We start from the raw sequence: 72089 nt of genomic DNA, 5'->3' as shown, positions 1-72089 counted from the left end.
TGTCGTTCTTTCGACGGAAATGACTACCTCTTACAAAAACGACTTGTAACCTGTATTTATGACTATAAACTTATACTTTTTCTGTTTATTTTCATAAATTTCATTTCATTATGAAACCATAGCAACTTGATTCACTCAAAACGGATTTAAAACGAAGAAGTTATGGGTAAAATAAAATTGAATAGTTTTGCTTGTTTTAGCTACGTGAAACGTTGCATCAAATCTATACTAACCATAACTTAACTAACTTATATTGTATTATACATGTATTCTAACATATATTATGTAATATTGATAGATCATAGACACGTATACAATGTTTTGACATATCATATCGACATCATCTATATATACTATTTGGAACAACAATAGACACTCTATACGCGGTAATGCTCGAGTTAGCTATACAGGGTTGATGTTGATTCCAAAATAATAAATATAATTTGACTTGTGATCGAGTCTAAGACTTGTATACACTGGGTCGTGGATTGATTCGGGATAATATATATTGATTTATTTATGTACTACTAACTGTGGACAACTAATTGTGGACTACTAATATTGGACTGTTAACTTAACAAATTTTAAATCGATAAAACGTAATAAAATATGTTGTGAATATATTTCGATCATACTTTGATATGTATGTATATATTTGTTATAGGTTCGTGAATCGACCCGTGGCCAAGTCTTATTTTTCGACGAAGTGAAAATACGTGAAAGTGAGTTATAGTCCCACTTTTTAAAATCTAATATTTTTGGGATGAGAATGTGACGACCCAGAAATATTTGACCAAATTTAAATTCAATCTTTATATGATTTCGACACGATAAGCAAAGTCTGTAATGTTGAAATTTCAAAGATATTGAAGTGTTTTCATTTATGCAATTAACCTTTGACTGTTCTCAACGATTCACGAACTGTTAATGTATATATAAATGATTATATATTTAAATAATTATATATGATAAAATAAGTATGTTACTGAACTATTATAAGATAATTTAAAATAACCAAAACTTGTTATTTGAATATGTAGAGTATATTAATTGTAAATGATTTCGAACATATTTGTCAACATTAACAAAGAATTAAATATATACCTTGAATTATTTGTTTCAATATAAATAATTAATATATTTACCTAAGTAACAAAACTTATTATTCAAAACAATATTATACACATAATATATATATAATTATATATATATATATATATATATATATATATATATATATATATATATATATATATATATATATATATTTATATATATATATATATATATATATATATGATTACAATACATAATTGATGATTATATGTATATCGTAATATATTAAAATGTATAAATATTAAATATTAAATATATGTTAAATATTACATAATTAATAAATTGTACAATTAATATAGAAACAAAGTAATTGCAAGATAAATATTTTTGTTATACTAATATTATTATTACTTTCATTATTATTATTAAAATAGGTATTATTATTAATACTAATATCAGTGTTATTAATGTTACTCTATATGAAAATTAATATATTATGATTACTAATATTTATTGATATCATAATTAGTAGTAAAATTATAATTTTAGTTATTATCATGATTATTAAGTACTATGAATGATAAAAAACTATTTTTTTATTTGTATCATTATCATTATAGCTAGTAATAAGATGATAATTTTCATTATGATTAATATTGGTATTATTGTTTATTAAGAATCATTATCATTATTAATATTATTATATATGTATTATTATTCTTATTTATTATTTTGATATTATTATTATTATTACTAATATAATTGTAATAATTCGATATTATTATTATTAATAATTCTATTATTATATTAGTATTGTTAATAACATTATTTGCGAATTACATATTTATATAAATAAACATATAAGCAAAAATATATAAAAACATATATATCTATAAAAATACAGTTATATATAAATATTTATATATAATGATATATATAAATATATATATGAATAAATATATTTATAAATACTAGTATATATGTAAATAATTATAGATAAATACAAATTATACTCATAGGATCCTAAAAATCAGTATTTTATTAATAATGTACTTATATATATTAATTATTGTAAATAATACATAAAATATAAGAATCAATTTATAAAAAACTAACCTGTTATCTGTCTCTGTCGTTGGTAAAGATTTTCTTCTCTTTTGTACGTGAAATTGTTTGCTTCTGATCAATTATCACTAAATAACAATCACGTTACTGCTTCACTTGTTCGATTAAAATCATTATACAAGACACTCTTTCTAATTATTCGAAAAGAAAAATAGAAATACAAGTTTCATCTCTGTTCTTGGGTTGATTTACCAAAAACTCGAATACAAATTTAATTGCGAAATCTATTAATGCAATTATGTTAGAAAACGTTCACTTAAACTATTTGAAAACTCTCAAGGTCCAATTTATCCTATCAAGATTCAATTTCGAAGTCAAAGTTCAATTTTTAAAAGTCAACTGAAAGATTCATGGTAAAATTCGAACTCGTTTTTATGCTTTAAGCTTAATTAAGGATCCAGAAAGTTTGCATATATGATTTAGAACATTGTTTATGTTATAATTATAATCTAAAGCTATTTAAAAGTTAAGATTTAATTTGGTGTTCATAGCGTTTTGACTGTGATATTTAATAAAACGAATTCGAATAAATTTCAAAAATTTGGAAATGCAGTTATGTTAAGAATCATCTAATCAAACTATCTAGAAAATTTCAAACTCCAATTCATTGTATCGATTGCTAATTTAAGAGTCAAAGATGGTTTATGAAAAGTCAAAGGTTCCGTTCTTCATAAAAATTAGACTTTCTGTTAATGTTTTAAATTAAATTAACGACGGAGAAAGTTTATATGGTTGAATTAAAACATTTTTCATGTTATAACAATAGGCTGAAACGTTCAAAAATTTAGAAATTGATTTGGAGTTAGAACGTGTTCTTCAAAAACTATCTGTTTCAATTTATTCTGTTTTAATTCCTGTTGTAAATTAAATTGCTCAATAAATAATCGTTTCTATATCAATTACTAAATCTAAAACTGAAAATACAATTAGGTATTAACATTGATCAATCCTTGGTCGATTATATTGTGGGGAATAAGATGAAACAGAAAGTCGAGATAAATAAATTAAAATGAGAATAAAAGTAGATAAACAGAATAGCTCAGCTGGTTTGGACGAGTGTCGGGTGTACAAGAGGTCGCGGGTTCGAGTCCCATCCCGGGCAGTCTTTTTTTTTTTTTAAAATGCTTCTAAGGTATTAATTGATATTTTTATTATTTTTATTAAGTATTGTTATTATTATTATTTCCTTTAATATTACTATTAATTTTATTGTTATTATAATTAAGATTAATTATATAAAATGATTAATTGTTAATATATAGGTATGATTATTATTGTTATAATTAAAGTAGTAGTAATTATTATTATTTTTATCATTATTATTATTATTACTTTTATCATTAACATTATTATTATTATGATTAAATATTATAATTATTGTAAATATCATCATTTATATTAATATTATTATCATTACTAATATTATCATATTTATCATTATTATTATTACCAAGATTATTATTAATATTATCATTATGTATTATTACTATTAATAATATTATCAAATCATTATAAATATTATTATTAATGTTGTTATGAGTATTATTATTATTATATAATTACTAAAATCATTATCATAAATATCATTAACAATAAAATAAATATTTTACAGTTATTAGTATTAATATCATTATCATTAATATAATCATTAACATTATTACCTTTATTAATAATATAAAGTATTATAATTATTATCATTTTTACCAATATTAATATAATTTTACTATCATTAAAATTATTTTTTTACAAACAAAAGATATATTTATAAAAACATATTTAATACCTATAAAATAACAAAATTTATATTTTATATACAAAAAAATATATGAAACATATATATACTATTAATATAAAAAGAATATAACTAATATATATATATATATATATATATATATATATATATATATATATATATATATATATATATATATATATATATATATATATATATATATATATATATATATATATATATATAATTGTTCGATTACCATTACATGTATTAATATACATGATTGAATATAGGTTCGTGAATCCAAGGCCAACCCTGCATTGTTCAATGTCGTCATATGTATTTTTACTACAAAATACAGTATTGTGAGTTTCATTTGATCCCTTTTTAAATGCTTTTGCAATATATATTTTGGGACTGAGAATACATGCGCTTTTATAACTATTTTACGAAATAGACACAAGTAATTGAAACTACATTATATGGGTGAATGATCGAAGCCGAATATGCCCTTTTTTCTTGGTAGCCTAAGAATTAGTAAACCGATCTACTAATTGACGCGAATCCTAAAGATAGATCTATTGGGCCTAACGAACCCCATCCAAAGTACCGGATGCTTTAGTACTTCGAATTCATTTTTATCATGTCCGAAGGATTTCCCAGAATGATAGGGGATATTCTTATATGCATCTTGTTAATGTCGGTTACCAGGTGTTCACCATATGAATGATTTTTGTCTCTATGCATGGGACGTATATTTATGAGAAATGAAAATGAAAATCTTGTGGTCTATTAAAAATGATGGAAATGAATATTTATGATAAACTAATGAACTCACCAACCTTTTGGTTGACACTTGAAAGCATGTCTATTCTCAGGTATTAAAGGAATCTTCTGCTGTGCATTTGCTCATTTTAGAGATATTACTTGGAGTCATTCATGACACATTTCAAAAGACGTTGCATTCGAGTCGTTGAGTTCATCAAGATTATTATTAAGTCAATTATAGTTGGATATATTCTGAAATTGTATGCATGCCTGCCAACTTTCGATGTGATGAAAGTTTTTCTTTTAAAAACGAATGCAATGTTTGTCAAATGTATCATATAGAGGTCAGAACCTCGCGATGTAACCAAATGTAATGTATTCGTCTAGATGGATTAGGACGGGTCCTTTCGGTTGGTATCATAGCGGTGGTCTTAGCGAACCATGTCTTGCGTTAGTGTGACTAACTGATAGTTGTTTAGATGCATTAGTGGGTCTGGACTTCGACTGTGTCTGCATGTCAAAAGTTTTGCTTATCATTTAGTGTCGAAAAATTATTTGCTTATCATCCTTAAATCTAGACACATCTTACTGTCTCTATTGCATAGATAGTGTATAGATAAATTCATATCTTAGTGTATCTGTTATTGTTACCTGTGCCTGACAGCTTCCGTAGATTCCTCCGTAACTTATGGGATTTTAGTATTATATATGCATATGTAAATTATGTATTGCAGGGTACTAATCTACATCTTATAATCTATTTCTTATCGAAAATCCTTCATCTGATCGTACGAGATGAATCCCTCAACCAGTTCGAATTCCTCGGATTCCGACAGCTATTCTGATATGGAGTTTCACCTAAGCTCCGAAAGCAGTGTCACCAGAATGAATCAACTAATCATCCATCCCCAATTCATCTGATGGGTTCGTAGTCAACTTAATCGATGGAGACGAAAAGAAGGCGATCCTTTCCACCCATCAAACTGCATTCTTGGAAAAGAACCTGAAGCACTTACCGGCGAACCTATTCGAAACACCATTCTCATATTCATTTCCAGAGTATCTCGCCACGACTGTATTCTATCTAAAATTCTAAACCTTATTCATGCGCTTGTTCTAACCACCAATCATCCCGGAGTAATCGAAGAAGTCAACGGACTTCACGCTCGAGTAATCAATTTGGAGAATATGGTGCAAAATTTACCAGCTTCAGCAATATCACCGGCACCAACAGTACCATTACCACCACCAACAACAACCACATCGCAAACCTCAACTTCACAATCTGTCACACGAACATCAACGTCATACGCACCATAGATACCAAGGAGTACCAACAACAATGAACGATGAAGTATTAATTCATAACTTCATTGAAGAAATATTCTGCGAAGAATATGTGGTTTCTAAAAGTTTTAGAGATTATTTATTCTAGCTCAAACCGAAAATCAAATGAGTTTAATATCATATTGACTCATTAAATCCATAATTACCTCTGAAGAAAATATATATGTACATATATTTTCATAAGATTGTAATTGAAAATTCTTTCGTACAAATTGTTAATGATGAAAATATTTTAACGGGTACGTAATACCCGAGGAATATTTAGATTTCACATGAATAAGTTACACTGTACATTCTTCGAATCTGATTCAACAGTCATTTACTATCCTACTTACATCCACAGATATACGTATCTGTTCACCACATAATAACCATTTTCACTCAATTACGTATTGGATTTTGACCTATCATAATCCAACGAGTGGCATAATGAAGAAAACATTGGACAAAATAAAATTTGTTAGAAACAAACAAATTAACTACGAGAAAATTTTTGTTAAGAATCCACGCTAACTGTTCCTAGCTAATTGTTCCTAGCTAACTGGTTACATTTTATTTATCGCAATTTATTTATCGCAATTTTAATTCTCGCAATTTTATTTATCGTCATTTAATTTGTGTTATTTATTTTACGCACTTTATTTATCGTCATTTAAATACTGTTATTTACGCATTTTAAATATCGGGACGCGTATACAAAGGTTTGACATATCATATCGACGCATCTATATATATTATTTGGAATAACCATAGACACTCTATATGCAGTAATGTTTGAGTTAGCTATACAGGGTTGAGGTTGATTCTATAATAATATATATACCTTGAGTTGTGATCGAGTCTGAGACATGTATATAATGGGTCACGATACGTATTAATTAATTCGAATATTAAATATTAAATTATATATGAACTATTGAATTACTAACTGTGGACTACCAACTGTGGACTACCAACATTGGACAATTAAAATGAATTAAAATATTGATTATAACATATGAAACTAAACATCTCTTCAAGTTTGCCACTTGATTTCATCCTAAACCTCATTTGTATCTTGACGATTACAATCTGCGTTCAAACCTTTCATGATTCATAAAAACACCTCAGTCGAGAGGATGAACCAACCGCACTTCATCTACAAAAGAAAAGATTGATGCATATAGTATTACACCAGAAAAACTCTCAGAACTGAGTAAACGTATCTGTGCTAGCTCCTTTGGCGTTGTTATTACCGAAAATAACTTTGCAATCCCTTTCCAAAGTAGCCAATTTTGTCACAGCTCCAGCAAGTCAACTTCGACTTCCCATTCGAATTAGTCTTATTATAACCTTGATATATAAGTTTTCCTGTCGTCATCGTTACCGGGGAACCGTTTATATTTCACCACATTAGCAGTAAACTTACCAGCAACTTCAATGAATTTGGACTTTCTGAAAAATCATTATATTCATTGAAACCCCATCGTGTATTCATCTATACCCTGTAACAATAATTGCCATACCAATTACCGAGAATCAGCAATCAGTATTTCGAATCTCGTAGCCTTTCTACATCAATAGTTATATGTATACATATAACAATTATCTCCTAGAATTACGATCTTCAATTCTGAAATTTTGAAAAGCACCCAGCCTATGAATCAATACATTGAACTTTGGAAAAGCTGAATGTAGGCAACCGTAAACGACCTTAATCGTAGGAAGTTTGATGATAAAGAATAGTATGTTGGAAAAGCTCAGAAAAGTTGGAACTGGAAAACTGATTGAGCTAACCACGAAGGAGACCAAGGACAAATACAAGGACCATACCTATATCAAAGAATCCAGGTAATTCTGGATCCGTTGAAATCTTTAGAGAATATCTTGCTCCGAAGTCATGTTAAAATCTTGCGGAAAATTTTTCTTCATCAACTTTCGAACTTAGAAATTTCAAAATATCTTCATAAATATTTGCATCCGATATTAATTATCTCTTTGCTCTATTTGTGTTATATCATAAAAGGAAACTGTTTTAGTTTCTATATTCCGTAAACCTTTGAATTTAAAATATGAATTTTATTGAAGTAGTGTTGGGAACTGAAGCATGAGTTAGTATAATATAATGACACTTGATCAACATGATTATATTACAGTAAGTCATGCTGAGTTTCTAATGGGACGTGATAATTCACAGATCATAACGTCATCATGTGCCATGTTACATAACTCTTTCATTCTGCTTAACTTCTGAACATATCAAGAAAGTATATTCATGATAGTTCTATTCTCAGTGATTCTGGTACTTTTGACAAATCAAATCGTGCGATTACGTTCTTTCTTGTTTAGAACATTAAGTTCATTCAAAACTCCATACTTACGAATTCTAGACCACTACTCGCTTTACTAGAGATCGAGAAGATAATAAAAAGGCAAAGAGCTCCAAAATATAAGAGAAAATATAAAGCCCAATAACAACACGAAGGTTACAAACTGTGGATATTAATACGAATAGCAATATAAAGACACGGTATAATTAAGAATAGTATCACCCCAAAGTAAAAGTAAAAGTAAACAAATTTTTCTGGTGGAAGATTGAAAAGAAGAATGACAGATATGAATGTTAGGAAAGTATCAAGGATTAGAACTGGATTAAGCATTTTCACAATCTTTTAGATGTATGAACTAAGAAAGAAAGTATAGAAAAGGTGAGACTAATGGAACGGAAGAGTTAAATTTATAATGGAAATATCATACAGAGTAATCGAGGCAGATCACCGTATTTAATTATAGAGATCTTAATTTCCTTACTCGCCGAAGAATCAAATCTTTTAGATTTCGAAGATTTTCTTTAAATCCCTTGAATTCCGGAATTTAACCAAGACAACGTCAAAAGTTAAGACGAAACTTTATTTCTACAATTCACTCTTTTGTGATAGCTTCACTCGTGCTCTTCAAATAATCGAATTGTTTTATCCATATTACTCAATGATGATAAAACTCTATTTATCAACTCATATTCGTCATGAAAACATTTTTATTATTAGCCATGACCACCTCACTCAAATTTCAGGACGAAATTTCTTTAACGGGTAGGTACTGTGACGACCCGGAAATCTCCGACCAAATTTAAACTCAATCTTTATATGATTCTGACACGATAAGCAAAGTCTGTAATGTTGAAATTTCAAAGATATTGAAGTGTTTTCATTTATGCAATTAACCTTTAACTGTTCTCGACGATTCACGAACCGTTAATGTATATATAAATGATTATATATTTAAATAATTATATATGATAAATTAAGTATGTTACTGAACTATTATAACATAATTTAAAATAACCAAAACTTATTATTTGAATATGTAGAGTATATTAATTATAAATGATTTCGAACATATTTGTCAACATTAACAAAGGATTAAATATATACCTTGAATTATTTGTTTCAATATAAATAATTAATATATTTACCTAAGTAACAAAACTTATTATTCAAAATAATAATATACACATAATAGATAAATATATATATATATATATATATATATATATATATTTATATATATATATATATATATATATATGATAACAATACATAATTGATGATTATATGTATATCGTAATATATTAAAATGTATAAATATTAAATATTAAATATATGTTAAATATTACATAATTAATAAATTGTACAATTAATATAGAAACAAAGTAATTGCAAGATAAATATTGTTGTTATACTAATATTATTATTACTTTCATTATTATTATTATTAAAATACGTATTAATATTAATACTAATATCAGTGTTATTAATGTTACTCTATATGAAAATTAATATATTATGATTACTGATATTTATTGATATCATAATTAGTAGTAAAATTATAATTTTAGTTATTATCATGATTATTAAGTACTATGAATGATAAAAACTATTTTTTATTTATATCATTATCATTATAGCTAGTAATAAGATGATAATTTTCATTATGATTAATATTGGTATTATTGTTTATTAAGAATCATTATCATTATTAAAATTATTATATCTATATTATTATTCTTATTTATTATTTTGATATTATTATTATTATTACTAATATAATTGTTAATAATTTGATATTATTATTATTAATAAATCTATTATTATATTAGTATTATTAATAACATTATTTACGAATTACATATTAATATAAATAAACATATAAGCAAAAATATATAAACACATATACATTTATAAAAATACAGTTATAAATAAATGTTTATATATAATGATATATATATATATATATAAATATATATACGAATAAATATATTTATAAATACTAGTATATAAGTATATAATTATAGATAAATACAAATTATACTCATAGGATCCTAAAAATCAGTATTTTATTAATAATGTACTTATATATATATATATATATATATATATATATATATATATATATATATATATATATATATATATATATATATATATATATATATATATATATATATATATTTACAAATAGATGTTCGTGAATCGTCGGTCAATAGTCAAAGGTTAACTAAATATATAACATTAGTTCAAAAATTTTGAGAATCAATATTACAAACTTTTCTTATTTTGTCGAAATCATATAAAGATTAAGTTTAAATTTGGTCAAAAATTTCTGGGTCATCACACACAATCTTATATGGCCCCCCATATATCTATGTGAATTAAATCAAACCCAATAAATTATATATAATACATAAAATATAAGAATCAATTTATAAAAAACTAACCCGTTATCTGTCTGTAACAACCCTGATTTTTTCGTTACTTCCGTTAACCTTCCGTTAGTTTATTTAACGGTGATTATTTAACTTTTGTGCGTTTACATGTATTAAATGCGTACTTGATCTTCGAAGGGTTACAATAATTAATATGGGTTGATATTAATTCAAATAAATATTTCGGATAATGAAATACGATAAAAACGATACAATTTTGATAATAGCTTTTTGAGCAACGAAATGCTCGGGTTTATTTTAATAATTAATTTTAATAATTATTAAGTTTTTAAAATATTTAATTTATTGGGTTTTTAATAAATTAAGCGATTGGTTGCGTTTAACGATCGGGTTAGCGTTCCGGGCCTTCGGTACGACTAAACGACACTTAAAACGGACCACGATTACACGGAATTGCAAAACGAGAGCCCGGGGACACCCCATGGGTCCCATTCGTCTGACCCCCTCCCCCTCCCCTTTATTTTGTTAAATGTTGGTTTAGTTGAGGGACTTAAGTGTATTTATCAATATTAGGGCTAGATATAAATAGCATGTGTTAACCTAATTTATTCATAATCCCCTACATCAATTTTTCAGCAGTCGATCTCCCTCTCCCTCCCCAAAACTTTCGCCTAACACCACCATCATCATACCATTCAATTTTCACTTTTTGATAAAACCTTGAACACGAACGTTGCAATTCTCGATCTCCTCTACGCGTTGGTATAATTCTTTTAGCGATTTAAGGTATAATTGCATAAACCCTAATTCTTAAAATCTGATTTTTATAAGGGTTTCATAGTTATGTTGTCAATTGCTCAAGTCTAAACGCATACGTGTTAATCGTTATCGTTATTTTGATTGTTTGATGCGCTAGGGTTTAAAAACGAATTTGTTATTGTTTGATCCAAAAAATTAAGTTTCTCAAATGTTAATTATTATGTTATAATCAGATTCCTTGCGAAAAACTATTGAGTTTAGGCTTTGGATTCACTTGATTTCGTTTCCGTATGATTAAGTTATGTCGATTTGAATTATCGTTGTGTTTTTGTTCCTTGATCAGAAATCTGGTATTGATAGACAACGAATTTGTATTTGAGACTTATACCAATTTAAATATAATTTAAAAACACTCAATTTAGACTAGGATATCATGTTGTTTGCTTATGTATAGCCTGAGATATGCTTGAATTAGTGTAAAGGTAGTTTTATACAGCACTTGCATTAAAATAACTTTGTATGATAAAATGTATTAACTTATGTGATTGAAGCTTTGCATATTTGAAAAGTAGACAAAAATTACTTCATCTTTCATGTGGATACCATAGGTTAATTGTATCTAGATCTTCGGATAATTGCGTACGAATGTGACTAACTAAATGGGAATCGAATCTGTAATTGCTTACGGTTTTGTACTCTGTGGATTGTGTGTATTGCATAAGCATGTATACTTCTGGAAAATGAAACTTAACATGATATTTTACTTATTGTTAGTTTATGTCAATCTCTGAAACCTTATGCATTAGGCACAATAGAGCCATACTTTATGTGAATTCTGATTTTAGCTGAAAACTGAATGTTCAACTTGCACGAATAAACTGTACAAATTGGATAAACAAAAGTTGCCAGATTTTTTATATGTGTTACTTTGATTTGTCCTTGAACTATAGACACTGGTCTTGTATCAATTGCATGTTCCTAACTCCGGTTATAGCCAAAATGAAATCAGTGCGCGGTCAGAAACTGACTTGGCAAACCCCAAATGTATCCCTTCTGATTCCTGACTTTTAATTGTCGTATGAGTCTCTGGCTAGATTTTTTGGAATTTATTTTAAGTATATTTATGATCTGAAGTTTTTCATGTTTACTTGAATTTTTTACTATGAGATAATGTGCTAAGTATGCTACGTGTTCATGAACTTTGTGCATAACGATAAACTGAAATTGTGAAAATGATTATTCATGACCTAAAACGTATTGTTTGACTTAGGTTTGACATGTTGACCAATATTTAACATGAAATTACTGATGTTGACTTTAGTTGAACACATTGACCAAGTTTGACTTTCGGTTGACTTTGTTTGACTTGCATGGTATAGTTGACTTTTACTTTGAAACGCGTCGAGTCGAGCAATAAGACAATGTACACTATGAAACCACACTTATTTAAGATACATATATTGACCAACCTACATACGTATACTTAGGTTGCATTACTCGGCTATAAACTGTACAAGTTGTTTGTCTTTCAATCCGAGCTTTATTCAAAGGTGAGTCTACAGTCCCGCTTTTTACATGTTTTCAGGGATGAGAATACACACTGTTATATTTATATTTCAAATGCTTTTGTATTGACATGAGTACTATATATGCATATTGAGTTTGTTCAAAAAGCCTCTAGCTTGAATACTTTTAATACCATCGGTGTAAGCACAATTTAGATGGACGGACCCGTTAGGTTGACAACCTTACCCGCTATAAAAACTGTGGTGCATTTACTTTGAACACTAAATACATTTGAACAAGTGTATAACATTTTACGAGGTAAGGCGGGTATAGTGGCTTCTATACTCGGGTCATTGCTAGTATTCAGGTGCTCAGATTATGCAAACATCTCGTGGTCAAGGAAACTAAACTATTTTTTTGATAAGTGTTTTTCAGATACTGTTATACTTTTAAACCTGTGGATTCACTAACATTATTTGTTGACCTATTTTTGCGTGTTGTTATTCTCAGGTCCTTAAGAGGTATGATTCCGCTGTGTTTGCTGCATGACTGGCCGTGGAGTCAGCATTTGATTTTAAAGAACAATATTTACTTTCGCATTTAAAACTTTTATACTGTTTAAATACTATTGGCTTGTGGTTACGATCACAACAGTGTTTCTATTTTGGGATTATTGACTTATGTTTTTGAAAGTTAATTTTTAAATAAAATTAAATGCAATTGCTTTAAACGTCTCATATAGAGGGCGTAACTGTTAACTGTGGACCTGAATTTACACGCCGTCAGATGGTAGTTTGGCAGGGTGTTATAGTTGATATCAGAGCTAACAGTTCATAGGGAAACTAGGACTTGCATTAGTATGTCTGATTGGGTCATTAGGACACCTTGATGAGTCTAGACTACGACCGGGACTTAGTCATTACATGAGTACTTTGTGACTAACATTATTTACTTGACTAATCTGTTTCGTATGTGCTCTTGTACCATGAGTTAGATGTCACAGGATTCAGGAAACAGTGACAGCGACTCCAGTGTGGCTGAGGTGAATGCTCCTGAAAGGACCCGTTCATATACATTATAAACGATTCACAATAGTTGATTACATCGCGAGGTATTTGACCTCTATATGATACATTTTACAAACATTGCATTCGTTTTTAAAAGACAAACTTTCTTTACAACGAAAGTTGACGGCATGCACACCATTTCATAATACATCTAAATATAATTGGCTTAATAATAATCTTGATGAACTCAATGACTCGAATGCAATGTCTTTCAAAATATGCCATGAATGACTCCAAGTAATATCCTTAAAATGAGCTAATGCACATCGGAAGATTTCTTTAATACCTGAGAATAAACATGCTTTAAAGTGTCAACCAAAAGGATGGTGAGTTCATAGGTTTATCATAACAATCATTTCAATATATTAATAGACCACAAGATTTCCGTTTATAAATATATGTACACTCACAAGTGTATAAAAGTATTCTATAAGTTGTAGGCACCCGGTAACAAGCCTTAACGTTCATGTTTTACCCTCTGAAGTACACCAGATCAGGTGTGTTTAAAATAACCTCGAAGTACTAAAGCATCCCACAGTCAGGATGGGGTTTGTCAGGCCCAATAGATCTATCTTTAGGATTCGCGCCTACCGTATATAGACAAGTAGTTTAATGTTACCAAGCTAAGGGTATATTTCTGGTTTAAACCCACATAGAATTAGTTTTAGTACTTGTGCCTATTTCGTAAAACATTTATAAAAACAGCGCATGTATTCTCAGTCCCAAAAATATATATAAAAGGGAGCAAATGAAACTCACAATACTGTATTTCGTAGTAAAAATACATATAACGTCATTTAATAAGTGCAAGGTTGGCCTCGGATTCACGAACGTATCAATATTGAGATTCAATATTGCAGGAAAGTACGTAGACGCAACGGAGATGATAAATACTAGATTGACCTCACGAGCATACCCATGAACCATACCCATCACCTCCATAGCTATAACCCATAATTTCCTTAGCTTCGACTCATTCAAAAAAAACTATTTTGAAATCACTCAGACAGCACTCCGTCGTAATATTTTATGTATACTAATAATATCTTGAAATAATACAGAGCAAATATATATATATATATATATATATATATATATATATATATATATATATATATATATATATATATATATATATATATATATATATATATATATATATATAAATCAATTGAGAGAGTTTAGAGAAATATATTTTCAAGTTTCTATGAAATAATGAAACCTATTGAATTCTATTTATAATAGATTTTTGAATTATAAAAGTGAATTATTAAAGTATGAATTATTAAAGTGAATTATTAAAGTATGAATTATTACAGTGAATTATTAAAGTATGAATTATTAAAGTATGAATTATTAAAGTGAATTATTAAAGTATGAATTATTAAAGTGAATTATTAAAGTATGAATTATTAAAGTGAATTATTAAAGTTAAAGTAAAGTAAAAGTAAAGTAAAGGTAAAGTTAAAGTATAGTAAAAGTATAAAAAACTATGTATGTATAATACGCGTATAAATATATATAATATTAATTTAAATCATTATATATATTTAATGAAATAAAATATAAATATCGTTATATTTATTATACTGGTTAAGTAATGAGTTGTCAAAAGTGATTCTAGATATTTATAAAAGTTATATACGTTTTAATAATAAAGTTCTTTTTAAACTGAAAACGTCTTTGTACGTTTGAAAATAGATTAATAGAATAATATGGAAACCAATTCTCGACTAACTTTTGTCTAACTTTCGTAAATGACACTATTTGTTTTTATTTATAAATAGCTTTACAAATTATTCTGAATATCGTTAAGAGGAATAGATTTTTTCAAATCATAGTGGACCTCTCAACAGAGACTTGTAATTATAATTTAATGTTTTTGATAATTCAATCATTTCATATATATTTTTTTCGTCGAAAATCATATTGAAACAAATACGTTCGTGTAAAGTATTATGCGTTTAATACTTTATTAATATTCTCAAGTTATAATATATATATATACATATACATATCTATTTATATATAACGGTTCGTGAATCGTCGAAATTTGGTCGAGGTTATAATGAATGTATGAAAACAGTTTAAAATTCTTGAGATTTAACTTAACAAACTTTGCTTATCGTGTCGGAATAATATAAAGATTAAAGTTTAAATTTGGTCGGAAATTTCCGGGTTGTCACAGTACCTACCCGTTAAAGAAATTTCGTCCCCGAAATTTGATAGAGATCGTCATGACTAACAATGAGAATGTTATTATAACGATTATAGAGTTTTATCATGTTCCAGAAGAATGGATAAAATAATTCGATTACTCGAAGCGTGTGAGTGAAGTTATCGTAAATGAATGAAATAAGATAATAGTGATTCGTCGTATCTTTTGACGTCATCACGATTGATCTCCGAAAAGAAAATCTTTGTAATCTATATTGGATTTGATTATTCGGCGATTAAGGAAATTATGATCCTCTTCGAATTAATGCGATAATCCATTTTGATTTCTCTATCGGATATTTCACTATAAATCCACCTCATTTGTTTTCTTACAACTCACACCTTCTCAACTCATATTTTAAAGTATTTGTCAATATGCTTCATCCAGTGCTGATTCTTGATATACTCCTCACTTTCATATCAGTCGCTCTTCTTTTTCATCTGCCTCCGGAAGAATCTATTTACTTCTACTATACTCTTAGTTTTATAGTGTTTTTAGTTCTCCCATGTCTTTATATTGCTATATGCATTGATATATACGATTTGTGATTTCTGGGTTATTGTTGGGTTTTATATCTTCCCTTATATTTCAAAGTCCTTGCTTCTTCTATAATCATTGTCATCCACAGTTAATGCTCTCTTCTATTTACTATGATTTATACTCCCATTTCTAGTTCGGAGCTTTGTCCTTTCGTTTCTTCTTCTTGCGATTAAGCACCTCTTGTAATGGTCCAGAATTCGCAGATATAAATTTCGGAATGAAAATTATTAATGTTCTAGGAAGGAAATTGTAATGACACGATCTTGACTTGTCAAATTACCAGAATACCTCGGAAAAGGCCGAATCATCAAGAAATATTTTCTTGATATTTAGAGATCAAAGAGAATACAAGAGTCGTGTAACATAGCACATGATGACGTTATGATCTGTGAATCATCATGTTCCATTTAGAAACTCAGCATGAATTACTATAATATAATCACGTTGATCAAGTGTCATTATATTATACTAACTCATGCTTCAGCTCCCAACACTTCTTCAAGAATATTCCTATTTTAAACTCGAATGTTTCAGAATTTAGAAACTAAAATAGTTTCTTTTATGATATAATACAGATAGCGCGAAGAGGTAAATGATTTCAGATAAGAATAATTATAAAAATATCTTCAGAAGTATGGATGATATTTATAATGAACGATACGATGATATCTTAGAATGTCTAATATCAGAGGATGATGAAGGATATTGTCCGCAGGGGTTTAGAGTCAGGAGCAAGGTATTCGTTAATGACTTCAACAAGTACTGAATCATTTGGATTCTTTGAAGGCAGGATCAGCCTTTGTGATTTGTCCACAGCCTCCTTCATACTTTGCTCAATCCGTTTTCCAGTTCCAAAGCTTCTCTTTTTCTGAGCTTTGCCAATATACTATCCTTTATCATCCAACTTTTTACTGTTAAGGTCGTTTACAGTTTTTGCTGCTTCATCAGCATTTTTCAAAATTTCGAGAACTGGTTCGCAGTTTAGGGTGTTTTTCAGAAATTTCTCATTCAAAGAATGTAAGTCTTGGAGGTAGACGTTGTGTGTATATGTAATTGTTGATGTAGACATGCTGCGAGGTTTCAAAATACTGATTGCTGATTCTCAATAATTGGTATGGCAATTCTTGTTATAAGGTACGAATGAGTATATGATAGGGTTTCGATAATTATAATGATTTTTTTTTGGAAAGTCAAAGATCAATGAAGTTGTTGGTAAGTTTATTGCTAATGTGGTGAATATAAACGATTCCCTGGTAATGTTGGCGAAAGGGCAACGTATCTATCGAGGTTATAATAAGACTGTTTTGATTGAGAAGTCGAAGATGACTTGCTGGAGCTGTGACAAAACTGTCTATTTTGAAACGGAATTGAAAAGTTATTTTAGCTAGTAAATGCCAAAGGGTCTAACACGGATACGTGTCGAACTATGACTTGGGTTTAGAGAGTTTTTCAGGTGTATAACTGTGGGTAACATGTGGTTGGATCATCATCTCGATTGTTCCTTAGTTGAATGTCTTCAGGAATTTCGAAGGGTTTGAGCACATATTGTAATCATTAATACACATGATGTTCAAACACAGTTTTAAAGTCAAAGTATAGCTTTGAAAGATATAGGAATCTAAGAGTGATGATACTGGTTATATTTCGAATTGAATTATGCGATTTCAAAATCAGAATATGTAATTGAATTTGAATAAGTATGATTGTTTTGATTTATATGAAAGAATGGATATTGTTGTGAAAGTAGGGAGTATAGTTGATGATTGCTGAATCAGTTTCGAAAAATGTAATATATTAATTGTGAATTTATATATCTCTCGGGTATTACCTACCAGTTAAAAAAATTTTCACAATTAATATTTTGTACAAAAGAAGTTTATTACAGTCTTTATGAAAATATATGTGTATATTTTCTTTAGATGTAACATCGATTTAATGAGTTAATATTAAATTAAACTCATTTGTTTTATGGTTGGAACTAGAATTGAGTAATCCCTAAAACTTTATAAATTGCGTAAGTATTTCTTCAATAATATTGAAATTATGAATCATTACTTTGTTATTTGTTGGTTTTCGTGAAATTCTTGTGAACTTTGCAAGGTACGAATGATGTTATTTGAAAAGTTTCGAGTACATCGATGATGAAAGTGTAAAATCAAACATATATTCGAATAATACACTTGATTTATTATGAATTGGATTTTTTATTGAATTGAGACAGAGATTGTAATTAACGATGGTTAAGTTGCAGACGAAGGACGTACATCATTGCATATTTGTAATATGAATTAACTGAGTAGTTAAGATTCACACATAATAGCTTAGTACGGGAAGATTTATTATGGTTTAAAAATTTATACATATAAAATATACATATAAATCTTTCGATTGGAAATGAGTTAATACTTCATAACTCGTTGATACAATATATTTGTTGTTGATTCGTAATGATGTCCACAATGATTCTTGAACTGACAGAGTTTGTGATGTTACAGGTGCTGTTGATTCTGACGATACTGACGGCACTGACTGTGTTGATGATGCTACGGTCCTGTTGATGCTGTTCGTAAAACAATTCTAGCTTGTAAATCGTACACCATTTTCGATCAAAGTTTCTACTCTACCATCTCCGTTCACTCATCCGATTTTCGATCAGAATTAAATAATCTCTAAGAATTTGGAGATTACATAACTGCCGCAGAGATATCTCTTCAATGAAGTTTATGAATTAATACTTCATCGTTTGTTGTTGTTGATATTCCTGGATATTTACAGGGCATATGACGTTGATGTTTGAGATACATATTGTGATGTTGCGGTGTGGGATGTGGATGTTGTTGTTGGTGGTGGTGATGGTACTGTTGGTGTTGCTGATGGTGGTACTGTTTATGCTGCTGCTGCTGCTGGTGTTTGTAACCTTTGCACCATATTCTCCAAAGCCACTACCCGAGCGCGAAGCTCGTTGACTTCTTCTATTACACCGGGGTGATTGTCGGTTCGGACGAGTGGATAAATAAAATCTAGAATTTGGTGTAGTATGTAATCGTGACGAGATACTCTAGAAATAAGAGAGAAAATGGTGTTTCGGATAGGTTCGCCGGTAAGTGCTTCAGGTTCTTCGCCAAGAGGGCAATGTGGTGGATGGAAGGGATCACCTTCTTCTTTTATCCAATGATTAAGGAGGCTACGAACCCATCCCTAATTCATCCAGAATAGATGATGACTAATTGGTTGATCCATTCCGATCACACTGCTTTCGGAACTTGAGTGGGATTCCATTTCAGAATCCGAGGGACTTGAACTAATGACGAATTCCATTTCGTAGGATTGAATAAAGAATTTTTCGATATGAAATGATTTTCCGGCTATCGGGTGGTATTCTAATTATATAGAGCAAAAGGTTTCGTAGATTACGGAGGAATTTATGGAATATGTCAGGCAAAGTTTACAGTAACAGATACGCTAGGATATGAATTAGCAGATACGCTAAGATATGAATTTTTTCGATACACTATTCATGCAATCAATGCAATAAGATGTGTCTAGACTAAGAATGATAAGCAGGTAATTTCCGAAAAGAATGATGAGCAAAACTTTTGAAATGCAGACACGGTCGAAGTCCAGAATCACTAATGCATCCTAACGACTATCAATTAGACACACTAATGCAGACCTGATTTGCTAAGACCACCGCTCTGATACCAACTGAAAGGACCCGTTCATATACATTATAAACGATTCACAATAGTTGATTACATCGCGAGGTATTTGACCTCTATATGATACATTTTACAAACATTGCATTCGTTTTTAAAAGATAAACTTTCTTTACAACGAAAGTTGACGGCATGCACACCATTTCATAATACATCCAACTATAATTGGCTTAATAATAATCTTGATGAACTCAATGACTCGAATGCAACGTCTTTCAAAATATGCCATGAATGACTCCAAGTAATATCCTTAAAATGAGCTAATGCACAGCGGAAGATTTCTTATACCTGAGAATAAACATGCTTTAAAGTGTCAACCAAAAGGTTGGTGAGTTCATAGGTTTATCATAATAATCATTTCAATATATTAATAGACCACAAGATTTCCGTTTATAAATATATGTACACTCGCAAGTGTATAAAAGTATTCTATAAGTTGTAGGCACCCGGTAACAAGCCTTAACGTTCATGTTTTACCCTCTGAAGTACACCAGATCAGGTGTGTTTAAAATAACCTCAAAGTACTAAAGCATCCCATAGTCAGGATGGGGTTTGTCAGGCCCAATAGATCTATCTTTAGGATTCGCGCCTACCGTATATAGACAAGTAGTTTAATGTTACCAAGCTAAGGGTATATTTCTGGTTTAAACCCACGTAGAATTAGTTTTAGTACTTGTGCCTATTTCGTAAAACATTTATAAAAATAGTGCATGTATTCTCAGTCCCAAAAATATATATAAAAGGGAGCAAATGAAACTCACAATACTGTATTTCGTAGTAAAAATACATATAACGTCATTTAATAAGTGCAAGGTTGGCCTCGGATTCACGAACGTATCAATATTGAGATTCAATATTAAAGGAAAGTACGTAGACGCAACGGAGATGATAAACACTAGATTGACCTCACGAGCATACCCATGAACCATACCCATCACCTCCATAGCTATAACCCATAATTTCCTTAGCTTCGACTCATTCAAAAAAAACTATTTTGAAATCACTCGGACAGCACTCCGTCGTAATATTTTATGTATACTAATAATATCTTGAAATAATACAGAGCAAATATATATATATATATATATATATATATATATATATATATATATATAAATCAATTGAGAGAGTTTAGAGAAATATATTTTCAAGTTTCTATGAAATAATGAAACCTATTGAATTCTATTTATAATAGATTTTTGAATTATAAAAGTGAATTATTAAAGTATGAATTATTAAAGTGAAATATTAAAGTATGAATTATTACAGTGAATTATTAAAGTATGAATTATTAAAGTATGAATTATTAAAGTGAATTATTAAAGTATGAATTATTAAAGTGAATTATTAAAGTATGAATTATTAAAGTGAATTATTAAAGTTAAAGTAAAGTAAAAGTAAAGTAAAGGTAAAGTTAAAGTATAGTAAAAGTATAAAAAACTATGTATGTATAATACGCGTATAAATATATAATATTAATTTAAATTGTTATATATATTTAATGAAATAAAATATAAATATCATTATATTTATTATACTGGTTAAGTAATGAGTTGTCAAAAGTGATTCTAGATATTTATAAAAGTAATATACGTTTTAATAATAAAGTTCTTTTTAAACTGAAAACGTCTTTGTACGTTTGAAAATAGATTAATAGAATAATATGGAAACCAATTCTCCACTAACTTTTGTCTAACTTTCGTAAATGACACTTTTTGTTTTTATTTATAAATAGCTTTACAAATTATTCTGAATATCGTTAAGAGGAATAGATTTTCTCAAATCATAGTGGACCTCTCAACAGAGACTTGTAATCATAATTCAATGTTTCTGATAATTCAATCATTTAATATATTTTTTTTCGTCAAAAATCATATTGAAACAAATATGTTCGTGTAAAGTATTATACGTTTAATACTTTATTAATATTCTCAAGTTATAATATATATATACATATACATATCTATTTATATATAACGGTTCGTGAATCGTCGGAATTTGGTCGAGGTTATAATGAATGTATGAACACAGTTTAAAATTCTTGAGATTTAACTTAACAAACTTTGCTTATCGTGTCGGAATAATATAAAGATTAAAGTTTAAATTTGGTCAGAAATTTCTGGGTCGTCACAGCTCCTGCCCCAGCACCAGCACCTACTCCGCATCAGATACCTAATCATCTCGTGAACCTTTATGCATTGGATTTGGTTCATACTTACCGTAACAGGGATATTGTTGATCGTGTTAACGCTTTGAGCGATATCGCTAGGACATATCCGCACCCCGATGATCTTGCTAGGTTGGAGGAAAGGTTCGCACGTATAAATACTTATACGTACGAGGCTGAAGTGAGGTTCGTGGAGATGGCGGGATTGATAGCATCCTTGACTGCCAGGGTTGCTGCGTTAGAGGCGAAATGTAATAGGCCGAGGAATGATGGACCTGCCTTCCGTACCCAACAGAAAAGGAAGTGAAGGGTCGTTGACCATAACCTTCTTTTCCTTTTTCATCCGCCATACTTTCTTTAATTGATTATATATGACTTACCAGGTGTTATAAACCGGGCTACTAGTACATTATGTTTATTGTTTGGTTTACTACTTTGGGATTTGGTTTATCACTTTCGGATTTTATTTATATTAATGGTGGATTATGCTATTAATAACTATTATCTTTTACTGCATGCGGTAATATTCTATATTTAGTAACTTTGTATGATCATAATACTTGTGTTATGATATACTACTACTATTGCCATTAATGTTACTACTTAGTGCTACTACCACTACTATCACTACATAACACTAGTACCACTACTACTACCACTAGTGTTACTACTAACACTACTATCACTACTATCACTACTTCTCACTATTAGCGAATCTTTTCGTACTATTATTATTTACTAGTCTTCAACACTCGTTGCTAGTATATTTTTAATAACTCTGTTTTTCATTTCGATGTATCGTTGGTGTAGAAGGAGACCATGTTTACCACGGAAATGCTCGAGGCTCAAGTGGAAGAACTCGTTAACCAGCGTGTGACGGAAGCTCTTATAGCTGCAGGTTTTGATTGCACGATTGAGAAATACTGTCCCAGACGAGAGCGGATAAGGTGGGAAAATGAACTTCTGAACTTAAGGGTCATTGGAACTGACATTGCTAGTTACACTAACCGCTTCCGGGAGCTATCGTTGCTTTGCCCACATTTGGTCTCATCAGCAGAAATAGCAATCGAGAGGTACATGTCGGTATTGCCGATGGAAGTGTTTGGTTTTGTCCTTTCCCATCAACCAAAGACAATACTCGGAGTCATCAACATGGCGATAAACAGGATGAAGCAAGTTAGCCGATCGGAAGGAAAAGAGATGCCTGTTACAGGAAATGAAGTTAATGGGAAAAGGAAACGAAGTGAGAATATTGTTGGAAGTCTCGCACAGAACCGAGGTGAGAGGCAAGGGATGCCCCGTAACTTCGAGAAAGGATCTTCATCCAACACGAATTACAAGGGAAAACTACCAATGTGCGTAAAATGTGGAAGGCACCACCATAGGGGATGCAAAATGCTGGTTTGCATCAAGTGTCAAAAGAAGGGTCACCTGGCCCTAGATTGTAAGGTCAACATCAATAAAAATAGGTGCTTTACATGTGGCGAAGCAGGCCATTATGTAAAGGACTGCTCGAGGAAGAAGAAATATGGAACCACTCAGGGAACTGCAACCACCCATCACCCCGGTGGGACATGCAATGGCATTAACTCGATTAAAGGTACGTTTTTCGCCCAGCTATCTTAATGTTTATGTTTTGTTTGATACTGGCGCCGATAGAAGTTTTATATCTAAGGATATATGTCACCATGTTAAGAAACCTGTTTCTTCCTTAGATAACGTGTATTCCATAGAACTAGGAAATGGTAACTTGATGAGAGCTGATAAGATTTATCGTGATTATACTTTGACATTAGAAAGTAAGCCTTTTAGCATTGATGTGATACCTATTAAACTAGGAAGTTTTGAACTTGTGGTTGGAATGGACTGGTTAGCTGGTAACAAAGCCGAGGTGGTCTGTGACCTAAAGGCTATTCGTATTCCTATTGCTGACGGTGAACCTATGATGATTTATGGTGAAAAGAATGGTTCACAATTACATCTCATTAACTGCTTGAAAGTCCAGAAGTATGTGAGAAAGGGATGTATCACGTTCTTGGCTCATGTAAGCCAAATTGTACCAGAAGAAAGGAGACCCGAAGACGTTCCTATAGTTAAGGAATTTCTTGAAGTTTTTCCGGAGGAATTACCTGGTCTCCCACCGCATCGAGAAATTGAGTTTCAGATAGACTTAGTGCCAGGAGTGGCATCGGAGGCTCGCGCACTGTACAGACTCGCACCCCCAGAGCTTCAAGAGTTGTCTAGTCAATTGCAAGAGTTGTTAGACAAGGGATTTATTCGACCGAGTTCTTCGCCTTGGGGAGCTCCGGTCCTGTTTGTTAAGAAGGATGATGGGTCGATGAGATTGTGCATCAACTACAGAGAATTGAACAAGTTGAAAATCAAGAATTGGTACCCGCTACTAAGGATTGATGACTTATTTGATCAGCTGCAGGGATCCAGTTGTTATTCGAAGATTGATTTGAGATCTGGGTATCACCAATTGAGAGTCAAAGAAGCTGATGTTCCGAAGACAGCATTTAGAACACATTATGGACATTATGAGTTTACAGTGATGTCATTTAGTTTGACGAACGCACCAGCAGTGTTCATGGACCTCATGAACCGTGTGTGTAAGCCATACCTAGATAAATTCATCATTATGTTTATTGATGATATATTGGTGTACTCCAAGAACAGAGAAGAGCACGAGCAGCATCTACGTTCGATATTGACTATGCTTAGAGAAGAGCAGTTGTATGCAAAGTTCTCTAAGTGTGACTTTTGGTTACCAGAAGTACAATTTCTTGACCATGTTTTAGGGGCCAATGGAATACAGGTAGATCCAGCAAAGATTAAGTCGGTTAAGAATTGGGAAACTCCAAAGATGCCAACGCAGATTAGGAAATTTTTGGGTCTAGCTGGTTACTACGGAAGATTCATTGAAGGATTCTCTAAGATCGCCCGACCATTAACCGCGTTGACTCATAAGGGAAAGAAGTTTGAGTGGTCAGAACCGCAAGAGACTGCATTTCAGTTGTTGAAAGAGAAGTTAACAACTGCAACGGTATTGTACCTACCCGAGGGAAGTGAAGATTTTGTTGTTTATTGTGATGCCTCACGTCAAGGAATAGGTTGCGTGCTTATGCAATGAAACAAGGTTATTGCTTATGGATCGCGGCAATTAAATATTCACGAGCAGAACGACACTACCACGATCTTGAGTTAGGAGCTGTTGTCTTTGCACTTAAAATGTGGAGGCACTACCTGTTTGGAACCAAGTTCACTATCTTCACTGACCATAAGAGTTTACAGCGCATATTCGATCAGAAACAGCTCAACATGAGACAACGACGTTGGACGAAACTACTTAACGATTATAACTGCGAACTTCAATACCATCCGAGAAAGGCGAATGTTGTGGCGGATGCCTTAAGCAGAAAGGAGCGAGAGAAACCTCTTAGGGTTAAAGCTCTTAACATAGTTGTCCGTACGAATCTCACTTCATAAATCCGCGAAGCACACAAGTCGAGATACTCAATTCATCTGGGATAAGATAAAATGTACCAAGATTTGAAGGCGTTTTATTGGTGGCCAAATTTGAAAGCTGACATTGCTACCTATGTCGGGAAGTGCTTGACCTGCGCTAAAGTCAAGGCTGAACATCAGAAGCCATCAGGGTTATTAACTCAACCAGAGATTCCCCAGTAGAAGTGGGAAGGTATTTCCATGGACTTCATTACGAAACTGTCGAGAATGGCGGGAGGTCACGATACTATTTGGGTTATCGTGGATCGTCTCACTAAGTCTGCACACTTCTTACCGATAAGGGAAACTGATAAAATGGAGAAGTTAGCTCAGATCTACATTAAGGAAGTCGCCTCTAGGCATGGAGTGCCTATATCCATTATATCCGACCGCGACAGCAGATTTACTTCCAGGTTTTGGCAATCATTACAGAAAGCAATGGGGACCCGTTTAGATATGAGTACAGCATATCACCCCCAGACGGATGGCCAGAGTGAACGAACTATTCAGACTTTTGAGGACATGTTGAGAGCATGTGTCACTGATTTCGGAAACGGATGGGATAAGTATTTACCACTAGCTGAGTTCTTATACAATAATAGCTACCATGCGAGCTTAAAGCTGCTCCTTTCGAGGCATTATATGGAAGGAAGTGTAGATCTCCCGTTTGTTGGAGCGAATTGGGAGATAGTCAATTGACAGGTCCTGAGATTATTCAGGAGACAACTGAGAAAGATCTATAGATTCAGGAACGACTGAGAACGGCTCGAAGTCATCAAAAGAGTTTTGTCGATGTTAGACGGAAGGACATAGAGTTCCAAGTTGGTGACAAGGTTATGCTTAAGGAATCACCTTGGAAGGGCGTTGTACGATTTGGGAAATGAGGTAAACTGTGTCCTAGATATGTTGGACCATTTGAGATAACTGAAAGAGTGGGACTGGTAGGTTACAGATTGAAACTGCCACAAGCACTCAGCGGTATTCATGACGTTTTCCATGTATCCAATCTCAAGAAGTGCCTAGCCGATGATAATTTGATTATTCCTTTAGAGGAACTACGTATCGACGACTAACTTCATTTCATTGAGGAACCTGTTGAAATCTTGGGTCGTGAGATCAAACAGTTGAAGCAAAGCAGAATTCCTATCGTAAAAGTTCTGTAGAACGCGAGAAGAGGACCAGAGTTCACGTGGGAGCGTGAAGACCAGATGAGGCTGAAGTATCCGCAATTGTTTCCCAAGGAAACTACTTCAGTGGACGATCACTAAAATTTCGGGACGAAATTTTTAATAACAGGTGGGTAATGTAACAACCCTGATTTTTCTGTAACTTCCGTTAACCTTCCGTTAGTTTATTTAACGGCGATTATTTAACTTTTGTACGTTTACATGTATTAAATGTGTACTTGATCTTCGGAGGGTTACAATAATTAATATGGGTTGATATTAATTCAAATAAATATTTCGGATAATGAAATACGATAAAAACGATACGATTTTGATAATAGATTTTTTAGCAACGAAACGCTCGGGTTTATTTTAATAATTAATTTTATTAATTATTAACTTTTTAAAATATTTAATTTATTGGGTTTTTAATAAATTAAGCGATTGGTTGCGTTTAACGATCGGGTTAGCGTTCCGGGCGTTCGGTACGACTAAATGACACTTAAAACGGACCACGATTACACGGGATTGCAAAACGAGAGCCCGGGGATACCCCATGGGGCCCATTCGGCCGACCCCCTCCCCCTCCCCTTTATTTTGTTAAATGTTGATTTAGTTGATAATGCTAAAAACGAACATATATTTCATAGCATTATTCCTCAAGAAAGACAAGCTTTTAGTTGCAATTATTCTATTTACAAGAGATATTCGTTTAAATAATAAAAGGTGAAGACAAAAGACAGATTCGACGAATTGAAGACGCAAACGACCAAAAAGCTCAAAAGTACAAAAGACAATCAAAAAGGTTCCAATTATTGATAAGAAACGTCTCGAAATTACAAGAGTACAAGATTCAAAACGCAAAGTACAAAATATAAAATTGTACGCAAGGACGTTCGAAAATCCGGAACCGGGACTAGAGTCAACTCTTAACGCTCGACGCAACGGACTAAAAATTACAAGTTAACTATGTATATAAATATAATATAATATATAATTAATTATATTAATTATATATATATTATATATATATATTAAAAACCGTCGGCAGAGAAAACTCCAAGGACTGAGCTGTAAAATTTACCTCCGCGACTCGCGGAGTTTGAAGGGGTTTTTGCCGCGAGTCGCGGAGCCCCAATTTTCAACTCTGGCTATAAAGCAAACCGAATTCTGATCAAATTTCATATTCTATTTCTATCTCTCTCTCAATATATACGTAATATATATATATATAATTTATATTTTAATTTTAATTTTAATTTTAAATCCTAATAATAAGGGTATGTTAGCGAATGTTGTAAGGGTGTAAGTCGAAATTCTGTCCGTGTAACGCTACGCTATTTTTAATCATTGTAAGTTATGTTCAACCTTTTTACATTAATGTCTCGTAGCTAAGTTATTATTATGCTTATTTAAAACGAAGTAATCATGATGTTGGGCTAATTACTAAAATTGGGTAATTGGCCTTTGTACCATAATTGGGGTTTGGACAAAAGAACGACACTTGTGGAAATTAGACTATGGGCTATTAATGGGCTTTATATTTGTTTAACTAAATGAAAGTTTGTTAATGTTAATATAAAGATTTACAATTGGGCGTCCCTATAAATTACCATATACACTCAATCGGACACGATGGGCGGGGTATTTATATGTATGAATAATCGTTCATTTAACCGGACACGGGAATGGATTAATAGCCACTAGAATAATTAAAACAGGGGTGAAATTACATTCAAGGGTAATTGGTGTAATTGTTAACAAAGTAGTAAAACCTTGGTTTACACGCAGTCGATAACCTGGTGTATTCATTAAACAAAGTATTAAAACCTTGTTACAATTCGAATCCCCAATTAGTTGGAATATTTAACTTCGGGTATAATAATAATTTGACAAGGACACTTGCAATTTATATTTATGACTGATGGACTGTTATGGACAAAAACCAGACGGACATATTAAATAATCCAGGACAAAGGACAATTAACCCATGGGCATAAAACTAAAATCAACACGTCAAACATCATGATTACGGAAGTTTAAATAAGCATAATTCTTTTATTTCATATTTAATTTCCTTCATTTTATATTTAATTGCACTTCTAATTATCGCACTTTTATTTATTGTTATTTAATCGCACTTTTAATATTCGTACTTTTTAATTATCGCAATTTTATTTTATCGCACTTTTATTATTCGCAATTTCATTATCGTTATTTACTTTACGCTTTAAATTACGTCTTGTATTTATTTTATATTTTACATTAGGTTTTAACTGCGACTAAAGTCTTAAAATCGACAAACCGGTCATTAAACGGTAAAAACCCCCCTTTATAACAATAATATTACTTATATATATATTTGTATTTTTATAAAAGTAAACTAATATAGCGTTGAGCTTTGTTTAAAGATTTCCCTGTGGAACGAACCGGACTTACTAAAAACTACACTACTGTACGATTAGGTACACTGCCTATAAGTGTTGTAGCAAGGTTTAAGTATATCCATTCTATAAATAAATAAATATCTTGTGTAAAATTGTATCGTATTTAATAGTTTTTCCTAGTAAAATATAAACTATTTTATATACACCTCGTACGACATCAAGTATTTTTGGCGCCGCTGCCGGGGACTATCTTAAACGCCGGAAGCGCAACGCTAATATAAAAAAAAAAAAAAAAATTTGTTTACTTTTATTAAAATTCGCTTTTGTAAAAATACGTTTTAATTATTCAAAAATATAAAAAGAAAAACAAAAATATATGTATTTTTAAGATTTTGTTAAATATTTAAGTTTTATAAGTTTCTTTATTTTTATTTTAGTTTATAAAAATATAAGTTTTATTTTAAAATCTTTTATTTATTTAAAAAAACGGAAAACAGAAAATAAAATAAAAAAAAAATAAATAAAGAAAAAAAAAACGCGTCGAATATTGCAAGCTGTCAACTGAATTTCTCAACCCCGCGACTCGCGGGGTTTAAAGCTTTAATTGCCGCGACTCGCGGAGCCTTTCTGACAGGCGACAGGAAACCCTAATCCTGCATTAATTACGGTTTTATATTAATTATAATTATTATTTAAACCTAATTATTATTATTATTATTAGTTTTAGTTTTATTTTTACTTTTTATTTAATTTATGTATTTTGTTTAATTAGTTTTATTAAAATTATAAAATTAATAGTTTAATAAAATAAATAATATAAAAATAATATTTTTATAAAAATTGTACTTTTTACAACTTTTTGTATATTTTTATATTTTGTACCTTTTTAATCGTTTTAGCGTAATATTTGTATTTTTCTCTCATTTTTAATTTTAAACTTAGTTTTTGCTATAGTTATTTTTACTCCTAGATTTTTAGGCTTTGCCGTAGAATTCCTTAAGTGCTTTTTCTTTAGACTAAGATTTAGGTGCTTTAGAATTTTGCGACGCCATTTTAAGTTTTAGTTTCTTTTTAAGTTATTTCCATTTGGGATTTAGTTTTTCCTATAAGCTTTAATATTTTTAGACCTTTTACTATGTACCAATTATCATTCCAATTAGTAATTTCAATTTGCGATTATAATTTTAAGTTAGTTGTAGTAATAAGGTTAGGTTAGTCAAGTATTTTTAAGTTTTTATAAGTTTCTTTTATTTTTCCGTCACCTTTTATTTTTCAACCATTTTTTTTCTTTTTCGACCTTTTGCGACGAACTCTTTTTCTCTCTTATTTCTCGCCATTCTAGTTTTAGGACATAGATTTTTATTCTACTTCTTATCTAAATTTCTTAAAATTACGAAAATTTATTTTGAGTGGTTAAATTGATAGACATCAAAATTTTCTGGTTCGTAGTAATAGTTGGATTTGTACGTGGACCGGGTTATTGGAGCCAAACAGTCCTCAATTATATTGAGACCAAACGAATCCTGCCCCTCTACTGTATCTTTTGGCTATTCGAAACGTGGGCAAAATCAGAAAAGTCTATTAATTAGATAACTTATTATAATTTTTCTTTCCTTTTTAAAACTAATAGGATATTCAGTGAATGCACCGAGCAAGACGTTCACCACCTTTTGTACGTTCACCACCTGTAACTAGATCAAGACATTTAGCAAATATAACCGCCGTTGATTTTTCTTTAGAATCGTCATCCAGTCGACCAAGTACTTCAGTTCAAATTTCCGATAATCCATTTTTTTGAACCCGACCTCACAATTGAGAATCCAGAGAATATTCAGGAACGGTTCGTAGATCCTGAACCATTAAACTTTCCTCCGGAGCCACCAATCATTCAAACAGAGATTGTTGAGGAACGAACCATTAAATCAGAATCATCTAGTGATACCGATTCAAAAAATTCAATTATGGAGAATCTGGAACCTTTAAGTATGGAAGACCGAATGAGAGCTAAACGCACTGGCCAAGGTCACGCAATTACTCATCCAGACATTAATGCGCCAGATTATGAAATCAAAGGACAAATTCTACACATGGTGACTAATCAATGCCAATTTAGTGGTGCGCCAAAGGAAGATCCAAATGAACATCTACGTACCTTTAATAGGATCTGCACACTATTTAAAATACGAGAAGTGGAGGATGAACAGATATATCTCATGTTATTTCCCTGGACTTTAAAGGGAGAAGCCAAAGATTGGTTGGAATCGTTACCTGAAGGGGCGATTGATACATGGGATGTTTTAATTGACAAATTTCTTAAACAATTCTTTCCTGCATCTAAAGCCGTAAGACTTCAAGCAGAAATTGTTACGTTCACACAGAAACCAAATGAAACTCTATATGAGGCGTGGACAAGATATGGAAAGTTATTAAGAGGATGTCCGCAACATGGTTTAGACACCTGTCAAATAGTACAAATATTCTACCGAGGATGCGACATCACTACAAGGAAAGACATAGATATAGCAGCTGGTGGTTCTATTATGAAGAAAACCGAAACTGATGCTTACAAAATTATTGATAATACTGCTTCCCACTCATATGAGTGGCATCAAGAAAAAGACATCGTTAGATCATCTAAAGCAGCTAGAGCCGATTCTAGCCATGACTTAGATTCCATTTCGGCAAAGATAGATGCTTTCGAGAGACGAATGGAAAAGATGACTAAAGATATTCATGCTATAAGAATTAGTTGTGAGCAGTGTGGAGGACCACATTTGACAAAAGATTGTCTCAGTATTGAATTAACAATGGAACAAAGAGAGAATATTTCATACATAAACCAAAGGCCTGGAAATAATTATCAGAATAATTATCAACCGCCAAGACCGATTTACAATCAAAACCAGAATTATAACCGAAATATTCCATACAACAACCAACAAGGTCCTAGCAATCAACAAGTATCCAATAATACTTACAATCAGCAAAGACCGAATTTTCAAAACAAACCACCACAACAAACCGATGATAAAAAGCCGAATTTAGAAGATATGATGACAAAGCTAGTTGAAACTCAAACGCAGTTTTTCACATCTCAAAAACAAACCAATGAACAAAATGCTCAAGCATTTAGAAATCAACAAGCTTCTATTCAAAATCTGGAACAAGAAGTAAGTAACCTAGCAAGGTTAATAGGTGAAAGAAAACCGGGAAGTCTACCTAGTGATACAAATGCTAACCCCCGGAATGAAACAACTAAAGCTATTACCACAAGAAGTGGTACAACACTTAAACCACCTGAAATACCTGTAACTTCTGATGAAACTATTCCTACTCCACAAGAACCACAACCTGATCAAGATAAGGAAAAAGAACCGGTAGTTGAAAAGGATAATGAAGATAACACAGTTAAGGATAAACCTTATGTTAAACCATACCAACCACCACTTCCTTACCCGAGTAAAATGAAGAAAGAAAAACTTGAAGCCGAGCAATCCAAATTCTTGGATATGTTTAAACAGATAAATGTAAATCTTCCTTTCATTGATGTGATTTCAGGAATGCCAAGATATGCTAAATTCTTGAAAGATCTAATCTCAAATAGAAAGAAAATGGAAGAACTCTCGGCTGTTACTATGAATGCTAATTGTTCAGCAGTGTTGTTGAATAAGATACCAGAAAAACTATCTGATCCAGGAAGTTTCACAATTCCATGTTTTCTGGGTAGTCTTAGTTCAATAGAAGCATTGGCAGACTTAGGTGCTAGTATAAATCTAATGCCGTATTCACTATACGCTAAACTAGACCTTGGAGAATTGAAACCAACCAGAATAAGCATACAACTAGCCGATAGATCAATAAAATATCCTAGAGGGATAATGGAGAACATGCTAGTTAAAGTTGGTACTTTAGTATTTCCAGTAGATTTTGTTGTTTTGGACATGGAAGAAGATTCTCAAGTTCCTCTCATATTAGGAAGACCATTCTTAAACACGGCTAAAGCAATGATAGACGTGTTCGGTAAGAAACTGACCCTAAGTATAGAGGATGAGAGTGTTACCTTTTCAGTTGATAGAGCAATGCAACAGCCACAATCTGCAGATGATACATGTTATTATATTCAAACTATAGATGCACATGCAGAATTATTAGAAGAATTTCCAGAATTACAAGGAACAGGAGAATGTTCTTTAGGAGAAGGTAATGAACCAATTGATGAAGCTGAAATGTTAGCTACACTTATAGCTAATGGATATGAACCAACAACAGAAGAAATTCAAATGCTAAAAGAAGAAGACAGATATCGATATAAATCATCGATAGAAGAACCTCCGAAATTAGAGTTAAAGCCACTTCCAAACCATTTGGAATACGCTTATTTACATGGTGAATCTGAATTACCTGTAATAATATCGTCTTCTCTTACTGAAAATGAGAAATCACAACTCATTTCTGTGTTGAAAGCTCATAAACCAGCCATTGCATGGAAGATTCATGATATTAAAGGAATAAGTCCTTCGTATTGCACACATAAAATCCTTATGGAAGAAGGTCATAAAACGTATGTGCAACGCCAACGAAGACTAAATCCTAATATGCAAGATGTAGTTAAGAAAGAGATTATTAAACTGCTAGATGCAGGTTTGATATATCCAATCTCTGATAGTCCATGGGTAAGCCCAGTTCAATGCGTACCTAAGAAGGGTGGCATGACTGTCATTACAAATGAGAAAAATGAGCTTATTCCTACTAGGACTGTAACAGGATGGCGTGTATGTATTGATTATAGAAAATTAAATGACGCCACCAGAAAAGATCACTTTCCCTTACCTTTCATAGATCAAATGTTGGAAAGATTAGCCGGAAATAGTTACTATTGTTTTCTAGATGGATTTTCCGGATATTTTCAAATTCCAATAGCACCCGAGGACCAAGAGAAAACCACATTCACGTGCCCTTATGGTACTTTTGCTTACAAACGCATGCCATTTGGACTTTGTAACGCCCCTGCAACCTTTCAAAGGTGTATGATGGCGATTTTTCACGACATGATAGAAGAATGCATGGAAGTTTTCATGGATGACTTTTCAGTCTTCGGTGATACATTTAAATCATGTCTAGTTAATCTGGAACGAATGCTAATTAGATGCGAAAAATCAAATCTAGTACTTAATTGGGAGAAATGCCATTTCATGGTTAAAGAAGGCATCGTTCTTGGACATAAAATTTCAAAAGAAGGAATTGAAGTGGATAGAGCTAAAGTAGATGTAATTGCTAAACTTCCACATCCCACCAATGTTAGAGGAGTTAGGAGTTTCCTAGGGCATGCCGGTTTTTACCGACGTTTCATAAAAGATTTTTCTAAAATTGCCACTCCTATGAATAAACTCCTAGAAAAGGATGCGCCATTCATCTTTTCAGATGAATGTATCAAATCTTTTAATATTCTTAAAGAAAAACTCACTAATGCACCGATCATGATAACACCAAATTGGAATCTACCATTTGAACTAATGTGCGATGCAAGTGATTTTGCAATGGGAGCCGTTTTAGGACAAAGGATTGAAAAACGATTTCAACCTATATATTATGCTAGTAAGACATTACAAGGAGCACAAACGAACTATACAACTACTGAAAAAGAACTCCTTGCTATTGTCTTTGCTTTTGACAAATTTCGATCATATCTCGTTCTAGCAAAAACGGTGGTCTATACCGACCATTCTGCTCTTAGATACCTATTTTCAAAACAAGATGCTAAACCAAGACTAATCCGTTGGATCTTACTCTTACAAGAGTTTGATATTGAAATCCGAGATAAAAGAGGAGCAGAAAATCTCGCCGCTGATCATCTTTCTCGTCTTGAAAATCCTGAGTTAGAAGTTCTAAATGAATCGGCCATACAAGACAACTTTCCTGATGAATATCTATTGAAGATAGATTATAAAGAAATCCCATGGTTTGCAGACTATGCAAACTACTTAGTTTGTGGATTCCTTGAAAAAGGATTATCGTACCAAAGACGAAAGAAATTCTTCAGTGATATAAAACACTATTTCTGGGAAGATCCACATCTGTTTAAAAGTTGTCCCGATGGAATAATACGCCGATGTGTATTTGGAGATGAAGCTAGTAAAATTTTAAACCATTGTCACACAGGACCAACAGGAGGGCATTATGGGCCTCAACTAACAGCAAGAAAAGTTTATGAAACTGGATTCTATTGGCCTACAATTTACAAAGACGCACACCTTCTTTGCAAATCCTGTGATGCATGTCAAAGGGCCACAAAATGTCATCCAAGTATGTGAAGTATTTGACATTTGGGGTATTGACTTTATGGGTCCATTTCCAAAATCTCATAATAATCTATATATACTCGTAGCCATTGATTATGTATCTAAATGGGCAGAAGCACAAGCTCTCCCAACTAACGATGCACGAGTTGTAGTCAACTTTTTAAAACGTCTTTTTGCAAGGTTTGGAACACCGAAAGCTTTAATAAGTGATCGGGGTACTCATTTCTGTAATAATCAACTTGAGAAAGTTCTTAAAAGATATGGAGTAACTCATAAAATCTCCACCGCATATCATCCACAAACAAGTGGACAAGTTGAAAATACAAACCGAGCTTTAAAACGTATTCTAGAGAAAACCGTAGGATCAAATCCAAAGGAATGGTCCATTAAATTGGAGGATGCACTCTGGGCTTTTAGAACAGCCTACAAAACTCCAATTGGAACCACACCTTTTAGACTTGTTTATGGAAAAGCATGTCATCTTCCAGTAGAAATTGAACACAAAGCATTTTGGGCTTTGAAAACATGTAATCTTGATTTACATGAAGCCGGACGTCTACGATTAAGTCAACTAAACGAATTAGAAGAATTAAGACATGAAGCATACGAAAATTCGTTAATCTATAAAGAAAGAACGAAGAAATGGCATGATAAAAGAATCAGAAGTTCAAAAGAATTTAAAGAAGGAGACAGAGTTCTTCTTTTCAATTCACGATTCAAGCTATTTCCTGGAAAATTGAAATCAAGATGGTCTGGACCATTCATAGTCAAAAGAGTTTTCCCATAAGGAACGATAGAATTGATAAATTCAAATGGGATAGAATTTAAAGTTAATGGTCATAGAGTTAAACATTACATAAATGGTCCGATGGAAGTTGACAACGAAGTTAATCACAATTTCGACACCACAGCTAACTAAGTGTGGGGAGAATCAAGTCTTTAAAGGATAATATGTATTTCTGTTAGAGTTAGATTGTCTGTTTTCGTGTAGTTCTCGAAAATGGAACACGTATGGTCTTTCCCTAGCAGACCCTAAAGAACTAGTCTTCTCCCCCCATTCTGAATTTTTATTTTTTTTTTAGGTTTTTACAAAATGAAGACTGCCTGTGAACTAAACCATAGTCTAATGCTACACGCTTTGATCACTAAACGTAATAATGACATACTACCGAGTGAATTAGTATCAGTAATCAGAGAAAGAATGGACGGAGTTAGAAAAGAATCCAGATGCGAAGATAATAAGTTACAATTTGGTAAAGGAAAATCAAAATCCGCAGCGAAAAGAAGAGCACGACACCTAGAACGATGTCACAAATGCGGAAAATGGTCACATGGAGGTAAATGTTCAAATAATCAAACCTATTCAAATACCGAATTTGTTACTTTATGCAAAGACGGATCGTTCATATGTTTAGAAGAAAAGACACTGAATGCTCGAGGTTACGCCTATGTAGCCATGGAAAATCAATTAAACCGACTATCTTATGAATGGAATAGATCATATAACTAAGAAATCTATTTCACAGGTATGTCTGTACAGTTTTTATTTTTATTTTTATTTTTAACCTTTTGATAATAAACGCTAATTTGTTCGCTAAAAAGTATTAAATTGGTATTGAATAAAATTAGGTTTGGCGACCGAAATTATTGATATCATTCAAAAATTTATTACATCACTGCGAAATTTAACGTTTATTCTTAAGGTATAAATATCTTTAATCAATCAACCCAAAATATTTCAAAAATTCGTCATGAGTTAAATTAGGTCTTGAAACCGAAATTACTTTACCGAAAAGAGGGGCGCATATTTTTGATAATATTTGATTGATTAAAGTGGGATAAAAAGACAAAAAGATTTTTAATTTTATTTTTACCATGTTTTTAAAATTAATATAAATATTAAATTAATATTGTAAACTTTGTAAAAACAATATTTTTTAAAATTGTAAATATTTGAATTTTTAAATTAAGTCTGGTGTGAACTTTTAATTTTTAAAATATGAATTTTTAATTTTATGCATTTCAAATTTTAAGTTTGGTGTGAATTTTTAAATATTAATTTTGAATTTTATATTTAAATTGTGTGAATTTAAAAACAAAAATTTACTTTATCTCATTAAGTTAAGAATATGATTTTTAAAAATTCGTCGTAAGTTGAAGACTAGGTCTTTGAACCGAAATTGCTTTACCTAAGGGAGGGACGAGAACTTTTATTATCATTATTTTTAATCTTATTGATTTAAAGCATGCCAAAAACATTAAAAAACCCAAAAATCTTAGCTTTTAAAACAATCGCTACAAAAAGACAAATTTTAAAATTTTGTCGAAGGACGGACTAGGACATCGATCCGAAACGACCTCGTCCTAAATAACAAGGGAAACAAAATTTTAAAATTAATTACTAAATTGTTTTAATAAGTTAATGATAAAAAAAAAAAAAAAAAAAAAAAAGAGCAAACTCCGCGACTCGCGGAGTTTGAAGTGCAAAACCTCCGCCACTCGCGGAGGGACCAAAATCCAGAAAAAAAATAAAACGCAAAAAAAGATCAGTTTGCTCCCCCACACAAAAACACTGCGAAATACAGCTCGAAACTGCACCCGAAAAACACGAAAAACACCCCCAAAAATCCCAATTTTTAACCGTTAATCACCAAATCTTTTGCTAAAATCATGTTGAGAAGGATGCTATCTAAGAATTACTCAAGAAAAACGGTAAATTTCTACACCTAAACACCATTTAATCCGAAATTTGGTGTTCTTGAGCTATTTTTTCCCCAATTTGATTTTGATGCTTTTTAGTGTAATTAGACTTAAATTGTTTATGTATTATGCTTGTATAACCTAGATTGATGCTGTTTAACATGATTAGAAGCCTTAAACTTCAAATTTTGAGTAATCTAGGGTTTGTGTTCTTGAGCAAATTTGGGGCTTTTTGATATAAACAGGTTATGGCCGATTTTTGTCATGAATTGTTGCTAAATTGAGTAGTGTAACATGTCTAGGTAGTTAAATGATCCAAACTTTGAACCTAAACATGATATTTGAGAATTAAAGTGGACTTTTTCAAGTCTAAAATTCATGAACTTGATTTTGAAAGATAATGCCATTTGAGACTTGTTTAATTGCTAGTAATGATTATTTTGACATGTTATTTGAGTTGAATGCTTATGAACTTGGCGAAAATTTTCGTATATGCTTATTTGAAAAAGTGTAGATTTGATAAAAATGTGAAAATAAGCTTAAGTTTGATATAAATTGATAATGTCATTGTAATTATTTTGATTGATGATTTTGCTGACACTAATGCATATTTGGATGCACAAAATTTGTGTTTGATGTGTTTTGCAGAATGAAAAGGGTGAATCTTCATCCCAAGCCCGCAATGCTCCTGCTGAGAATTTGGAACAACAGGAGGTAGATAACTACTACAAGCATGATGTACCTCATCCAGTCATGACCTTTTCAGATATGCACTTGGAAGAGTTGCACCCGAACCTGAGATTTGACAGACTTTGGATAGATTATCCAAAATATCAACGGGGTTTGCATACTCTTCATTCCAAGGTTGTTGAGGTACCGAGGGTCATAGAATGGGGACCCTTAGAAGCTGTAGAATTGGCCGGGCCAATTAGGGAATTACTGGTACAGAGGTATGGTAATTCTTCTTTTAATGACTGGATATGTTTATTCACCATACGCAGACCTGTATATAAAGTATGGTGTGAAGAATTGTTATGTAGTATAGAGTTGAATGATCGGGTAGCTAGTTTAACCGATCGTTCTTTTATTAGATTTTTGTTAGGCGGTTCGATGCGCCACATGTCTTTACTGGACATGGCTCAGGCTTTACGTATATATACGCCTGAGGAGTTAGCGTCTGCCGATTGTAGAGGATTGATACTAAACGGTAGAAAGATAGATGAGAATTTTGATACACACGGTGTGTGGAGTCAAATGACAAGCCATCACCGTTTCAAAGGGGGAAACTACTCTTATTTGGATATAGATAGAGCCGAATTAAGAGTGATACATAGGTTTTTAGCTAATTCGATTACACAAAGGGGTAAGAACAAAGAAAAAGTAAATGAACAAGATTTGTTTTACCATATGTGTATTCGAGACCCACAAAGCGCTGTAAGTATACCATATTGTGTGGGTTATTATTTATCAGCTATGGTTCGGGGGATGCGACCACATAGCATAATAGGAGGTGGTATTTTTATTACTTTGATTGGTGAATATCTCGGTGTGGATATAAGTCGGGGGGGATTATTACTAGAAGAGCCGGAACCCCGCGATACTATAGGTTTAAATGTATACCATGGTGCGAAAGTTTTGAAGCGGCGAAATAACGCCGCAGTACGATACCATGATAGACATCCACAGGTGGAGAGAAACCAGCAGCAAGGTAATGTAGGAGGGGGGAATGAGATGCAAGAAATGCATAGGTTTATAGCTTCTCAGGAATACGAAAATGCTAGACAGAGAGCATTTGAAGATTGGCAAGTTCATCAGAACCAGATCATAGCTCATTGCCAACATATAGGTAGAAACTATATTCCTACACCGAAACCCATCTTCCCTCCTTGGTCTATAGAGATGCAGCCACCATATCCTACGTATGACCCTGCCGAAGCATTCTATAGCACTTATGGTTATGCCTGGAACCCCTATTGGTACCAATATCATCCTTAGTTTACTTATTTTTTTTTTTTATTTTGTAATTTGTAATTATTGATACATTTAATATTTTTGTTAATATTGTAATCATTTTTATAATTATCTAACTTTTATTTTTAGATTTTAATAATTTTTGAATGTGGGGTAATATACCAAACTTCAAAAATATGTATATATGTTTGCAGTTTATCTTATGTACACAACAGGGTAAAACAACGCATTTTCAAAGACTGGCATTAAGTTCAGCAAAAGCAACTAATTTTGACGACAAGATGCAAAATATATGTGAAATAACAACAAGACGGAATGAACAAATGATGTGCACCATTTATCATTCAGCAAACAAACGCCAATATATTTGGAAACTTTGGTAAAAATTTAATCATTTTCACACAAATCACCCTCAATAATTTAAATTGTTACTGATTTCTTGCAAATGAGGGCATTGCAAGATCTTAAGTGTGGGAAGGGGTTAAATTCTTTCGGATTTTAACATTTTTTACTTTATACACTTGGTTACCATTAAAAATACTAGTAAAGCAGTAGTTGTATTAGAATCTAGTGCTCTCTGATAAAAAAGAACAGCCCTAGTCTTATATACTGACTACCCAATTCTAGTAAAATTTTTCAAAATTTTCAATTAAATGAATTCAAATCATGTTTATACATATTTATGAACGATAAAACTAGGTTTTAACACCGAAATTATTGTTATCTCAGAAAGAACATAAATTAAGAAACAAACTAAAATGTCAAAATTCATTTAAAATGGAATAGAGGACGATAAAAAGAAAAATAAAAAGCCAAGTGTGGGAAAATTTACCAAGTTATTTTAAACATATGTCACATATATCTGTAACAAATAACTGAAAATACTTTTGCTTTGGACTAAACTAAACTGTTTTACCCAATGAAAGAAAAGAAGAGATGGATCTACACGATGAATCAATTCCATCATTAAAAGGAAGTAAAGTCTTCCGAAAAAGACACGCGCTTCTTGATTTAGGTCATGAAGTTGTCGTCCAGACCAGCTGTAGGTTGACGAAAAATCTAGAAAAGTCATCACTAAAATCAGCAGGAAATCCACGGACCTCAGCATTAAACAGGGTCGCCAAGTGGTCAGATTTATCCTAACCATGAGAAGGATTTATCTCGTACAATGGGGGGGCACCATGCAAATTAGCTGGATAAGACTAATGAATCAGATCCCCAGAAAGGATAATCTCCTTAAAGATTAAAAATCAGCTTTTAAGACTGATATTACTCAATCCTAGAGATTGACCTTAAAGATTGAGAATTCAAACTCATGGAATTCAATGATATCTAAACTCGAGCTTAAACGAGAAAATATTTTGATCAAAAATTACAAACCGATTTGTTTTCTGAAAACCCTATTTTCAATGCGTTCATTACCATTGAACGTAAAATCCTAGGAATTCACCTGGAATTCATTAGGTCACCTGAACTAAATCGGGTGTCAACCGTAAGAACGGTGGTTGCATAGCATGGTCAAAGACAGGACTTTGTGCCAGACCGAAAAATTATAAGGGTGAGCTTTACTATTGCTCCTAACAAGGATAGTAATTGCGTCCGACACGTTATAGACCATAATCAAAAGCATGTCACGGGACATTGCCTTAACAGTTGCTTGTTCAACGCTTTCCTTTACAACCGGACGGTAGTTTGCCGAAAGGTAATATACGGAACAAGTAAACTGGACGTGTTGCTTTCCTAATACAAGGTTAGCAAGTGGGTGACACAAAACCGCAAGTTTTGAGCTAAAATTTTCAAATCTGAAACCCACCAAACCCACAAAAATATTTTGCAAACACCGGTAAAGGGTTATCCCGGAAAATTTATCTAGGGTAAAAACTAGATTTAATTTTCAAAAGATCAAATGTTTTCATAAAGATCCAATTTCCTTAATGGATCTAAATTTTTATAGTCATGTGGGACTGTAAACCATATCATTACTACCATTGTTTATACCGCCGTATAGAAATCACTGATGTACAAAGTGTGAAGAATAAAGAAGTGATTCTAGTGTTTCAAGACGATATTGCTTGAGGACAAGCAACGCTCAAGTGTGGGAATATTTGATAATGCTAAAAACGAACATATATTTCATAGCATTATTCCTCAAGAAAGACAAGCTTTTAGTTGCAATTGTTCTATTTACAAGAGATATTCGTTTAAATAATAAAAGGTGAAGACAAAAGACAGATTCGACGAATTGAAGACGCAAACGACCAAAAAGCTCAAAAGTACAAAAGACAATCAAAAAGGTTCCAATTATTGATAAGAAACGTCTCGAAATTACAAGAGTACAAGATTCAAAACGCAAAGTACAAAATATAAAATTGTACGCAAGGACGTTCGAAAATCCGGAACCGGGACTAGAGTCAACTCTTAACGCTCGACGCAACGGACTAAAAATTACAAGTTAACTATGTATATAAATATAAATATAATATATAATTAATTATATTAATTATATATATATTATATATATATATTAAAAACCGTCGGCAGAGAAAACTCCAAGGACTGAGCTGTAAAATTTACCTCCGCGACTCGCGGAGTTTGAAGGGGTTTTTGCCGCGAGTCGCGGAGCCCCAATTTTCAACTCTGGCTATAAAGCAAACCGAATTCTGATCAAATTTCATATTCTATTTCTATCTCTCTCTCAATATATACGTAATATATATATATATAATTTATATTTTAATTTTAATTTTAATTTTAAATCCTAATAATAAGGGTATGTTAGCGAATGTTGTAAGGGTGTAAGTCGAAATTCTGTCCGTGTAACGCTACGCTATTTTTAATCATTGTAAGTTATGTTCAACCTTTTTACATTAATGTCTCGTAGCTAAGTTATTATTATGCTTATTTAAAATGAAGTAATCATGATGTTGGGCTAATTACTAAAATTGGGTAATTGGGCTTTGTACCATAATTGGGGTTTGGACAAAAGAACGACACTTGTGGAAATTAGACTATGGGCTATTAATGGGCTTTATATTTGTTTAACTAAATGAAAGTTTGTTAATGTTAATATAAAGATTTACAATTGGGCGTCCCTATAACTTACCATATACACTCAATCGGACACGATGGGCGGGGTATTTATATGTATGAATAATCGTTCATTTAACCGGACACAAGAATGGATTAATAGCCACTAGAATAATTAAAACAGGGGTGAAATTACATTCAAGGGTAATTGGTGTAATTGTTAACAAAGTAGTAAAACCTTGGTTTACACGCAGTCGATAACCTGGTGTATTCATTAAACAAAGTATTAAAACCTTGTTACAATTCGAATCCCCAATTAGTTGGAATATTTAACTTCGGGTATAATAATAATTTGACAAGGACACTTGCAATTTATATTTATGACTGATGGACTGTTATGGACAAAAACCAGACGGACATATTAAATAATCCAGGACAAAGGACAATTAACCCATGGGCATAAAACTAAAATCAACACGTCAAACATCATGATGACGGAAGTTTAAATAAGCATAATTCTTTTATTTCATATTTAATTTCCTTCATTTTATATTTAATTGCACTTCTAATTATCGCACTTTTATTTATTGTTATTTAATCGCACTTTTAATATTCGTACTTTTTAATTATCGCAATTTTATTTTATCGCACTTTTATTATTCGCAATTTCATTATCGTTATTTACTTTACGCTTTAAATTACGTCTTGTATTTATTTTATATTTTACATTAGGTTTTAACTGCGACTAAAGTCTTAAAATCGACAAACCGGTCATTAAACGGTAAAAACCCCCCTTTATAACAATAATATTACTTATATATATATATTTGTATTTTTATAAAAGTAAACTAATATAGCGTTGAGCTTTGTTTAAAGATTTCCCTGTGGAACGAACCGGACTTACTAAAAACTACACTACTGTACGATTAGGTACACTGCCTATAAGTGTTGTAGCAAGGTTTAAGTATATCCATTCTATAAATAAATAAATATCTTGTGTAAAATTGTATCGTATTTAATAGTTTTTCCTAGTAAAATATAAACTATTTTATATACACCTCGTACGACATCATTAGTTGAGGGACTTAAGTGTATTTATCAATATTAGGGCTAGATATAAATAGCATGTGTTAACCTAATTTAGTCATAATCCCCTACATCAATTTTTGAGCAGTCGATCTCTCCCTTCCCAAAACCGTCGCCCAACACCACCATCATCATACCATTCAATTTTTACTTTTTGATAAAACCTTGAACACGAACGTTACAATTCTCGATCTCCTCTACGCGTTGGTATAATTCTTTTAGCGATCTAAGGTATAATTTCATAAACCCTAATTCTTAAAATCTTATTTTTATAAGGGTTTCATAGTTATGTTGTCAATTGCTCAAGTTTATACGCGTACGTGTTAATCGTTATCGTTATTTTGATTGTTTAATGCGCTAGAGTTTAAAAACGAATTTGATATTGTTTGATCAGAAAAATTAAGTTTCTCAAATGTTAATTATTAAGTTATAATCAGATTCCTTGCGAAAAACTATTGAGTTTAGGCTTTGGATTCGCTTGATTTCATTTCCGTATGATTAAGTTATGTCGATTTGAATTATCGTTGTGTTTTTGTTGCTTGATCAGAAATCTGGTATTTATAGACAACTAATTTTCATGTGAGACATATACCACTGGAAACATAATTTAAAAACACTCAATTTAGACTAGGATATCATGTTGTTTGCTTATGTATAGCCCGAGATATGCTTGAATTAGTGTAAAGGTAGTTTTATACAGCACTTGCATGAAAATAACCTTGTATGATAAAATGTGTTAACTTATGTGATTGAAGCTTTGCATATTTGAAAAGTAGACAAAAATTACTTCATATTTCATTGGATATCATAGTCTAATTGTATCTAGATCTTCGGATAATCGCATGCGAATGTGACTAACTAAATGGGAATCGAATCTGTAAATTTCTCACGGTTTTGTACTCTGTGGATTGTGTGTATTGCATGAGCATGTATGCTTCTGGAAAATGAAACTTAACATTATATTTGACTTATTGTTAGTTTATGTCAATCTCTGAAACCTTATGAATTGGGCACAATAGAGCCATACTTTATGTGAATTCTGATTTGAGCTGAAAACTAAATGTTCAATTTGCACGAATAAACTGTACAAATTGGCTAAACAAAAGTTGCTATATTTTTGATATGTATTACTTTGATTTGTCCTTGAACTATGGCCACTGTTTTTGTATCAATTTCATGTTCCTAACTCCGGTTATAGCCAAAATGAAATCAGTGCATGGTCAGAAACTGACTTGGCAAACCCCAAATGTATCCCTTCTGATTCCTGACTTTTAATTGTCATATGAGTCCCTGGATGGACTTTTTGGAATCAATTTTAAGTATATTTATGATCTGGAGTTTGTCATGTTTACTTGAATTTTGTACTATGAGATAATCTGCTAAGTATGCTACGTGTTCATGAACTTTGTGCATAACGTTAAACTGAAATTGTGAAAATGATTATTCATGACCTAAAACGTATTGTTTGACTTAGGTTTGACATGTTGACCAATATTTGATATGAACCTACTGATGTTGACTTTAGTTGAACACATTGACCAAGTTTGACTTTCGGTTTGACTTCGGTTGACTTTGTTTGACTTGCATGATATAGTTGACTTTTACTTTGAAACGCGTCGAGTCGAGCAATAAGACAACGTACACTATGAAACCACACTTATTGAAGATACATATATTGACCAACCTACATACGTATACTTAGGTTGCATTACTCGGCTATAATCTGTACAAGTTATTTGTCTTTCAATCCGAGCTTTATTCAAAGGTGAGTCTACAGTCTCGCTTTTTACATGTTTTTAGGGATGAGAATACACACTGTTATATTTACATTTCAAATGCTTTAGTATTGACATGAGTACTATATATGCATATTGAGTTTGTTCAAAAATCCTCTAGCTTGAATACTTTAAATACCATCGGTGTAAGCACAATTTAGATGGACGGATCCGTTAGGTTGACAACCTCACCCGCTATAAAAACTGTGGTGCATTTAATTTGAACATTAAATACATTTGAACAAGTGTATAATATTTTACGAGGTAAGGCGGGTATAGTGGCTTCTATACTCGGGTCATTGCTAGTATTCAGGTGCTCAGATTATGCAAACATCTCGTGGTCAAGGAAACTAAACTATTTTTCTGATAACTGTTTTTCAGATACTGTTATACTTTTAAACCTGTGGATTCATCAACATTATTTGTTGACCTGTTTTTGCGTGTTGTTATTCTCAGGTCCTTAAGAGGTATGCTTCCGCTGTGTTTGCTGCATGACTGGCCATGGAGTCAGCATTTGATTTTAAAGAACAATATTTACTTTCGCATTTAAAACTTTTATACTGTTTAAATACTGTTAGCTTGTGGTTACGATCACAACAGTGTTTCTATTCTGGGATTATTGACTTATGTTTTTGAAAGTTAATTTTTAAATAAAATTAAATACGGTTGCTTTAAAAGTCTCATATAGAGGGCGTAACTGTTAACTGTGGAACGTGAATTAACATGCTGTCAGATGGTAATTTGGTGGGGTGCTATACTGTCTCTGTCGTTGGTAAAGATTTTCTTCTCTTCTGTACGTGAAATTGTTTGCTTTTGATCAATTATCACTAAATAACAATCACGTTACTGCTTCACTTGTTCGATTAAAATCATTATACAAGACACTCTTTCTAATTATTCGAAAAGAAAAACAGAAATACAAGTTTCATCTATGTTCTTGGGTTGATTTACCAAAAAATAGAATACAAATTTAATTGCGAAATCTATTAATGCAATTATGTTAGAAAACGTTCACTTAAACTATCTGAAAACTCTCAAGGTCCTATTTATCCTATCAAGATTCAATTTCGAAGTCAAAGTTCAATTTTCAAAAGTTAACCGAAAGATTCATGGTAAAATTCGAACTCGTTTTTATGCTTTAAGCTTAATTAAGGATCCAGAAAGTTTGCATATATGATTTAGAACCTTGTTTATGTTATAATTATAATCTAAAGCTATTTAAAAGTTAAGATTTGATTTGGTGTTCATAGCGTTTTGACTGTGATATTCAATAAAACGAATTTGAATAAATTTCAAAAATTTGGAAATGCAGTTATGTTAAGAATCATCTATTCAAACTATCTGTAAAATTTCAAACTCCAATTCATTGTATCGATTGCTAATTTAATAGTCAAAGATGGTTTATGAAAAGTCAAAGGTTCCGTTCTTCATAAAAATTAGACTTTCTGTTAATGTTTTAAATTAAATTAACGACGGAGAAAGTTTATATGGTTGAATTAAAACATTTTTCATGTTATAACAATAGGCTGAAATGTTCAAAAATTTAGAAATTGATTTGGAGTTAGAACGTGTTCTTCAAAAACTATCTGTTTCAATTTATTCTGTTTTAATTCCTGTTGTAAATTAATTTGCTCAATAAATAATCGTTTCTATATCAATTACTAAATCTAAAACTGAAAATACAATTAGGTATTAACATTGATCGACCCTTGGTCGATTAACAATTCTAGCACTTTTCTCAAATGTTCTTCATGCTATTGATCATTTTTAGAGTAAATAAGTATGTCATCGATGAAGACAATGATAAACTTGTCAAGATATGGTCCACACACTCGGTTTATGAGGTCCATGAACACAGCTGGTGCATTAGTTAATCCAAATGGCATAACCATAAACTCATAATGACCGTAACGAGTTCTAAAAGCAGTCTTCGGAATAACATCCTCCTTCACTCGCATTTGATGATACCTAAAACGTAAATCAATCTTCGAATAAACTGACGAACCTTGCAGTTGATCAAATAAGTCGTCGATTCTTGGTAGTGGATAACGGTTCTTGATGGTAAGTTTATTCAACTCTCGGTAGTCGATACATAAGCTGAATGTACCATCCTTCTTTTTGACAAACAGCACCGGAGCTCCCCACGTTGATGTACTTGGTCGAATGAAACCACACTCTAAAATTTCTTGTAATTGACTTTGTAATTCCTTCATTTCGCTAGGTGCGAGTCTGTAAGGCGCACGAGCTATCGGTGCAGCTCCTGGTATAAGATCTATTTGAAATTCAACAGATCGGTGTGGAGGTAGTCCCGGTAATTCTTTCGGAAATACATCGGGAAATTCTTTTGCGACAGGAACATCATTGATGTTCTTTTCTTCAGTTTTAACTTCCTCGATGTGTGCTAGAATGACATAGAAAGCTTTTCTTATTAGTTTTTGCGTCTTCAAACTACTAATAAGATTTAACTTCGCGTTGCTCTTTTCTCCGTACACCATTAAGGGTTTTCCTTTTTCACGTACGATGCAAATTGCATTTTTGTAACATACGACCTCTGCTCTCTCCTTTTTCAACCAGTCCATACCAATTATCACGTCAAAACTCCCTAAATCTACTGGTATCAAATTAATCTTAAACGTTTCGCCAACCAGTTTAATTTCTCGATTCCGACATATTTTATCTGCTGTAATTAATTTACCATTTGCTAATTCGAGTAAAAATTTATTATCCAAAGGCGTTAAAGGACAACTTAATTTGGCACAAAATCTTTACTCATATAGCTTCTATCCACATCCGAATCAAATAAAACATAAGCAGGTTTATCGTCAATAAGAAACATACCCGTAACAAGCTCCGGGTCTTCCTGCGCTTCTGCCGCATTGATATTGAAGACTCTTCCGCGATTTTGCCCATTCTTATTCAATTCGTCTGGGCATGCAGTTTTGTAATGGCCCTTCTTTCCGCACCCAAAACAAGTTATGGCGGCATTAAATGTTCCGACATTATTTGTTCCTTTCTCTCTGTTGGCCTTTGGTCCGTAGACTCCACACTTTGCAGCACTGTGACCTGTTCTGCTACATCTTGTGCATAACTCCCTACAATAATTATCCGGATGATATTTCTCACACCTCAGGCATTTGGTTTTCTGCTTTTTGTTGTCATTATTGTTGTTGTTGGGACGGTTGTTGTTGTTATTGGGACGGTTGTTGTTATTGTTATAGGCATGGTTGTTGTTGTTATTAGGACGGTTGTTGTTGTTATTGGGACGGTCATTGTAGTTGTTGTATTGGTGACCCTTGTCACTATTTTCCTCCCACTTTCTTTTGACTTGCTTCATTTTGGCCTCCTCGGCCGCTTGTTCCTTAATCCTTCCCTCGATCTGGTTTATAAGTTTGTGAGCCATTCGGCTTGCCTTTTGCATTGAAATGGGCGCTCTCGCACTCACATTCTCCTGAATTCTTTCTGGTAACCCCTTTACAAATGCATCGATCTGTTCTTCTTCATCTTCGAACACTCTTGGACACAATAAACACAACTCGGTGAATCGTCATTCATATGTGGTGATATCGAATCCCTGCGCTCGTAACTCTCTAAGCTCTGTTTTGAGCTTATTGGCTTCATTTCTGGGACGGTACTGCTCATTCATCAAGTGTTTGAATGTTGACCACGGTAGTGTGTAAGCAGCATCTTGTCCCACCTGTTCGAGATAGGTGTTCCACCAGGTTAACGCAGTACCTGTGAAGGTATGCGTGGCGTACTTTACCTTGTCTTCTTCATCACATTTTCTTATAGCAAACACAGATTCGACCTTCTCAGTCCAACATTTCAGTCCGACTGGTCCTTCAGTCCCGTCGAATTCCAAAGGCTTACAAGCAGTGAAAGCCTTGTAGGAGCATCCTACACGGTTTCCTGTGGAGTTAACTCCACTGCTAGACCCTGAGTTATTGTTGTTGTTTTGCATTGCAGCCTGTACTGCGGCTATGTTTGCAGCAAGGAATGCACGAAAATCTTCTTCGCTCAAATTCAAGTTCTGTCGAGTAGTCGGTGCCATTTCCTTCAAAAATAGCCAAAAGAGTTAAGTTAATCATATAGAATATTAGGAGTAGTCAATAGTATTTCGTAGCATAATATGAACTTATTTATAAAAGCCTTTTTCATATTAGCGTTTTATAATTTTAGTTCGGGTAGTACCTACCCGTTAAAGTTCATACTTAATAGCTAGCGCAAAATTAACTACTACTATCGAAATAATATTCTATCATGAAAAACTTAATTCATTAACATTTCACGCTTAAACCTTCTATACAATATTATACAATCATACAATACCGTTAATTTACATACAGCATGAAATATAGCACATAATAACTTTGATACAAAGCAGCTGTGAGGACAATTTTACTAAAGCTCAAATTTTTCAGTGAAGGCAATGAATTCATAAGACCAGAAACAAGTCATGCATTCGGGTTTTACTAATACTATTTCCCATCCTTGATCAAGTGGGAAATAACCATTGTGACCGTTGGCAAGGCAGCTTTAACGCCTTAGAACGAGTAAAAATTTTTTTATTTTTTTTTTGAAAAACTAAGTTACTGCCCAGACAGGGCAATCGCCGCGGCGCGGCTTGCCTTGTCGCGGCGCGGTACATAACAGGAAAAATTGCACTTCTTAACTCAGTTTCTGTTACCAATACTAGGCCATTGCCGCGGCGCGGAGCCTCTTGCCGCGGCGCGACATATAACGGGCCCAGGGCCTGACCTGCAACATTTTATCTAAACCACAAATCATGAACATTTCAATAACCCAATCTCATAAACCACTTTCAATTCATCATCAGACATTACAATAACCAAATAAACTACAAAAACATGTTTTTACTTTCAAATTCACATTTGGTCCCAAAAGTTAAACGACGACATCAATGACACATACAAAACGTTCGGCGTTGGTAAGCGGTAACCTTAGAGCCTGATTTTAAGAAAGACTTGCAATACCACTTACTATATTGCCAATGCTCCGCTAACACTTCAAATGGGCTCTTTACCTTCGCGATGAACTTTAGTCCCTAAAATATAAAACATCAAGGGGGTAAGCTTTTACACTTAGTGAGTTATAGGCAAGTAATAAAACTTAAAACATAAATCAATGGGCATAAATCACAATACTTATCCTTCAACCTATCGGTTGCTTGCTTACTTTCGGATCCGATTCATTCATACCATAGGCATGACTTACTAGGCCGACCCTAGTAATCATGCCTAAGCTAACCATAGGCATACTAAAAATGCCTAAGCTATCATCATTTCATACATAGACACTTAATGTGCCTAAGCTAAAACAAACCATAGGCAAGATTACTAGCAATGTAATAACCTTGCCTAAGCTAAACATCAACCATAGATACAATTATTAGGCTAACCTAATAATTCTATCTAAGCTACATGACTAGTGCACTTATTCGTTACTCTCTTGCACGGATGCAATCCGAGAACACTAAGCCACTCTTAACCCACCCATTTTACCCCCTATAAACTCACCTTGCTTAAACGAAATTCCTTGATCGCTTGGAGCCTCGTTAACTTGATTAGCACCTATACATGAGCTAATCCCATTAATCACACAACTCAAAACAAAATCACAACATTCATGAATCTTTACATCTTCATATACTTATACATTCATTTAACCCCCTAAACACAACAAACATACATATAGCTTTTGATTTCATCTATTCTAAGGTAACAATATTACCAATTAGACTTCATAACTTTAATCATGTACATTACTAGTTCATCTCTTTTAGCAATAACATGCAACTTTCCTTCAATCCTTTCGTTATTCCTCAATGTGCATAATAATCCAATTTCATTACTAGCACCCTTAAATTATCAAGTAACCAATTTCTATAACTTTCAACAATAACAATAACTCATACATGAACATCCTTCATCAAATTTACTAACTAGAACACATGACTTCTCATTGAGACATTTTATCAAACACTTGGTGTGCATGACTAGAATTTGCACTAGAATATCATCAACTTCACCATATTCATGCCATAAATTCTTAATGCAAGTTTGTACATGTATCTACTTACAAAATCATAAGCAATTTCATTCTAACACATACTAATGTGCATAATTCAGCAAATAACAACTTCTTAATCATAAAACTCATCATTATCACACAATATAAGCAATACTTAGACATAAAATTCATACCTTGTCTTCTAGAGTTCAAGAACCCTAATTTGTGCACAAGAAGAGAAATAAGAAGAATTAAGGCTTGCTAGTGTGCTTAGAATATCTTAAATTTCACCAATTTGAGCTTGCATGAACACACTTTTATCAATTTATGGTTTCCTTCTTCTTCTCCCTCTAAAATCGACACACACACATATACAGGAGGCTTTCTGTATTATTTTTTTGTGAATAAAACTAGATTTCCAGCATTTGATTTCTTTTATTTAAAATAACTTTGGCTTATTTACACTTTCTACCCTCCCCATCACATCTATAGTTAAGGAGGTCCTTAATTCTAACTTTGCACTATTAGTCCTTCTTAACTTAACCAATAAACTTAACTTTTGTCCATTCTAAAATAAAATAACCTTTACCATTTAATTTCTTAGCAATAAAATTCACATAAAATAATACCTTAAATAATTGGGATGTTACAACTCTCCCCCTCTTGGATCGTTCGCGTCCTCGCGAACCATTCTTGATGCAACGACGGATAATACTTCATAAGCCATTCTTCGGGTTCCCATGTACATTCAGAACCTTTTCTAAATTGCCATAATACCTTCAATAATATTACCGACTTATTTCTCAAGTGTTTAGCCTTTTGATCCAAAATCTTTATTGGCTTTTCCGCATATCTTAACTTATTATCGACCTCAATTTCATTCAAAGGAACATAGGTTGATTCATCCGCCAAACACTTTCTCAATTGCGACACGTGAAATGTGTCATGTATATTACTCAATTCATTGGGTAAAGCCAAACGGTAGGCCACCTTCCCAACCTTTGCCACTATCTCGAATGGTCCCACGAACCTTGGACCCAATTTTCCCCTCTTTCTAAAACGGATGATGCCTTTCCATGGAGAAACTTTTAGCATCACTTTATCACCTACTTGGAATTCTATCGGTTTTCTCCTTTTATCCACATAGGACTTTTGTCGATCTTGTGCCGCCTTCATTCTTTCACGAATTTGATCAATCATCTCGGTGGTTTGTTGCACTATTTCCGTGCTTCCTAATTCCCGTTGACCTACTTCGCCCCAACATATCGGGGTTCTACACCTCCTTCCATACAACATCTCATAAGGCGCCATTCCGATTGTAGAATGATAACTATTGTTGTACGAAAATTCAACTAAAGGTAAGTGAGTATCCCAACTACCACCAAAATCGATGACGCATGCTCTTAACATATCCTCGAGAGTTTGTATAGTCCGTTCACTTTGACCATCCGTTTGTGGGTGAAACTCGGTACTTATATGTAACTTAGTACCCATTTCCTCTTGAAACTTTCTCCAATATCGAGATGTAAATCGAGTGTCTCGATCCGAAACTATGGAAACCGGTACTCCATGCCTTGCAACAACTTCTTTCATATATAACTTTGACATTGCTTCCGACGACGAAGCTTCTCTTATTGCCAAAAATAATGCACTCTTAGTCAATCTATCAACAATAACCCAAATTGCATCGTGTTGTCTAGGGGTCTTAGGCAACTTAGTCACTAAATCCATCGTAATATGCTCCCATTTCCACACCGGTACCTCTAAAGGTTGCATTTTACCGTAGGGCATTTGATGATCGGCTTTCACTTGAAGACAAGTAAGACATTTGTGCACATACTTAACTATATCCCTCTTCATTCCCGGCCACCAATAGTCTTTCCTTAAATCTCTATACATTTTCGTAGCACCGGGGTGAATCGAATACTTAGACTTGTGAGCTAAGTCAAGGAGCTCACTTCTAACATCACTTTGCAAAGGTACCCAAATTCTCCCATATCTAAGCCTTAAACCACGAGAATCTACCACAAAATCGTCAACTTGCCCCTTGATTCTTTCTTTTCTCACGTTTTCGGGCGATAATGCTTCACCTTGTGCAACACGAATATCATCAAATATTTGAGGTGATATTACCATAGCCAAGCTTGTTATCTTAATCGGTTGATGACTTGACTTCCTACTAAGAGCATCCGCTACTACATTCGCTTTTCCGGGGTGATATAAGATCTCACAATCATAATCTTTCACCAAATCGAGACCTCTCCTTTGCCTATCGTTCAAATCCCTTTGATCAAACAAATACTTTAAGTTCTTATGATCGGTATAAATGGAAAACTTAACACCATAAAGATAATGACGCCAAATCTTTAGAGCAAAAACCACGGCCGTCAATTCTAAATCATGCGTAGGATAGCGTTTCTCGTGTTCCTTCAATTGTCGGGAAGCATAAGCTATGACCTTCCCATTTTGCATCAATACACACCCTAAGCCTTTCTTAGAAGCATCACAATAAACCGTCATGTTCTCATTCCCTTCCGGTAAAACCAATATGGGCGCTTGAACAAGCTTCTCCTTAAGGAGTTGAAACGCTTGTTCTTGCTTTTCTTCCCATTTCCATGGTACACTTTTACGAGTCAACTTGGTGAGTGGGGTGGCTATTCTAGAAAAATCTTGTATAAACCGTCGATAATACCCCGCTAAGCCTAGAAAACTTCTAATCTCGGTGGGATTCGTAGGTGGTTCCCATCTCATAATTGCCTCTATCTTCACCGGATCAACACAAATACCCTTCTTGTTAATGACATGGCCCAAAAATTGAACTTCACGAAGCCAAAACTCGCACTTAGAGAACTTAGCAAACAATCTTTCTCTTCTTAAAGTCTCTAATACTTGTCTTAAATGTACCGTATGTTCCTCTTCACTCTTAGAATATACCAAAATGTCATCAATGAACACAATTACAAACCTATCAAGCATCGGTCGACAAACTCTATTCATCAAATCCATAAACGCGGCCGGAGCATTTGTTAATCCAAACGGCATAACCACAAACTCATAATGACCATACCTTGTTCGAAAAGCCGTTTTAGGGACATCTTCTTCCCTCACCTTTAATTGATGGTAACCCGACCTTAAATCTATCTTTGAAAAGAAACTAGCACCTTGTAGTTGATCAAACAAATCGTCTATCCTTGGCAACGGGTACTTGTTCTTAATAGTGACTTTATTCAATTCTCGATAATCAATACACATTCTCATAGTTCCATCCTTCTTTTTCACAAATAAAACCGGAGCTCCCCAAGGTGAACTACTAGGACGTATAAAACCTTTATCTATCAAATCTTGTAATTGAGTCATCATTTCTCTCATTTCCGACGGGGCTAATCGATAGGGAGCTTTGGCAATTGGCGTGGCCCCGGGTATCAAATCTATTCTAAACTCTACCTCTCGCTCGGGAGGTACACCGGGCAATTCACTTGGAAACACATCCGGAAACTCGTTAACTATTGGTACATCATCTAATTCAACAACCTTTTTCGAATCATCAACAACATCTGCCAAAAACGCACAACACCCATGAGACAAAAATCTTTTAGCCTTAGCATATGTGCATATAGGAATTGCACGCCTAGCTCGTTCCCCATAAATCCATATAACTTTTCCACTTGGTGATTGAACTAACACTATTTTCTTACGACACAAAATTATCCCCTCATTGTCATCTAGCCAATCCATGCCCACAATTACTTGAAATTCCCCCATTTGCATGGGTATTAAATCAATGACAAACTTTTCATCATCCAAAATAATTTCACACCCCTTAATGATACTATACACCATCACGGTCTTATTATCCGCTATTTCAACCTCTAATGGGTGTTCTAACATACTTGGGGTCATATTAAAATGCTTACAAAAAGAATATGATACAAACGACCGCGTAGCACCGGAATCAAACAAAACATGCGCAGGTAAAGAGTTTACAATAAAGGTACCTGACACCACATTTTGGGACTCCTTCGCTTCGAGTGCGGTAATCTGATGAGCTCGGGCCCTTGGTCGGCTATCACTAGTCTTCGGTTCCGTCTTAACCTCTTTCTTAACACTACCACTAGCTAAATCCTTCTTGTATTCCGGACATTCGGCTTGAAAGTGACCTTTCTCAAAACAATAATAACATTGCTTACCTTTCTTAGGACATTCGGCGGCCCTATGTCCCGGCTTTCCACAAGAGTAACAATCGGAGGTACCCGCTTTACATTCACCCGTATGATTTTTACCACACCTAGTACACGACTTGGCTTCTTTCCCACCGCTCTTACCCGACACAAAACTCCCTTTTGACTTGTGCGGGGATTCGGAACCAAACTTACCCTTCTTCGGACTAACATTATGCATCGCCTTAGAGTCTTGATCTAACTTTCGCTTAAACGCCGCCTTCTTCCTAAGTTCATGCTCTCTAACAAGTGCTCTATTCATCATTTCGGCTAAGGTCTTATAAGTGCTCTTGTCGATAAATTCACTTATCTTGGGATTCAACTTTTCATGATAATGATCCATCATCAACTTGGGACTTGACACAAAGTCCGGACAAAAACGAGACTTATCATTGAACTCGGCATTAAACTCGGTCACCGATTTACTTCCATGCTCTATATTCATAAACTCGGATTTCAACCTACTAACCTCAGCGGGTGGAGCAAATTGAGTCATAAACATTTCACGGAACTTGTCCCATGAGAAACTTGTAGCCACGTCTCGCCCATGAGACTTAACTATAAAATTCCACCACTCATAACCACTACCCTTCATTTGATGTGCCGCGTAAATTACCTTTAAATGCTCGGGGCATTCACATAGCATAAAAGTTTCTTCAATCTCATCAATCCATCTTTGACTAACAATAGGGTCAACCTTACCATGAAACTCAGGGGGATGGCAATTTGCAAAGTTCTTATATTCAAAACGATCATCCTTTCTTTTAGGGGCTTCTACCTCTTCTTGCCTTACCCCACTTCCCCCTTCACCTCTTAAAGTAGGGTTATTAGCAATAAGAGTCTTTAACTTCTCGTCTAATTGATCGTTTATCATTGTCTTGATCTTTTCTAATAAGGTTGGGGTATAACGTATCAAGGCTTGCCCTATTTGCCCCGAAATGTCATTTGGCATGTTAACTTCTTCGGGTTCATTTTGAGAGTCTTCAATAGACTCCATGGATGGGGTGTGGACGTACTCGTCGTCCTCCTCATTACCTCTATTCGGTGATACAATAGCCATTCTGAAAATTACATTCAACTCGTTAGTTCAAATACCTACATCATCATCATCATAACCAAACAAATCGAAAGAATTCCTAACTCGATTCACCATGACCATAGTAGACGTTCATGTGTACTAAAATGAAGTAATAACAATGGCCTGTTGTTATTACACCATTTCATTACACATCTAGTCTACTACGACATCATGGCTAACGAGTATTAAACTCCTTACATAAACCAATCATAATCTCAATCATTATACTACAAGTCTCGTCAACGACTCTACCCTATGGAACATGGCACAACTATTCGACCTTAACACTTATGCAAGTCCTAACCGCTTATCCCTTCACAACAATGGTTTAAGCCTAGATAATCCCTAGCGTGGGTTATCCAAGTCCCTTAAACCACAGCTCTGATACCAACTTTTAACGCCTTAGAACGAGTAAAAATTTTTTTTTTTTTTTTTTGAAAAACTAAGTTACTGCCCAGACAGGGCAATCGCCGCGGCTCGGCTTGCCTTGTCGCGGCGCGGTACATAACAGGAAAAATTGCACTTCTTAACTCAGTTTCTGTTACCAATACTAGGCCATTGCCGCGGCGCGGAGCCTCTTGCCGCGGCGCGACATATAACGGGCCCAGGGCCTGACCTGCAACATTTTATCTAAACCACAAATCATGAACATTTCAATAACCCAATCTCATAAACCACTTTCAATTCATCATCAGACATTACAATAACCAAATAAACTACAAAAACATGTTTTTACTTTCAAATTCACATTTGGTCCCAAAAGTTAAACGACGACATCAATGACACATACAAAACGTTCGGCGTTGGTAAGCGGTAACCTTAGAGCCTGATTTTAAGAAAGACTTGCAATACCACTTACTATATTGCCAATGCTCCGCTAACACTTCAAATGGGCTCTTTACCTTCGCGATGAACTTTAGTCCCTAAAATATAAAACATCAAGGGGGTAAGCTTTTACACTTAGTGAGTTATAGGCAAGTAATAAAACTTAAAACATAAATCAATGGGCATAAATCACAATACTTATCCTTCAACCTATCGGTTGCTTGCTTACTTTCGGATCCGATTCATTCATACCATAGGCATGACTTACTAGGCCGACCCTAGTAATCATGCCTAAGCTAACCATAGGCATACTAAAAATGCCTAAGCTATCATCATTTCATTTCATCATCATTTCATACATAGACACTTAATGTGCCTAAGCTAAAACAAACCATAGGCAAGATTACTAGCAATGTAATAACCTTGCCTAAGCTAAACATCAACCATAGATACAATTATTAGGCTAACCTAATAATTCTATCTAAGCTACATGACTAGTGCACTTAGTCATTACTCTCTTGCACGGATGCAATCCGAGAACACTAAGCCACTCTTAACCCACCCATTTTACCCCCTATAAACTCACCTTGCTTAAACGAAATTCCTTGATCGCTTGGAGCCTCGTTAACTTGATTAGCACCTATACATGAGCTAATCCCATTAATCACACAACTCAAAACAAAATCACAACATTCATGAATCTTTACATCTTCATATACTTATACATTCATTTAACCCCCTAAACACAACAAACATACATATAGCTTTTGATTTCATCTATTCTAAGGTAACAATATTACCAATTAGACTTCATAACTTTAATCATGTACATTACTAGTTCATCTCTTTTAGCAATAACATGCAACTTTCCTTCAATCCTTTCGTTATTCCTCAATGTGCATAATAATCCAATTTCATTACTAGCACCCTTAAATTATCAAGTAACCAATTTCTATAACTTTCAACAATAACAATAACTCATACATGAACATCCTTCATAAAATTTACTAACTAGAACACATGACTTCTCATTGAGACATTTTATCAAACACTTGGTGTGCATGACTAGAATTTGCACTAGAATATCATCAACTTCACCATATTCATGCCATAAATTCTTAATGCAAGTTTGTACATGTATCTACTTACAAAATCATAAGCAATTTCATTCTAACACATACTAATGTGCATAATTCAGTAAATAACAACTTCTTAATCATAAAACTCATCATTATCACACAATATAAGCAATACTTAGACATAAAATTCATACCTTGTCTTCTAGAGTTCAAGAACCCTAATTTGTGCACAAGAAGAGAAATAAGAAGAATTAAGGCTTGCTAGTGTGCTTAGAATATCTTAAATTTCACCAATTTGAGCTTGCATGAACACACTTTTATCAATTTATGGTTTCCTTCTTCTTCTCCCTCTAAAATCGACACACACACATATACAGGAGGCTTTCTGTATTATTTTTTTGTGAATAAAACTAGATTTCCAGCATTTGATTTCTTTTATTTAAAATAACTTTGGCTTATTTACACTTTCTACCCTCCCCATCACATCTATAGTTAAGGAGGTCCTTAATTCTAACTTTGCACTATTAGTCCTTCTTAACTTAACCAATAAACTTAACTTTTGTCCATTCTAAAATAAAATAACCTTTACCATTTAATTTCTTAGCAATAAAATTCACATAAAATAATACCTTAAATAATTGGGATGTTACAGCAGCACGTTGTAATGTCGTCAAAAGGACGAGGGTTACGAAATATCCAACAGCCCCGTAACAAGTTAAAAACCTTATTTCTCACCCCAACTACTGAATCCGTCACCTGTGGGAATGTTTTATTAAGAAGTTGCAGTCCGATGTTCTTTTTCTCAATTTGGTGAGAAGCGAAAATCACTAACCCGTAAACATAACATGCTTCTTTAAGTTGCATGTTTGAAGCTCTTTCTAAAGAACGAAGTCCTATGTTGGGATATGTAGAGTCAAAATAGGCTCTCAACCCGTAGCGAAAAACTGCATTAGGGTTTGCCGCACATAATGCCTTAAAGAAAACATGACGTAACTTAAGGTCTCCCCAATGTGATATACACCATCTATTGAAGGAAAGCCTTTTATAAACCAAGGCATGCCTAGAACGTCTGTCAAATTTCGTACAAACTAATCTCGCCGTAAACAATTGAGCCGATGAATTCTGACCAACTCTAGACAAGATTTCATCAATCATATCCCCTGGTAGGTCTTCTAAAATATTCGGTCATCTATCCTTAACAACTATTTTGTATTTTTATACTGTAAAAGAGATGAAAAATTAGATCTTGTAAAGGATGATAGAATACAAACATTACGAGCCATTTTCACATACAGTATAAAAGTACAAGCACACTAAAGTACATATATTACACAGCATGATTACAATTCTTTATTCCGACTCACTTGTTTCCTCCTCCTTGGACTTGGTTCGTTTTGCTAATTTTCTAGGGATACATGGTGGTCCTCTAATGCGAGTCGTCATTTTCACAAATGGTTCAGAAAAACCTGGTGGTTTAGATGTTCCCGGGTTATAGTTAAAGTTTAAGAAATACGGGTGTTTACGATATTTCCATCGGGATATTTCATGTTAACATGAAGTTCATCGGTTTTGGACTCGGGTTTTTCTATTTTGATAGCTTTTCCCTTATTATTTTCTTTTGCCTTATTAAATTTAGCCAGGGTAATTTCTATAACATCATCGGAATCCTCATCGGAATCCGATTCATCAGAGAATTGGTAATTTTCCCAATATTTTGCTTCCTCGGCGGAAACACCATTGATCATTTTTAACTTTGGTCCATTGGTTGAGGATTTTATTTTATTTATCTATTTTTCTGTGGTTCTTAATATTTCCTCCTCCGGAATCTCTTCTTCCGGTTCCTCTTCTTCCGGTTCTTCTTCTTCTTCTTCCAGAATTTGTGAATCTTCCCAAACTACATTCGACTCTTCATTATTATTAGGTGAGTTGATGGGATTTGTACGAGAGGTAGACATCCATCACACAATAGAAAGCATGTTAAGAGATTAATATATCACATAATATTTACATTTTAACAATATATAGTTTCCAACAAACGTGTTAAGCAATCGTTTTTAAAGAAAAACACGGTCGAAGTCCAGACTCACAAATGCATCCTAACAAACTCGCTAAGACACACTAATGCAACTTCTGGTTCTCTACGACCAATGCTCGGATACCAACTGAAATGTCCCGTTCATATCGATTATAAACGTTTCATATTAATTGGTTTCGTTGCGAGGTTTTGACCTCTATATGAGACGTTTTTCAAAGACTGCATTCGATTTTTAAAACAAACCATAACCTTTACTTTATCGATAAAGGTTTTAAAAGACATAGCGTAGATTACCAAATAATGGCAATCTAAAGTACAATGTTTACATATGTCCGTTACATAATGGGTTACGATATATATATTACAACAATTTATTTTCCGAATGCAGTTTTTCTTTAAACATTATCATACAAGCATGCTGACTCCAAATCTTGTCTTTAATTTAGCATGCAACAGCATAAGCTCTTAATAATCACCTGAGAATAAACATGCTTAAAACGTCAACAGAAATGTTGGTGAGTTATAGGTTTATCCTATATATATCAAATTGTAATTAATAGACCACAAGATTTCATTTAATAAATAATCATACACTCGCAAGTGTATAAAAAAAATCATTTGTATGATGAACACCTGGTAACTGACATTAACAAAATGCATCTAGAATATCCCCAATATACAAGTACACTCATCTGTATATAGAAAATCGAAGTACTAAAGCATCCATAACCTGGATGGGGTTCGTTAGGCCCATAGATCTATCTTCAGGATTCGCGTCAATTTGGGGGTCTGTTCCTAAATTCTTATGCTACCAAGCTAAAAGGATGATATCCGGTATAATAATTCAATCATAGAATATAGTTTCAAGTACTTGTGCCTATTTTGTAAAATATTAATAAAACTGCGTGTATTCTCATCCCAAAAATATTAGATTTTAAAAGTGGGACTATAACTCACTTTCACAGATTATCAATTCGTAGAGAATTAGACTTGGTCACGGGTCGATTCACGAACCTATAACAAATATATACATATATATTAAAGTATGATCGAAATATATTAAAAACACTTTATTATTGCGTTTTAACGGTTTAAATTTGTTAAGTTAACAGTCCAACGTTAGTAGTCCACAATTAGTTGTCCACAGTTAGTAGTACAGAAATAAATCAATATATATTATCTCGAATCAATCCACGACCCAGTGTATACAAGTCTTAGACTCGATCATAACTCAAAGTATATATATTATTTTGGAATCAACCTCAACCCTGTATAGCTAACTCGAGCATTACCGCATATAGAGTGTCTATGGTTGTTCCAAATAATATATATATAGATGACGTCGATATGATATGTCAAAATATTGTATACGTGTCTATGGTCTATCAGGATTACATAATATATGTTAGATTACATGTATAATACAATATAAGTTATTTAAGTTATGGTTAGTATAGATTTATTACAAAGTTTCAAGTAGCTAAAACAAGCAAAAATATCCAATTTTGTTTTACCCATAACTTCTTCGTTTTAAATCCGTTTTGAGTGAATCAAGTTGCTATGGTTTCATGATGAACTGAAATTTATGAAACTAAACAGAAAAAAATATAGTTTTATAGTTGGAAATACATGTTACAAGTCGTTTTTGAAAGAGGTAGTCATTTCCGTCGAAAGAACGACATCTTGATGACCATTTTGAAAAAATCATACTTCCACTTTGAGTTTAACCATGATTTTTGGATATAGTATCATGTTCGTATGAATTATAATTTTTCTAGAAAACAAACTTCAAATTCAAAGATTAAGATAGTTTTTATTTTTCCAACCCAAAACAGCCCCCTGTTTTACTACAACGGCGTATGTTCGGTTTTACGGTGTTCTTCGTGTTTCCAGGTTGTAAATAATTAAGTTAGCATATCATATAGATATAGAACATGTGTTTAGTTGATTTTAAAAGTTAAGTTAGAAGGATTAACTTTGTTTGCGAAGAAGTTTAGAATTAACTAAACTATGTTCTATGATTACAAGTAATAATCTTCGAATAAGATAGTTTTATATATATGAATTGAATGATGTTATGAACACCATTACTACCTCAAGTATAGTAGGTAAACCTACTAGAAATGACAAGAAATAATCTAGAGCTTCAAAGGATCTTGGATGGCTTGAAAGTTCTTAAAGTAGAATCATGACACGAAAACAAGTTCAAGTAAGATTACTACTCGAATTAAGATAGTTATAGTTATAGAAATTGAATCAAAGCTTGAATGTGAATATTATCTTGAATTAGAAAGATAACCTACTATAAATAACAAAGGTTTCTTAATCTTAGATGATTGATTGGAATTGATTAGAAAGCTTGGTAGTAGACTTGCAAACTTGAAAGTGTTCTTGAAGTGTTCTTGAGTAGTTATTTTGTAGGTTATTTTATGTATGGATTTATGAGCTAGATTGATGTATATTTTGATGAAGATGATGAAGAACACTTAGAACATCATCATAGAACTAGAGAGAGATCAAATGGATGAAAGAAAATTGGAAAATGAAAGTGTATGTGTGTGTGCCCAATTTCGTGAATGAGGGTGTGGTTATAAGCAAGTTGTAGTTTGATTTTTAGTGTAATAATTCATGCTAGTTGCTAAATGATGGTTCCACATGTTTGTTGACTAAATGAGGGCTGCTAATAGCTGATCATTGAAGTATATATACCAATAGTATATACATTTAGAAGCTGTGTATTGTACAAGTACGAATACGGGTGCATACGAGTAGAATGGTTGATGAAAATGAATGAGGATGTAATTGTAAGAATTTTTGTTAAGTAGAAGTACTTTGATATGTTTCATGAAGTCTTTCAAAAGTGTACTAATACATTTTAATACACTATATGTATATGCATTTTAACTGAGTGGTTAAGCCATCGTTAGTCGTTACATGTACATGTTGTTTCGGAACCTTTACGTTAACGATTTCGTTAAATGTAATTAATCCCATTTTTATTAAATCTAATGAGATGTTAAATTGTTACATTATCATGATAACATGATGTACTAATATATTTTAATATGATATATAAATATTAAGACGTTATTACAATGATAATCGTTACATATAGATATCGTTTCGAAATCCTTAAGTTAGTAGTCTTGTTTTATGTATAAAGTTCATTGTTAATATACATAATAAGATAATTAATTATCATTTCATCATGTTAAACATATATATATGTTCATATATATAGTATCATGTCATATACAAGTTATAACGTTAGTGAATCATCGGACAAACTGGGTGGTCAACGTTAACACAAAATTCGTTTCAATTAATCAAGTCTTAACAAGTTTGATTGCTTAACATGTTGGAAACATTTATTCATGTAAATAATAGTCTCATATATCATATAATCATGGAAAATTTTGGGTCACTACAATATACACTTCAATGATCAGCTCTTAGCAGCCCTTAGTGAGTCATCAAACATGTGGGAACCATCATTTGGCAACTAGCATGAAATATCTCACAAAATTATAAACTAATGGAGCCTATATGATACACCAACATTCACGTGAACTTACACACTCTCAAACACTTTCATTTTTCAATTTTCTTGAATCAAACTCATCTCTCTCAAGTTCTCACTTAGTGTTCTAAGTGTTCTTCATCATCTTCATCAAAATCTAGCTCAATCTAGCACTTTAATCCATACATAAACTAACTTACAAAACAATAACTCAAGAACACATCAAGAACACTTCCAAGTTTGCTGACTTACTTCCAATCTTGCAAATCCATTTCAAGTGATCATCCAACCTCACTAAATCTTTGTTATTTACAGTAGGTTATCATCCTAATTCAAGGTAATACTCATATTTAAATTTTATATAATTTCTATAACTATAACTATCTTAATTCGAGTAGTAATCTTACTTGAAATTATTTTCGTGTCATGATTCTACTTCAAGAACTTCCAAGCCATCCAAGATCCTTTGAAGCTAGATCATTTCTTGTCACTTCCAGTAGGTTTACCTACTATACTTGAGGTAGTAATGATGTTCATAACATCATTCAATTCATATATATATATATAACTATCTTATTCGAAGATTTAAACTTGTAATCACTAGAACATAGTTTAGTTAATTCTAAACTTGTTCGCAAACAAAGTAAATCCTTCTAACCTAACTTTTTAAAATTAACTAAGCACATGTTCTATATCTATATGATATGCTAACTTAATAATTTAAAACCTGGAAACACGAAGAACACCGTAAAACTAGACATACACCGTCGTAGTTAAACCGGGGGCTGCTTTGGGTTGGATAATTAAAAACTATGATAACCTTTGAATTAAAAGTTTTTCTTCTAGGAAAATGACATTTCTTATGAACATGAAATTATATCCAAAAATCATGGTTAAACTCAAAGTGGAAGTATGTTTTTCAAAATGGTCATCAAGATGTCGTTCTTTCTACGAAAATGACTACCTCTTACAAAAACGACTTGTAACCTATATTTCTGACTATAAACTTATACTTTTTCTGTTTAGTTTCATAAATTTCAGTTCATTATGAAACCATATCAACTTGATTCACTCAAAACGGATTTAAAACGAAGAAGTTATGGTTAAAACAAAGTTGGATATTTTTGCTTGTTTTAGCTACGTGAAACTTTGTATCAAATCTATACTAACCATAACTTAACTAACTTATATTGTATTATACATGTATTCTAACATATATTATGTAATCTTGATAGACCATAGACACGTATACAATGTTTTGACATATTATATCGACGTCATCTATATATATTATTTAGAACAACCATAGACACTCTATATGTGGTAATGCTCGAGTTAGATATACAGAGTTGAGGTTGATTACAAAATAATATATATACTTTGAGTTGTGATCGAGTCTGAGACTTGTATACACTGGGTCGTGGATTGATTCGGGATAATATATATTGATTTATTTCTGTACTACTAACTGTGGACAACTAATTGTGGACTACTAACATTGGACTGTTAACTTAACAAATTTTAAATCGATAAAATGTAATAAAATATGTTGTGAATATATTTCGATCATACTTTGATATGTATGTATATATTTGTTATAGGTTCGTGAATCGACCCGTGGCCAAGTCTTATTTTCTGACGAAGTGAAAATACGTGAAAGTGAGTTATAGTCCCACTTTTTAAAATCTAATATTTTTGGGATGAGAATACATGCAGTTTTATAAATTTTTTACAAAATAGACACAAGTACTTGAAAGTACATTCTATGGTTGAATTATTGAAATCGAATATTCCCCTGTTAGCTTGGTAGCCTAAGAATTAGGGAACTGGCCGAATATGCCCCTGTTAGCTTGGTAGCCTAAGAATTAGGGAACTGGCCCCTAATTGACGTGAATTCTAAAGATAGATCTATAGGCACTAACAAGCCCCAGTCAGATAATTTGAACTGCTTTAGTACTTCGATTTTATCATGTCCAAAGGGAGTCCCGGAATGATGGGGATATTCTGTATGCATCTTATTAATGTCGATTACCAGGTGTTCACCATATGAATGATTTTTATCTCTATGTATGGGATATATATTTATGAGAAATGGAAATGAAATCTTGTGGTCTATTATTATTATTATGATATAGGTTAAACCTATAACTCACCAACATTTTTGTTGATATTTTAAGCATGTTTATTCTCAGGTGATTATTAAAAGCTTCCGCTGTTGCATGCTAAATTAAGGACAAAAATTGGAGTCAGCATGCTTGTAATATATTGTTTAAAAACTGCATTCGGAGATTTACATCGATGTGTAATAATATTGTAAACCATTATGTAATGGTCGAGTGAAAAATGTTATCTTTTAGATTATCATTACTTGATAATCTACGTTATGGTTTTAAAACCTTTATCGATAAAATAAAGGTTATGGTTTGTTTTAAAAATGAATGCAGTCTTTGAAAAACGTCTCATATAGAGGTCAATACCTTGCAAGGAAATCAATTAATATGAAACGTTTATAATCGATATGAACGGGACATTTCATGGTAAGCATTTGAAAGATATAAATTCATTGAATTATGTTAATGACGAGATTAGCTCATGTATAGGTGCTAATCAAGACAAAGGAACTTTAAGCGACCAAGGAATCTCATTTAACAAAGGTGAGTTTATAGGGGGTAAATTGGGAGGGTCAAGAGTGGCTTAGTGTTCCCGAATTGCATCCGTGCAAGAGGGCGATGACTAAGCGCACTAGATGGTTAGCTTAGATAGGATTATTAGGCATGCCTAATAATTGTATCTATAGTTGATGATTAGCTTAGGCAAGGTCATTAAGCTTGCTTAATGATCTTGTCTATGGTATGACTTAGCTTAGACACTTTGGGTGTCTATGTGTGTATGCATTGTAATTAAGGTTAGCTTAGGCATATGTGTGACGACCCGAAAATTTTCGACCAAATTTAAACTTAATCTTTATATGATTTCGACACGATAAGCAAAGTCTGTAATGTTGAGTCTTAAAAATTTTGAAATTATATTTAGGTAATCAATTACACTTTGACTGTGTCTGACGATTCACGAACATTTATATGCATATAGATATGTATATATAATATATAGTTATATTAATTGAAAACGTTAACAAAGTATTCGATGTATAATACTTTACATGAACGTATTTGTTTCGATATATGTTTAATATAATTATCGACGGAATTAAACATCAAATGATTGAATTATCAGATACATAGTGATATGATTAGGGGTCTCGGTTGTGAGGTCCACGTTGATTTGAGAAATCTTTCCCTTTTAACGGTATTCGGAATAATTGGTAAAGTGATCTGCAAGTAGGAACAATGTGTCAAATAACAAAAGCTAGACAAAAGTTAGTGGATAACTAAATTTCATAATATTCGATTGATCTATTTGCAAACGTGCGGAAACGTTTTTCAATTCAATAGAATTTGATTATTAAAATGTTTTGTTTAAATAACATAAATTAAATATATACAATATGATATTAATTATTAGAATTAAATATATAAATAACTCGCAACGTGTATTTAAAATGTGTTTATGAATATTGAATATATATGATTTCAAATTAGTTAAGTAAACGATAGTAACACTTGTTTATTTGATTCGATTGATTTTTAGATATGTTATCTGGAACGTTTGAGAAGTTAAACGATGATGCATAAATGAAATATATCAAATTAAGTTCTAGAGCATAAACGTTAGGTGATATAATAATATCTATTATTTAAACGATTTTAAATTATATATATTAAACTTTGAAATATAATTAGTTTTTGAAAAACTAAATATTATATTAGTAAATAAATATTTTAAAAATATATAAGTTTATATTTCTAAATGAAAATATATTTATATTTTACAAAGTGATAAAATATAATATTAACTTAGTCATAAAAAGTTTTAGATTTAAAATAATACTATTATATATATATATATATATATATATATATATATATATATATATATATATATATATATATATATATATATATATACATATACATATAACGAGGCGACGATTTAAAGAAGCAAATGACCAAAATACTCAAATGAATAAGTTACAGTTCAAGTGGGATAGTTTTTCATTGATTTGAGTCTTGTTATTGATAAAGGTACAATACACAAAACGTAAAGTACCAGTTTTCTAAGCGTACGAAAATGCGTTCAAGAAACCGGAACCGACACATAAGTCGAGCGTCAATGTACAAGTCATCGGAACTAATTTTACAAGTCAACTATGTACGTGAATATAATATAATATATAATTAAATATATAAATTAAATATATAAATATATATATTATATAACAGAAGTTTCGGCCGTCCCAAAATTGTGCATGTGAGCTGGAACATAAGGCCATGCGATCGTATGGCAAGATGCTCACAAGCCCATGCGATCGCATGGGGAGTAGGTGGGGAAAACTTGTTTAAATACGATCGATTTCTGGTTCAGTTTTTCATTCAATCATCAAATCTGTCTCTCAAATTCTCTCTATATATATAAATTATTATTATTACTATTATTATTATTATTATTATTATTATTATTATTATTATTATTATTATTATTATTATTATTATTACTATTAAGATTAATATTATTATTAATCTTATAGTTAGGAGTATTATTATTAGTAGTATTATACATAAAATATTACGACGGAGTGCTGTCCGAGTGATTTCAGAATTGTTGTTCGAGTGAGTCGAAGCTAAGGAAAATATGGGTTATAGCTATGGAGGTTATGGGTATTGCTCGGGGGTTTTGATCGTGAATCTAGTGTTTATCATTTCCGTTGCGTCTACGCACTTTCCTGTAATATTGAATCAAAATATTGATACGTAAGCATTCAAATCTTATCTTTTATATATTAATAGTGTATCCCTGACTAGTGCTCGAGTATATATGATTATGCATGCTTGTATGCTTAATTTCATCGTTAAATAGTTTATGATAAATCATGAATTTAATACATATGCTACTTAGATAAGGTATATGATATGCATGTCGTTGGAAAGCTGGCGAAAAATTTATAACTTTTCATTTAGAAAGCATATGGTTTCGATGAACGGATTAAAATATATGGTCAACTGAATTATCATTAATTCTATTATTATTATTATTATTATTATTATTATTATTATTATTATTATTATTATTATTATTATTATTATTATTATTATTATTATTATTATTATTATTATTACTATCGTCGTTATTTTTATCGTCATTATTATTATTATTATTTAATAATAAATATTATCATTATCGTGATCAATATAAGTATTATCATTAAAATTGTTATTGTTATTATTAATACTATCGTTATTACCACTAAGGTTATTATTATTATTATTATTATTATTATTATTATTATTATTATTATTATCATTATAATAATTATTAGTATTATCATTAGTATTATTATAATTATTATTATTATTAGTATCATTATCATTAAAACTAATATTAGTATCATCTAATTATTATGATTACTATTATTATCATTATTATGAATGTGATATAAATGAGGACTAAAAGCTATTAAACAAATCGACTAGGAAATAATGAGTATAAGTATCATGATGAAATTAAAATATTGTAAGATATTGATTTAGATAAAAATATCATTTTCATTATTTTTATCATTATTATTATTATTAAAAGTATCATTAATATTAAAACTATCATTTTTATTAAAATTATCATTTTTAATAGAAATATCATTGTTATTATAAAATATCATTATTATTATCATTTTTGTATTATTATTATTAAAAATTATCATTTTGAATAGAATTATTATTTTTATATAAAATAGTATTATTATTATTATTACAGTTAATATTAAAAAAGTATCTTTATTATTAAAATTATCATGATTAGAATTATCATTTTATTATAATTAATATCATCATTAGTAAATAAATATCGTTATTATTATTATTAGTAGAATAATAATAATTATTATTATTATTATTACAAAATAATACAACTTTTACTCATTATTATTATTATCAATATTATTTTATCAAATAAATATGTGATACAAAGATATTTTTATCACACGTAATATTATTACATTAATAATACATACCACTATATTTTTTTATGATATTGAGTGAACTGTATAAATTTTATTACTTGTGATATATAAAAGTATATTTTTATCATATATAAATTTTAATATAAATTTTTATTTATTAATAAATGACTTGTATTATTTACTCTAATAAAATCTGATAAATATATTTAAATTTATAAAATGACTATATTTAAGTTATATAATAAACATGTATAGATTTTGGAAATCATTTTGGGTCAAGTTGACTTTTGTTGATTTTTACATATCGGTCTCCAGCATTAAGATGGTGATACACTATGACTTGACCTAAATTGTTAGACAGATATTGACCAACATATATATATATATATATATATATATATATATATATATATATATATATATATATATATATATATATATATATATATATATATATATATATATACACTTAATATAGGTTCGTGAATCCGAGGTCAACCCTGCACTTGTTCAGTGCCGTCATTTGCATTAATGCTACGAAATATAGTATCGTGAGTTTCATTTGCTCCCTTTTTAAATGCTTTTGCAATATATATTTTTGGGACTGAGAA

Source organism: Rutidosis leptorrhynchoides, chromosome 1 (assembly GCF_046630445.1).
Source record: "Rutidosis leptorrhynchoides isolate AG116_Rl617_1_P2 chromosome 1, CSIRO_AGI_Rlap_v1, whole genome shotgun sequence".
NCBI classification, from domain to species: Eukaryota; Viridiplantae; Streptophyta; class Magnoliopsida; order Asterales; family Asteraceae; genus Rutidosis; species Rutidosis leptorrhynchoides.
Note: the sequence above shows the minus strand (reverse complement) of the source record.